At 36.5% G+C, this 72,089-nt stretch overlaps 4 protein-coding genes across 11 annotated transcripts in view; all 4 read left to right on the top strand.

Moving 5' to 3' along the window:
* The window catches only part of LOC122289863 (probable U3 small nucleolar RNA-associated protein 7), a 13,622-nt gene extending 6,806 nt beyond the window's left edge, over positions 1-6,816 (top strand). For both annotated transcript variants that reach the window (XM_043097216.1, XM_043097215.1), the window contains exons 7-8: positions 4,207-4,255; positions 5,646-6,816. In XM_043097216.1, the coding sequence (XP_042953150.1) occupies positions 4,207-4,255; positions 5,646-6,665 (1,069 nt within the window). In that variant the 3' untranslated portion in view covers positions 6,666-6,816. The remainder of the gene's footprint in view (positions 1-4,206; positions 4,256-5,645) is intronic.
* Positions 6,817-38,703: 31,887 nt separating this feature from the next.
* On the top strand, positions 38,704-51,775 carry LOC122290409. Of its 7 annotated transcripts, none has more exons than XM_043098073.1 (11): positions 38,704-38,988; positions 43,526-43,583; positions 43,717-43,938; positions 44,163-44,890; positions 44,987-46,795; positions 46,953-47,077; positions 47,449-49,332; positions 49,538-49,586; positions 49,677-49,924; positions 50,044-50,148; positions 51,174-51,775. In XM_043098073.1, exons 3-11 carry the CDS (start codon positions 43,746-43,748, stop codon positions 51,406-51,408), a joined length of 5,376 nt encoding a protein of 1,791 aa, XP_042954007.1. In that variant the 5' UTR covers positions 38,704-38,988; positions 43,526-43,583; positions 43,717-43,745; the 3' UTR covers positions 51,409-51,775. The 7 variants fall into 7 exon arrangements, with proteins under 7 accessions (XP_042954007.1, XP_042954006.1, XP_042954005.1 ...); XM_043098072.1 differs by adding an exon at positions 41,697-41,869 and having other exon boundaries at positions 44,163-46,795; XM_043098071.1 differs by adding an exon at positions 41,697-41,869 and having other exon boundaries at positions 43,690-43,938; positions 44,163-46,795.
* Positions 51,776-55,514: 3,739 nt separating this feature from the next.
* Positions 55,515-58,417, top strand: LOC122288823 (protein Asterix). Its single transcript, XM_043095611.1, has 3 exons — positions 55,515-55,764; positions 55,958-56,058; positions 58,134-58,417. The coding sequence occupies exons 1-3, from the start codon at positions 55,609-55,611 to the stop codon at positions 58,195-58,197; spliced, it is 321 nt and encodes a 106-aa protein (XP_042951545.1). The 5' UTR covers positions 55,515-55,608; the 3' UTR covers positions 58,198-58,417.
* A 10,376-nt stretch (positions 58,418-68,793) lies between these two features.
* Positions 68,794-71,159, top strand: LOC122289117 (zinc finger protein ZAT4-like). The gene is made up of 2 exons (XM_043096060.1): positions 68,794-69,041; positions 69,171-71,159. The coding sequence occupies exon 2, from the start codon at positions 69,450-69,452 to the stop codon at positions 70,995-70,997; it is 1,548 nt and encodes a 515-aa protein (XP_042951994.1). The 5' UTR covers positions 68,794-69,041; positions 69,171-69,449; the 3' UTR covers positions 70,998-71,159.
* The last annotated feature ends 930 nt before the right edge of the window (positions 71,160-72,089 follow it).

The raw sequence follows: 72,089 nt of genomic DNA, 5'->3' as shown, positions 1-72,089 counted from the left end.
GAGCATTACAATTTAACATGTTTTCATCTATTTTTTTATTCCTACTTTGCTTCACCTCTGTTTCTACATGAGAATAAGGCACGTTCCTTTCATCTAGTTTTGGACTTTGTGTTTGTTTCAGCTGAAAATATTTTTGGTAAAAGCATATTCATCTCTTGACCTGTTTGGAAAGGGCGGAAAAGAGCAGTTAACAGAAAATGGCCAATGGGTCAACAGGAAAATCATGTACATGAGGTGGAAAATCGTTTTCCGCCCCTTTACACATTTTCTTCACCCAGACAATAAATTGATTTCGTTTTTCTCTGAAATAAAAGAAAAAGAATATTTTGTCACAGGAATTTTATATTGCAAATTGTCTTACAGATTATTAGATTTTATGTTTTGTCCCCCTTGTGGTCTTACATACTTCCTCTCCATTCCTTCACTTTGTATTTATAGCGAATCTAAAAAACTTTATTATTGCGAATATGTAACTTAAAATTAATAGATTGATTTTCTATATTTCTAGAGTATATTAATATTATAAATCAAAATTGTCAATAGTCCCTGAAATCATCGATTAGTTTTGTTCCCAAGAAGTTCTAAAATGCCTTGAGGGATTTTGTTTTTATAATTTTGGTACTGAATTTTTTTTTTTTGACACCGGGTGTCTAGAATAGCATACCGACTAATCTTGGGGGTGCATAGGCCCTCGGCAAGAAGTTTCTCGTAAGTGCACCTCAAGTAATTCAAGGGGAAAATCCTCTAGTCCGATGGCCCAGATTGTTTGCGCCCAAGGGGATTTGAACTTTAGACCTAGGGAGAGCATACCCCTAAGCCAAAGGCATTTACCACTTGAACCAACCCCTGGGGGTTTAGTACTAAAATTATTAGAGCCCCTAGAGAGCCCTAAGTACTTGGTGGTGCATACAACCGACGGCTCCTTTGACTGTGTTGTCGACACAGAAAGAGTCGATAGCGTTCGATGACTTTGCTGGAGTACTCCGGTGTGGAGATTTGTCTATCCCATGAGCCTAAAGTGCGTGGTGTTGCAGCCCAAACAGCCAACGGCTCTGTTGGCCATGTCATCAACACAAGAAGAGTCAACGGCATCCGAAGACTCTTCTAGGAGCACTCCAGCGTTGGGATCTTTCTCCAGTGACAAGATCTATCCCTCATCAGGCTTTTCGTGGAGATCATAGATCTACGCCGACAAAGCTCACTGTCTTGCTAGGAGTTCAAACCCGCATCTATCCCTCTTGTCGTCGAAGCTCTCCACACTTGGATTGAGAACGTAGTGAAGATCTGTGCCAACAAAGTTTCTTGCATTGCTGGGAGTTCAGATCTACAGTGCTCTTTCTCTCTTCTCGTCGAAGCTCTCTTTTGCAGCTGCGAAGAGGAATGGAGCTTAGGAAGTCTCTGCATTTGAAATTGAAGGTCTGATTGAGATGGGTCAGTTTGTGCGCTTTTGGGTTGATTCAAAGGCTTTTGAGCTTTCAACAGAAATATTGAGGTCTCCAATAAAAATTGAGGAGAAGCGCAAAAGGGTTTGGAGGTTTGTAGTTATGGCTTGTAGTGGTATAGGGTGGCTGGTGGCTACGGTGGAAGCATTGTTACATGTGGAGAGAAACTTGGAATTCACAAAACACTTGCAAGAAGGTAACAGAGGCGTCGTGGCTTAAGAAGGCTCCAATGTAATGGTAGATATCTAACTGTTACCAAATATGGTGGAGGAGGCAGGCAGAGTGATCTAGTCATTCCAGAAGTGTATGAAGGGCTGGATTGGGATAAAGAAATATAGAGAATCAATCTAATAATTTTAAGTTATGCAGAGTTGCTGCTCTGTTTAGAAGTTGAAATAAACAGACCCAAGCAAAATTGTGGTGGTGAGGCGATCGTTCGGGCAGCTTTGAAGACGGGTCACACCTCGGTTACTCAATTTGATTCCAAGGGCTAGAAGGGGAACTGCAAAAGTGGCCTAGAGACTATGGAGACCATGCAAGGTCAGAACTAGTAGAAGGAGTCAGACTATGGCTGAAAGAGAGATGCACAGTACATTAAAGGAGATGAAAAACCAACTTGTCAAGTTGGAGGCAGTTGTTGCTTTTTTATCTACGAAAATAGACTTGCTTTCAGCTAGAGGTGATCGGGCTATAAGGCCCAATAAGAGGGAGTCCAAGATAGGCCCAAATTTGTTAAAATAAGATAAAGGAAAACAGAAAGTTGGATTCGGCCTAGTCCCTATACCTAGATCTAGAAGAATGTGGAGGTTCAAATGGAAAACAGGATCATTCGAAGTGGCTTTTACGTCAGAAATCGGCATAGAGACAGCCAAAATGGAATGCCCTCCTCCACGGGTGACATAGAAAAGGCTGATGCTCAGTGTTACAAACCCTGGTCAGCGTTCTCCCCGAAGAAACGATGGCACCCATACCAGAGCTGAAGGAAAATGGTGTAACGCCGAGGCTTGAGGGAGTTGTAAGGTATGCCGATGTGGCATAGAAAGGATCATTGGGGGGTGGCCCATCTCCAGTTCTCAAAGACAAAACAACGACACCCACGCCGGAGGTGAAGGAACTTCATGGGTTTGCTGCCAACCGAAAACCTCCAATGGTGACCATGGCCTCACCATTCATGACGAAGAGAACCAATTTGTCAATATCTCTTCAGGCATCTTGTGACAACAAGGTTGTTGTTGAGGAGGTATGGAATTTGAATGCAGAGGATGGCATGGAGGAAATTTCGGGCTTGTTGTTGGTGCCTTGCGAGGAGGAATGTTTAGGGCTTGGTGTATAGTTTGGGAGCTGAGTCTAGGGAAAAGATGTTGTCCCCTGTTATATCTTCCTCCGTTAGTTGGTTCATCATCGGATTGGGTTTTGCAAAAGGTTAATGAAATACAGCAGTGTGTGGAGATTACATGTGGAGGATTTGACTACCAATTCATAGCACTACTCACTGCTATTGAGGCGGGTCACTTGAAATGAAATCAAGATTTAAGAAGAGCAGTGAGTTAAAGCGTCTTACTTGGGCAATCAACTATGATGCTAAGGGAGGTAGTTCAAGTTGAGGGAGGACTAGAGGGAGGGCAAGACTGGTTGTATTATGAAGCCTTCCTCCATCCTTGTAGGAAGGGGTGGAGTATTAGTTTCGGGTGTGGTATGTAGAATGGTCCAATTTAGCTTCTAAGGGAGTTTCGGGTGGTTTAGATTTGTGGAAACAAGGGGTTTGGGTAGTTACAGCGATTTGCTTTGCTGTGGGGAGGTGCGTTGTCCCAATTGGGCTTGGTGTATATTGGTGTATACACCTAGTGTACTTGGTTATGCCTATTGATATTAATAAAATTTTACTTGTAAAAAAAATTATCAATAAATGAAGTCATATATATAAGCCATGGTTTTCAATGCAACCAAACACAAGTTCTTTTCCATATTATTTTCAAGGTGCCAACTAAACATCGGAAAATCATTAATTCTTCCAAAAAAATCTTCATTTGAATACATTTTCGTATCTTCCTCATTTACATCGAAACAAGCGCAACCTATGATTGGTGACCATTATCCTTTTTATGCTTTGCTATATGATATGCCAATACCGTATTGTTGTAACATGATCTGAAGAGCATATTTCCTTGCCTTTCTTATTTATTATGCATTTTGGGTTTTTGGGTGTAGTTGTTTTTCCTACAAAGAACTCTGGGATTTTTCGTTGTCATAATTTAAGATACGGTTATAAAGGACTGGTGTACTGCATTATGATGGTCATATTAGTTAACTGCTTTTAACCAAACTTTTGTGGTCATTAATTGAATTGTTTTTTTAGAACAATTTTCCTTGGGACCTTAGTTGAAACCTGGCTTAATGTATATTTTGGTCTCCTGTTTATCCTTTTGGTGCTTTGAGTTAAACCTGAACCTCAATTTTACACGTGGTAAATATTTTTTGACTTTTCAACCATGTCCAACTTTGGCACTTGGTTGTCATTTGATATTTACCAAGATGGTGTTGTAAGGCAGTGCTACCATCAGTAATAGCCTGCTATATTCCTTAAAGGTTTATCATCATTATTTCATATATTTTTTAGGGTTCTTATTTTAGTGCATAGCCATTATACTTGAGTTTAATTATATAAAATGTTGTTTCATATTTATTTTTTACATCGACAATATTCTCTTAGGGCATTATGAAGCTACATCTGAATGTTATATCTAACTACTCTAAATTATGGCAGGTACACATATATTTATAGTCCGGAGGGCATAGAAATTCACTGCCTAAAGGTCAGCATACTTCTTTGGAACGATTTGTGTGATTATTTTAGAGCTAAATGTTTGTTCTTTGAGTCTATCCTGGAGGTGTTTGAGGATGATGAATTAATGAGTTTACTTGACACATCGTTGGTGTAACTTGAACCTTTTTTTGTTTATCTATTATCTATATATCAATACATAATTCATGTTATACCTTGGTCATTAATATTGCAACCAACAATTGCTCCTCTGTAATTGTCAATGGTGTACTGGTTATATAAATATATAATATATGGACAGTACATAGACCTTAGGCACTGCATATGAGTTTGCAACCTATCTGATAACAGCTGTTTTTATTTTTATTTTATTTTTATTTTTATTTTTAGAATTGCTCTATATCCTGAGGTTTTGCTTGTCGTTTCTCTTAAATTGATTAATTAGGGGTGTGTCAATTATTTTTCCTTTGTTGATCCAGCATGTGCTCTTGTTTGGTTATGATATGTACACATTAGGCAAGTCACATATGGTGAGTTGGTGGGTGTCTTGTGTTCATCCTAACTTTTTGGTGATATATTTTTAGAGTAATGCTACTAGGCCCCTAACTTATGCCACTCACTTTGCCCACTTGATATGGCACCACAATGTGGTGTCACATGGTTTATTAAAAAAATTAAAAACACAAACATAAATGAGTAGAGGGAATCTAGGGTTTTAGTCTTCCACTTTTTATGTTTTCAGGCGCCATTTTGTTTTGAATAGGTACTTTTTTAATAAGCCATGTGGCACCAAAATGCGGTGTCACATCAAAGGGGCAAAGTGAGTAGTATAAATTACGGGGCTTAGTAGCATTACTCATTTTCAAATGATTCTTCCTGTTGGGAAATAGTGATATATTTTTTTTTTTAACTTTCCTTTCAATTGGCTTTATGTTATACTTCATAGAACCTTGATGGGTTTTCACAATATGATCCCTTTGTTCAAGTGGCTGGAGTGGAGCGGAGTATGAGTCCAATTATCGTTAATGTTCATCACCTTAAACTGATAGTCCTTCCATTTCAATATGGCAAATCAATTTTGTTTTTTTTGTTTTTTTTTATACTTGAGCAGTATTGTACTCCCATTTATTTATTGGTCAATCAATTGCAACGGCTGGCCAGGCATGTTATAAAACAGGAAAGGTCTATCAATGGGACAGAATCATGGGTCCATTATAGAGACTATGAGTATGAACTATGGTTTAGGCTTGTCAGTGTCTCAGCTTGAACGTTGAACTGAGAATGCACGTGGGTCCACATGCATTCACAGCTCACTCTTAATGGTTATTTCCAGATTTGAATGTCATAAAGGAGTTCCTGATATTTGATGTTAGATTATTGTTTGAGATGCAACATAACTAATACGAGCATCAATCTTTCAGGATCATGGTACGGTGTTGAGGCTTCAGTATTTGAAAACCCACTTCATCCTTGCATCCGTAAATAAATTCGGGCATCTCCATTATCAAGATGTATCAACGGGTGCTTCCAAAAGTTATCGGACTGGTTTAGGCCGCACTGATGTAATGCGGGTGAATACTGTCAACGGGGTTGTTGCTTTGGGTCACTCAGGTGGAACTGTTACCATGTGGAACCCTAACAGCTCTGCTCCCCTTGTCAAGATGCTTTGTCATCATGGTCCTGTTTCAGCCCTGGCATTCCACCCTAATGGCCATCTCATGGCTACGGCTGGGAAGGAAAAAAGAATTAAGCTTTGGGACTTGAGGAAATATGAAGCTCTCCAGACTTTACCGGGCCATGCAAATACCTTGGATTTCAGCCAGAAAGGTTTGCTTGCACGTGGTACTTGTTCCTTTGCAGAGATTCTCTCTGGAGCTGAGCATTACAGCAGATATATGAATCATTCAATGGTAAAAGGATACCAGATAAAAAACTTGTTGTTTCGGCCATACGAAGATGTTCTAGGCATTGGGCACTCTATGGGTTGGTCCAGTATTCTGGTTCCAGGATCTGGTGAACCCAACTTTGATTCTTGGGTGGCAAACCCGTTTGAAACACGCAAACAGCGGAGAGAGAAGGAAGTGCACCTCCTTCTCGACAAGCTTCCACCTGAGACAATTATGCTGGACCCTTCAAAGATCGGTACAGTGAAGCCAGCGAGGAATAAAGAGAAGCCAACAAAGAAGGAAAGAGAAGCCGAGATGGAAGCTGCCATAGAAGATGTTAAGGGCAGCATTACTCTGAAGAATAAAACGAAGGGGAGGAATAAGCCGAGCAAGAGGGCGAAAAAGAAACAGGAGATTATTACTAAAGTTAAAAGGCCTTTCTTGGAGCAAGAGATGCGGGAACCCCAACTGTCTAGAAAGAAGCAAAAAGTCTGTGTGGAAGATGAGCTTCCCAAATCTCTGCAGCGGTTTACTCGTAAGAAAGCAGCAACTTGATTTTTCTAGACTTAGCGACACTTAGTTTTCTCCCTCAAATGTGTTTAACCCTATTGCTAAAAATTTTGTTTTTTGTATAATCATTATTTATATCTTTAAGCTCTTTTTGCCTTCTTACAAGTCAAGTGAATTTAGGCCACTTCTGGTTAAATATTCTGAGAATCTTTGAGAATTTTGTGAACCTTTCTTGAGATTGAGATTTGGAAAAGGAAAGATTTAAAAAAAAAAAAAAAATTAAATAGAAGGCTGCTATGCTATTAGAGCGCAAAACCAGTTTGACAATTTGCCCGATATTTGCTCGGTTAAAGCCAGTTCGAGCTCGTCTCATAAGAACAAAAATTCAGGCATAAAGATAAAGCCTTGCTATATTAGTAATTGATATATACTTGATCAAGTTCAGCTCGATTCGATTACGACTCGTCACACTTCGCTCGCCTAAGTGCAATTCTATTTGTTAGTTTGGTTCGGTTTGAAGGCACGAAATATTAGCTTAATTGCTAAGGATCGAGATAAGTGGCTATGATTAAGTTTTTCAGCACATTAATTTATAGTAAACTATAGAAGTCTATTTTCCAAAGTAAATATATGTAGTGCATGATTTTCAAAAAGTATATATGTATGTATAAGCCTTTCTTTGGGAGCCATTTTTTTATGAACTCAATGCATGATGATGGTATGCTAGAGTTTCACATGATTGGCGTATGATTTAGTACTATGTTGTGTGAATGTTTATGGGGGGGAAAAAAAACTAAGGTTAATGTAAATAAAAGAGAACAAAGGAACCAAAGGCATGTGATCTGATTGGCATTACCCTTTAAAATGGAGGTTTGGAGTTCAAAATCCCTTTTCCCAAATGTATCAAAAAAAATAAAAAAAAGAAGAGAATGAAGGTGATTATTACACGTGACAAAAAATGTACACACCTTTTTTCCTCTCCAAGGCTCTCCTACATAGAGGCCTTAACCGTGTCTTGTACAGGAAACACATCTAGTTTTATCTACAGAATTATGTGCAGTGAATTGAGTGCAAGATGGAGGAAGATCTGGATATTCTCTACAAGATGCTATCCTTAACAGAACAAGAACAAGAGGTGCTACATGTGGAAACCGGGAAGTTGAATGATGCAGTAATCAAAGGAGGAAAGTGGTTGATAGTGAAGTTGTTGATGGATTGTCACTATAACAAGGAAGCGTTTAAGGTAACAATGCGAAGAGTCTGGAACTAAATTCTATTCTTATACTAGTAGAATTTGAAGATATCTGTGACAAGGAAAGAGTTATTCGTGAAGGGCTTTGGTCGTTTGACAAACACTTGGTGTTGATGAAAGAAGTGGACGTATGTCAACAGATCCATCAAATACAAATTACAAAGGCAACGTTTTGGATATGTTTCCATGACCTACCTCTCATTGCCAGGAATGAGTATGTGGGTAAATTGAATGGGAATGTTGTGGGCAAAGTGGAGGAAGTCGATATTGAAAAAGGTGAAAAGGAATGGGGAGAAGATTCATGTGGGTGCGTGTTAGGGTGGATATCACAAAACCATTACTAAGGGGAAAGAAGATAAATTTGGGGATGGGAGAATCCTTTTAGGTTCGATTTTCTTACAAACATTTGCCCAACTTATGATACTATTGTGGAAGACTTGGACATAGCCACAAGGAGCGTGACCTTTAGAAGCTGGCACCCAATGACTATTAGAATGTCTTTCCCTATGGCCAATGGTTGAGAGTAGTCAACTTTGGTCGTCGGGGATGGAACTGGTGTGAATAGAAAAGGGAGGTGGAGATCCCCGAGCCGGTGGAGAATAGGCATCCGTCATTATCGAAGGAGATTGGAGCGAAATCCGCTACATTTTCTCAAACAAGCAAAGTCATTGGGGGTAAGGAAAACAAATAGTTTGAAAAATGTTGGTAACTTACCTAATAGAGAGGAGGAAATCTTGGAAGAGATTTGCTAACAGAAAGAGGGTGATTGCAATGTAACAGAAGGTATGGGGTTTCAAAATCCACTTCTGGATATTGCAGATTTGAGGCCAGATAAGGGGAAGGGGAAGGTCTAGGTGGACACAGAGAAAGGGCTATTCAAATGAATCATTTAGCAGGTGGGCCGAAGATGTGAACGAAGATGGGCTGGAGACGCATGAGAATGTATTAGAGAAAGAGAAGAGTAAGGCTCCAAGTTTGCTAAAGCCTGATGGGCTGATGGGCCAAAAGTGGAGGAGAGTCTCTCAGATCAGTAATAGATTTACAATGAAGCAGTTGACAATTCAACAGAAACCAATCTCTAAGAAATTGAGGGAGCAGAGAGGATGGGATGAAGAACAAGGAGATCACCTAAGAGGATCTCGACCAGGCAAAAACAACATGTGGAGCAATGGTGTCTTTCAAAAATTTCATCGACGGTGGCTGACTCTTAGCCCCACCGTGGGTAATGAAACTCATCAGTTAGAATGCTCATGGGCTTGGGAACCCACAAGGCGTTCAGATTCTTTGCTACTTGGTCAAGAAGGAAGTGCCCAACATCTTGTTTCCACAAGAAACCAGATTAAAAACTCGAGAATTTGAAAGAGGTAAGTAAAAATTGGGTTTTAAGAATTGTCTTCTTGTTGATTGTGAGGGTAGGAGTGGAGGTATTGCTATGTTGTGGATTGATGAAATTAATTTGACAATTTTGAAATTTTCAAAATTCCATATTGATGCGTGCATTAAGGAAGTTGGGGTTGATAAAGTTAAATGGTTTGTTATGGGTATATATGGGTATCTTGAGACTGCCCAAAGGCATAAAACATGGGATGTTATAAAATCATGTTGTAGGAGATGAAGAGGCATGGGTAGTTTTTGGTGATTTCAATGAGATATTATCTCAGGATGAAAACTGGGTAGGGAAAGTGAGACCTAAGAAGTAGATGGACGATTTCAAAGGTGTGCTCTAAAGGATATGGGATACACTGGGCCAAAGTTTACATGGTGTAATAGAAGGGGGGTAGGGCATAGTATTAGTGAAAGACTAGACAGATTCTTAGTTAATTCTCAGTGGAAAAGTTTGTTTCCATATGCTCGGGTGACCCATGGTACAGTGGCTTACTCAAACCATTTGCCCATCTGGGTTGATATAGAGGAGAGGTATGTTGAAAAAAGGAGAGACAAATTGTTCAAGTTTGAGGCAATGTGGTTAAGGGAGAAGGTTTGTGATGATATCATTGAAGAAACTTGGAAAAAAGGCAATGTAGACTATAATCTGTTAGAAGTGATGACCCTGATCTCTGAGTGTAGTTAGAAACTGGAAATATGGAACTGTACCAAATTTGGCAATGTCCATCATCAACTTCAAAAGGCTAGATAGAAACTGAAGCAAGTGCAAGAGAGAGATCCTGTGTGTGAGGTTAGGAAAGATCACAATCATGCTAGAGCAGAGGTCCATAAATGTTTAGAGAATGAGGAGGTCATGTGGAGACTTTGGTCAAAGGCTCTGTGGCTAAAGGAATGGGATCAAAATTCAAGATTTTTTCATACCAACGCATCTTACAGAAGAAAAAAGAATAGAATTCTGAAACTACAAGATGAGCCTGGAAATTGGCATGAGGGTGAAGCCCATGATACAATTATACAAGATTATTTTCAGCAACTCTTCTCTGGCTCTAGGGAAGGTGGTCATGTGGATTTCTTGTGCAATCTAGAAGGAAGAGTGACTACAATAATGAATGAAGAGCTTGCAAGGGTTACTCTAAAAAGGAGGTGATTGAAGCCCTGAAACAAATGCACCCCTGGACTTGATGGCATGGCTCCATGATTTTTCCAAACATTCTGGCATATAGTGGGCAGATCAATCACATCAGCTATCCTGAAAGCTCTTAAAACAGGTGAATTCCCCACATCTCTTAATCATACTTTCATTACTCTGATCTTCACGAAGAAAGATACTATTAAAGTGGTTGATTTGCGACCCATAAGTCTTTGCAATGTTGTTTATAAGCTGATTTCAAAAGTCATTGCTAATAGATTGAAACTTATTCTACCTAACATTATATCAGACACACAAAGTGCTTTTGTTCCTGACCGATTGATTAGTGATAATATTCTTGTTACCTATGAGATTATTCATTATTTAAAATATAAGAATGCTGGAAAAAAGGTTATATGTCCATTAAATTGGATATGAGCAAGGCTTACGATCGTATTGAAGGGAATTTTCTGAAGCCTATTATGAGTTCTATAGGTTTTGAGCAAAAGTTGATAGTAATGATTATGTTATGTGTTTCTTCTGTTTCTTTTTCTGTGTTGGTCATTGGTGATCAAGTAGGGCCTATAATACCTAGTAGAGGGCTACGACAAGGGGATCCTCTATTCCCTTACTTGTTCCTTCTACATATTGAGGGGTTGATATCTTTGTTGAAAACTGCTGAGGTAGGTAAAACAATGTTGGGTATCCGGATATGCAAAGGGGCTCCTATTGTAAATCATCTTCTCTTTGCAGATGATAGTGTTATTTTTTGCAAGGAAAATCTTCAAACAAGTAGACATCTTCAAGTTTTGCTCAACAAGTATGAAAAGACCTCAAGACAGAAGATCAATATGGACAAAAGGTTTTCAGCAAGAATGTAAAACCTGAGGTGCAAGAGCATATACTTCAGATGTAGGGAGTAAGAAGGGTTGAACAACATGAGAAGTACCTAAGGTTGCTGCCAGTTGTAGGAAGATCAAAAGTACTGGCATTTTCAGACATTAAACATAAGGTTTGGCAAAAACTTCAAAGCTGAAAAGAGCAATTGCTTTCTCAAGGTGGAAAGGAAGTGCTAATCAAAGTTGTAGCACTTTCCGTTCCCACCTATGCAATGAGTTGTTTTCCACTGCCTAGTAGTTTATGTTCAAAGATGGAATCAATGATGGCTCGTTTTTGGTGGGGTCAGAAGAAGAATGAGAGGAAGATTCACTGGATCAGCTGGGCAAAAATGTATGAACCAAAGTTTAAAGGTGGTCTCGGTTTCAAGGATTTGAGAATTTTTAACCTTGTCTTGTTAGCTAAACAAGGCTGGAGAATGTTACAAGAGAAGAATACAATGTCGGATAGAATTTACAAGTCTAGATATTTCTCAAAGGGTCAATTTTTTGATGCAAGGTTGAGGTATAATCCATCATATGCTTGGAGAGGACTTTAGGAAGCAAAGAAGTGGCTGATTCAAGGGAGCAGCTGGAGGATAGGGGATGGTAAGAGGACTAAGATATGGACATAATTATCAAGGAAGAGTAAAAGGATGACACATTGGATAGTCTCATTGATGAGAACACAAAATAGTAGCAGGTGGACAAAATAAGAGCTCTATTCAATCCAAAGATAGCAGCTGACATAATGAAGATCATGATATGTCCTAGTGAGTAGCCTAATAAGTGGTCATGGTTGTATGAAACAGATGGAAAGTTCAATATGCTTAGTGTGTATAGAATGATCAGATCAGGCCACTTTTGGGGTCAAACTTAGCTTTGGAGGACTTTCCTAGGGGTATAGTGTATAACCTAGGAAGATTGCACGAAAGGCAGGGATCAATTGGAACGTGGCTCATGTGTTTCCATTTGACTAGGTCATGGCTCAGCCTTGACAGCCTCGTGACGCTGTCATTGACATGCCATGACAGCCCCTTGACACTACTGCTGACATGCCATGGTAGCCCTTTGAAACTACTGTTGGCATGCCCAGACAACCCCTTTACAATGCCATTGGCATGACCTAACAACCCCATGACACTGTCGCTGACATGCCTTGATAGCCTCACGGGCCATGCCTTGACATGTCCTAACAGTCCCATGGGCCATGTCTTAACACTGTCGCTGACATGCCCTGACAGCCCCATGGGCCATGCCCTGACACTGTCACTGACATGCCATGGCATGCCCAGTAGCAACCCAGTGCCCAATTGCAGCCCAGCGTCCATCAGCATGCCCAGAAGCCCATCAGCATGCCTAGCAAACCACCAATAGCCCATCAACACCAACAACATGCCATGGCCCCTATGATGGCAAGCCCATGATAGCCCCACAAACATGCCATGGCCCCCGCCATGGCATGCACTTGACAGCAGCGCTAGCATGTCATGGCCCCTTACCATGGTATGCTTATGTCAACTCCACAGACATGCCATGGCACACCCAGAATATCTCAACAGGCTTGCCATGGCATGCCCTTGGCGCCCAGTAGGCCAGCACGTAGCACAGCGCCCAGGCCACCTAATTGGGCCATGTGCACAGCATCAGCGCTCAAGCCACCTACCTGGGCCATCCGCATAGCAGCATTGCCCAGCACCTAGGCCACTTGCCTGGGCCACACACACAACACAGTAGCATGCCCAGTTTCACTCCCAAGCCACCAGCGAGGCTAATTACATGCCTTAGCATGCATCAGCAGCACACAGCTTGACCATGACAACGCCAGGGCAGTGCCATGACACGCCCCTGACACTCAGCAGCACACAACAGGCATGCCATAACTCTAGCCATGACATGCTCTTGACAGCCCAGAATGAGACTAGAGATATGCCTTAACACGCTCCAGCAGCACATGGCCTGGCCATCAACACACCAGGGTCATGTCAGGACATGCCCCAGCATGCACAGCAGCAGCCTAGCAAGTTAGCAGCCTACTAAGGCAAAAGCTTCTCCCAAATACTTCACTCTTCCGAACACAAATATCATTGGATCTTCAAAATCAAAACAACTTCCAAACACACGAAATACAATCCATCAACCTTTAATACCCTTCCTTGTATTACTAAAAAGTATACTATATCTACACTGGTATAAAAATAATACTCCTAATGAGAATTGTTACTCTTATCAATTGGGTAACAATTTGGCTTTCGAACTAAACTCTCGTGCAAAACCACAATCACCAACAACAATGACTCACTTAAATCCAACAGCGTACAAGTTACAAACCTCAATAACTTGTCATTACCCAAAATAATAGTAATGCACTAATACCATCAATTGCAATCCAATCAAACTTAACTAAGCTTAACAATATAAAGGTCCTAGTAAAATACTAGTGATGACGCCAACTCCTTCAGTTCCTAGGGAGTCAGCATTTGTGTCTCCCTGAGTGATAGCTTACAATCTAATGGGTAAGTGCACTTGCTGCTATTGCTTATGTTTAAGCATGTCAGTTAGTAGGCGTACAGCTTCAAATAATCCTTCATCCATCGGGAGATTCTGATTTTCCTAATTGATGTTTCTCTCAGGGTTCCAAGGTATCTTACCAAGAGTTAAGTGTCACTTCTCGAAACACACGAGTGCACTTTGATAAAGTGCTAAAACTGCATGATTAAGTTACTTAAGTGAATGAATTGGTTAACCAAAAAGTGAATTAAGCACTTAATTATGTAGTGATTTTTAGCACTGGACTCATTGACAAAATTCTGATATTTATGCACTTAAAGAGATTTATATTGCAGCTGATAAGCCACATTAGATTTAATATCTCAAATTTACCCTTCTTGATGCTAATACAAATATTTCACTAAGTTACGGGGTATTTTTGGAATAGATATCAACTACACCTGCAAGGACTCACGCACGCAACGCAGGAGGCACTACTCTCTGAAACCATGGCCTCAAGCATGCGAAGGACCCCTGGCCTCAAGCTTGCACAGATTCACGAAAGGCAAGCCAGCACGCTGAACACACAGTAGATCAAGATGCACGATCACTCGGGACGCAAGAAGCAGGGGCTGGCAGAGAAAAAAATCATGCACGAAAGGGGCAAATTCGATTTTTGCTATGGGGGTTCCAGACTTTTCTTAGTTTTACTGGGCACAGTTCTAGGACGGTGGGTTAATTTTTATTTTTTTTATACTAGCTTTCAGTTTTTTTTTTCTTCGTTTGGGCGGACGGTGCTCTCTCTATCTCGTCTAGATTTTATTTTTTTGGGTTTTCCTAGTTTGCTTTTCTTTCTCAGTAGTTTCCATTGTTGGCATTTTATTATTTTTGCCTGGGTTCCTTTCCCAGACCTAGAACGAGGCGGCGCATTTTTGTTCATTTTTTTCCTTGCTATTACGTTTCCACGTTCTACTTGGTTAGTTCTTAGTGGTTCCAGATTTTGCTTTTCGGCATTTTGATTTTTTTTTTGTGCAATCTTATATTTTGCGTCTGCTTGTTTTATTTCATTTGAGTTTGGAAGTTTCCGTTTCATGTTTTTTTTTTTGGACGTTCGGTTGGGCGGCGTCATTTTCGTTCCCTTTGGTTTCTCGCTGGACGGAGCTCTCTCTCTGCTAGTTTCATTTTTATCATTTCCCAGTTTTCTTTCTTCATTCTTAGTGGTTTTGCAGAATATTCATTAGGCGTTTTTTTTTTTACTTTTCGATTGGATTTACTTTGCTGGACTGCGGTTGTTTCTAATGAGTGAATGTTTGAGTTCTTTTCATCTTCAACTCCTGCATATTTCTAAAGACCATTTGTTCTGCATTTTTAAGATATATTTCATTTTGGATATTTTCTTAGATTTTACCATGACTCAACTTAGATTAACTGTTGTTGTTAGAGATACCATGTGTAGCTAATTTCTGAAACTTGGGTTGTGGACTGAGACTTGATTTGTTTTGAGATTCTAGTTTAATGTAATATTTCGTTGATAAATGTTGATTTCACTATGTTACTAGTTGGATTTGAATTGAAAATAGATTGCGGCTCTTGTTCTTGATTTGTTGTTGACGTAAGGCACAACAAAAATTTGAAAATTATCATGACTTCTCTCCGTTGATTGTTAATGTGTCTTTGGCTAGTAAAGTAGAGAATCTCTTAGAAAAATATTGCAAAAACTTGAGCATAAATTTGTATCTTCCGTTTATCAATACCTTGATTGGATTGTTAATCGAGAAAATTTTCTAGGACCCGAAACAAAGAGAGTCCTATACCCAACCCAAGTGTTTGTTAATTTGCCTTTTTGATTAGAAACTTTAATTTCAACTTTGATTAATTGTTTTTTTTTGCAGGAATTGAATTCACTCTTTTCTTTCTTACCTCATCTGCGATAATTTTCACAAACGCTTTGATAACCCTTTGTCCCTGTGGAATACGATCCTAGACTTATCCTTGATATAACTTGACACTTCTACACTTGGAAGCATATTCGAGACCGAGTCAAGTTTTTGGAGCCGTTGTCAGGACAATTGGTGTTTGTCAGAGCATTCTTTTTTTTTCTGAGAGGACGTTTGTGGAGTTATAAACCTCTTCACAGCCTGGGTGATATCTTTACCTCTCATTTTACTTGTTTACTTTTATCTTATTTTGTGCTGAACTTGCATGTCTGGTTGGGCTAGAGATAGCACATATAGACTTGCTAGTACTGAATCATCAACCTCATCATCGAGTGCATCATCTGTTTCTCTTAATTCAGCATTTGAATCATCATTTGACATTCATAGTAACATAGCTGAAGAAGAAGGATACAATGATAGGGAAATGGTAAATCCCAACAGGACACTTAGAGAATATTTGCATCCAGTTAGGACCACCACTCCATCATGCATCATTACACCTTTGAATGCTCATAATTTTAATTTTAAACCTGCAATGATACCATTATTGCCTCATTTTCATGGGATGGATTCTGAAAATCCCTACTTGCACCTCAAGGAGTTTGAGGAAGTATGCTCCACATTTTTGGATCAAAATTGTACTGAGGAGATTGTTAGATTGAAGTTGTTTCCTTTTTCTCTTAAGGACAAAGCAAAAACATGGTTGAATGCATTGAGGCCAAGATCCATTGGAACATGGCAAGAAATGCAAGCTGAATTTTTTAAAAAGTTTTTCCCAATGTATCGTACCAATGCTTTGAAGAGACAAATCATGAATTTTTCTCAAAAAGAAAATGAAACTTTTTATCAAAGTTGGGAAAGATTCAAAGATCTCTATGCTTGTCCACACCATGGTTACAAGAATTGGCGCATCATTAGTTTTTTTTATGAAGCTTTGGTACCTAAGATGTGACAATTTGTCAAAACCATGTGTAATGGAGAATTCTTTAATAAGGAACCGGAAGAAGCATTTGCATATTTTGATTACTTGGCTGAAAACACTCAATCATGGGACACTTCTTGTGTCTATGATAGAGCTGAACCATTGAGGACCGTAAGTGGGGGGGGGGGGGGAATATGTTTTAAATGAGGAGGATGATTTGAAAGCCAAATTTGCCTTATTGTCAAAAAAATTGGAGGCGATTGAGTTGAAGAAAGTGCATGAAATTTAGGACATTCCAAAACAAGGAAAATGCAACATCTGTGAGGATATTAGCCATGTAACATCTGAATATCCTACTATTCCAGCTTTTAAAGAAGTTTTGTGTGATGCTTCTCATCCTGTTAACATGATTTCTAAGCCTTTTCCTGCACCATATTCTAACACTTATAATACAGGTTGGAGAAATCATCCAAATTTTAACTAGAAGAATGAACAACCTGGGCCATCTACACAAGGACAAAGTTAGTATACCTCATATGGAGCAGCTGGCCAAGGCTCGGGACCCTCTTAGTTTACAAATCAACCCCTCCAATGCAGAAAAAGGGAGTTGAAGATTCCATTTAGCAGCTAACTGTTACCCTACAATAGTTTATGCAAAGCCAGACCACAATCAACAACTAGAATGCCCAAGCCATCGATGACATCAGAGGGACCCTTAAACCACTACTCTAAGTAACCAAGAGAAAGGCAAATTTCCCGCTCAAACCCAACCCAATCCACAAGTGCAAAGTCAATCATCTTAGAATAATGGTGAAGGGGCCAATGTAAAATCAGTGAAAGCTATTACAACTTTGAGGAATGGTAAGGTCGTGGATATTCCTGTCTATAGTGCAAGGAAGTAAGGTAAAGAAGCTAACCCTCCTCTAGTTAGTTGTGAGCCAAGCACTTCAAATTCAAATAATGATGCATGTCTCATTCCTGCACTTTTTCCACATCGTTTGCTTTCTTTGCATAAAGAAAAATAGAATGCTAAAATCATAGAAATTTTTAAGCAGGTTAGGATTAACATTCCATTTCTTCATGCTATTAAACAAATTTTTGCTTATGCTAAATTTCTGAAAGACTTATGCACTGTGAAACACAAACTAAATGTGCAAAAAAGGGCTTTTCTCACTGAGCAAGTTAGTGCCATTATTCAAAACCACACACCACCTAAGTACAATGATCCTAGTTCACCTATCATTTCATGTGTCATTGGAAATTCTAACATTGGTCAGGCCTTGCTAGACTTAGGTTCGGGGATTAATTTGCTACCTTATAGTGTGTATGAACAATTGGGATTAGGGGAATTAAAAGCCAGTTCAATCATTTTGCAGTTTGCCAATAGATCCATAAAAATTCCAAAGAGTATTATTGAGGACGTCTTGGTCTAAGTAGATAAATTTTATTACCCTGTGGATTTTGTGGCATTGGATATGAAGTTGTCATCCCACTCAAACTCTTTACCACCTATGATTTTAGGAAGACCATTCCTAGCAACTTCTAATGCTATAATTAATTGTAGGAGTGGTGTTTTAAAATTGAGTTTTGGAAATATAACTTTAGAACTAAATATCTTTAATTTGTGCAGGCAACCTCAAGAACTTGAAGACGTTGAAGAAGTCAATGCATTGGAATCCATACTTGCTGAAAATTCTTTGTTAAATTACAATTGTGATGAATTTTGGGAGGATTTAGAAGACTCTCTTGATTTAATTGATTCCACTAATCGATTTTCTTCTCTTTGTGTTGCAGGAAATTCAAATGAGATACAGTGGAAGCTCAAATTTGAGCCACTACTAGCACTACAAGCCTTGGCACATCCCTCCAATGAGAAGACCCCAGTGCTGGAATTAAAGCCGATGCCCTCGAAGCTGAAATACGCCTATCTCGGACCAGAAAAGTCATTTCCAGTGGTGATTTTTACACTTTTAACTCCGGACTAAGAGAGTAAGTTGTTGGAAATTTTGGCACAACACAAATCAGCCATTGGCTGGTCCATTGCTGACATCAAAGGTATAAGCTCTTTGATTTGCACACATAAGATATATTTGGAAGAGGACTCAAAACCCTCTAGAGAGATGTAAAGAAGACTAAACACCACAATGAAAAAAGTGGTAAAAAAGGAAGTTTTGAAATTGTTAGACATAGTCATCATTTATCCCATTGCTGATAGCAAATGGGTTAGCCCAATCCAAGTTGTTCCAAAAAAATCTGGTATAATTGTGGTGGAAAATGACAAGGGAGAATTGGTGCCTACTAGAGAGACCACAAGTTGGAGGATGTGTGTAGCCTATAGAAAATTAAATACCACCTCTAGAAAGGATCATTTTCCCTTACCTTTCCTTGACCAGATTTTAGAAAAAGTGGCAGGGTATGAATATTATTGTTTTTAAGATGGCTTCTCTGGCTATTATCAAATAGAAATAGCCCCTGAAGATAAAGAGAAGACTACCTTCACTTGTCCTTTTGGGACTTTTGCCTTCAAGAGAATGTCATTTGGGCTATGCAATGCCCCAACCACTTTTCAAAGATGCATGTTGAGCATTTTCAGTAACTTGATTGAGGACATTGTAGAGGTTTTCATGGATGATTTTTTAGTTTTTGGAAAAACATTTGATGCATGTTTGTCTAATTTACAAGTTGTCTTGAAAAGATGTAAAGAAAAACAATTGATATTAAATTGGAAAAAATGTCATTTCATGGTAAGACAAGGGATAGTTTTGGGGCATATTGTATTTCCTCGGGGCATAGAGGTAGATAAAGTTAAGATAGACTTGATTTCAAATTTGCCTGCGCCTAAAAATATGAAAGGTGTTAGATCTTTTTTAGGGCATGCCAGTTTTTATAGAAGGTTCATAAAGAATTTTAACTTTATCTCTAAACCTCTTTGTCAACGTTTAATGCATGATGTCAAGCTTGAATGGACTAAAGAGTGTCAAAATTGATCTGACAGTTGAAAACATTTCTCACCACGGCACCTATCCTTTGGCCCACTGATTGGTCACTTCCTTTTGAATTAATGTGTGATGCAAGTGACTTTGTTGTGGGGGCTGCACTTGGATAGCGAAGAGATAAGCTGCCATATGTCATATACTATGCTAGTAAGACTTTGAATGCTGCCCAAAAGAATTATTCCACCACAGAAAAAGAATTACTAGCTATAGTCTTTGCATTGGATAAGTTTAGATCATATTTCCTTGGTTCACTTGTCATAATATTCACTGATCATGCAATTTTGAAATTTTTATTGTCAAAAAAAGACACCAAACTGAGATTGGTAAGATGGATACTCCTATTGCAAGAATTTGATATCACAATAAAAGACAAGAAAGGAGTAGAAAATGTGGTGGCGGATCATCTTTCTCGCCTTACACCTGAAGTTTCTGAGGAGTTTCCTTTAATTTCTGATTCTTTTCCTGGTGAACAATTATTTTTAGTTGAGACTTTACCATGGTATGCTGACCTTGTAAATTTCTTGGTTACAGGAAAGACTCCACCTCATTGGAATGTTCAAGACATCAAAAGGTTAAAGGCTGAAGCTAAGTATTTCTTTTACGATGATCCCTACCTTTTCAAGTATTGCTTAGATCAAATCATTAGGAAGTGTGTGCCCAATAATGAAATTTTTGGTGTTTTAAATTTTTGCCATACGAAAGCTTGTGATGGGCATTTTTCAGCCCACAAAACAGTGGTCAAAATTCTTCAAAGTGGATTTTATTGGCCAACTATGTTCAAAGATACCTTTAGTTTTTGTAAAGCTTGTGAGTCATGTCAGAAATTAGGAGGAATCACTAGGAGAAATATGATGCCTATGCAACCCATACTAGTGATTGAAATTTTTGATTGTTGGGGAATAGATTTTATGGGACCATTTCCTTCTTCTTATGGCTATTTATACATTTTGCTTGCTGTTGACTATGTTTCTAAGTGGGTTGAGGCAGCCCCTTGCAAATCTAATGATCATCAAGTTGTTTTAAAATTTTTGAAAGAAAACATTTTTGCAAGGTTTGGCATGCCTAAAGCCATAATCAGTGATAATGGCACCTGTTTTTGTAACAAGCATTTCTCGGCCTTAATAAAGAAGTATGGTATCCATCACAAAATCTCTACACCCTATCATCCTCAAACAAATGGACAAACTGAACTAGCAAATAGAGAGATTAAAAACATCCTTGAAAAAGCAGTTAGCCCAAACAGGAAGGATTAGTCTTTGAGATTGTCTGATGCCTTATGGGCTTATAGAACAACCTTTAAAACTATTTTGGGCATGTCTCTATATAGACTAGTGTATGGTAAGACTTGCTATTTGCCTGTAGAGCTGGAACATAGAGCGTATTGGGCCATTAAGCAATGTAATTTTAACATTGATGAAGCTGGTTGTGTGAGAAAATTGCAGTTGTCTGAGTTGGATGAGTTAAGGATGGATGCCTACAACAACTCTAAGTTTTCCAAAGAAAGAATGAAGAACTTCCATGATAAACACATCCAACGTAAGACTTTTGAGCCTAATTAACAAGTGTTATTATACAACTCTCGGTTACACTTGTTCCCTAGTAAGTTAAGGTCTCGGTGGAGCGGGCCTTATGTGGTACAAACTATTTTTTCCCATGGTGCTATAGAGATAATGAATCCTCTCAATGGCAACATTTTTAAGGTTAATGGTCAAAGGCTCAAGCCTTTTATTTCTAACTTTGCACCTGAGGAATCTACTCTACATTTGCTTGATCCTAATTGATGGTTCTTAATCTACCAATTTCTTTTCATTGTTTTCTTTTGTTCTTTAGTTTTTATTTTCATTTCTTTCAAAGTTATCCAAGTACTTCCTTTTCCTCTTTCCTTCAATTTTTCTTTGAATATTTGGTTCTTCTTTTAGTTGTTTTGCCCCTTAACTTCTCTCTTTGTGTACATTCCTTCATTTCTCTTGCATCATTGAGGACAATGCTACAATCTAGTTGGGGGGTGGAAGAGAATTTATTTTTCTGTTTGCATGCCTTATACATATTTTGGTCCACCTTAGGGGAGTGCTGGTATTGAGTTCAAAGCAGATTAAATTCCCTATTCTTGAATTTTACATGCTGGAAAATGAATTGAAAAATGATTTGTTGAGGTCATGGAACATGTGGAATGTAGTGCAAATATGAGTATATGTCAAAAGAGAGACTTATCTATTTTATTTAGTTGTTAAACCAAGGGAAAGATGTTAAAAGTTTTGTTAAAACACACACAACATATACCCAGAATGCCTAGAAAGACTACATTGAGTCATTATTTGTTGATTTACACTTCAGTTGTTTGTGACTCTAATGAACCATATCCTAATGGTTTAGGAAGAAATCTGAAATGAATTAAATGAGAAATTTACACTTCAGTTGTTTGCTCTGATACCATCCTGTGAAGCCCCCAGATTCCGCTTGGGATCAAACGGACATCTGAAGCGTCGTGATATGCAACACAAGATTACCTGCCCTCGTTTATGACGTATAAGATACAATGTTCCTAACATGCATCTAGCATTATGTAATATTCGTAACGAATAATTTTTTTTTTCTTTAGCAATACTATGCACCAAACTAAAAAAAATATCCCAAATACTTGAAACATACTTCATACATAAAGGCATACTAAACAGCCATGAGCACAACACTAGTCCAAAATGGTTGTGATCAAAAGAGTACTGGAGATACAACTCCATAAGTACAAATAGTAACCTAAGTTAAATACTATGCCATCATCGACGTTGCACTGTAGCCTAGTTGACCGTGTTCAGTTGGTCGGATTCTGATTCTCCTTCGGATCTTGTAATGAGATCTACCATTCGGGGGGAAATGGTAGTTGGGACTACCACAATGAGATTTGATTACAAATCTCAATAAGTTAACAGGAAACTCCCACATAAGTTAATGATGCATGCATGGCAGTAAAAGAATGAATGCATAATTAAAGTCGTAAGTAAGAATAGCATAGGTTGACATATATCATGGCATAACTGACATAACCTGAACTGAAACATAAACTGAATTTTACTTGATATGACATGAACTCGAACTTAAAACATAACATGGACTAGCAACATAACATAAACGTGAACTTGAAACATAACATGGACTTGAAACATAGCATAAACATGGACATACATAACATAAACATGAACATGAACTTAACATAAACCTGAGCATAACATGACATAAACGTGAACTTGAGATATAATGTGAACGTGAACATAACATAACATGAACTTGAACTTGAACATAATATGTACGTGAACATAACATGACATGAACGTGAACTTGAACATAACATAAACGTGAATATAGCATGATATGAACATGAACTTGAAATTAAATGTGAACATGAACATAAGATAACATGATATGAGCATGAACTTGAAACTTAATGTGAACGTGAACATAACATGCACTTGATCTGAAACTTGACTTAACATAAACTTGGAATCTTGCTTCTTTACTTAACATGAACTTGGACTTGAATTCTGACAATCAAAATGATTCCGCCAGTCGTTTCGTCAGGAACATTGAACAATCAGAATGATTCCACCCAACATATTCTATCAGAGATACTCAGACAATCAGAATGATTCCATCATGAGTATTTTAAAACACGTACCCTAGCAATAAGAATGATTACACCAGGAGTACCTAGTAATATCTTGACAATCAGAATGATTTCATCACAAGTATTTTAAAATATAATACCCTAACAATCAAAATGATTACGCTAGGAGTATCTGCATAACTGAATTTAAACTGCATTCTGACAATTAAAATGATTTTGCCAAAAGTACCTCGTGTGAATTACAAATGGAGATGCTCGGACAATCATAATGATTACATCACGAGTATCTTAGACATAACTGACTTGAACTTAACTCGAAAGACATGACTTACTTGAGATAGAAACATTTCGTAACATGGTATAATATGTAATAAATAATATATTTAACATGACATACTTGCAACAGTGAATATTACATGACTTGACATACATGTAATAGATATCATACTTAACTTGACATACTTATAACATATAGCAATACATGACAGAATAAATTATATAACAGATAAATATTCATGATAGAATAAATCATGCATAACAGATAAACATGTAATGACGTGGCGTGGCATGGCGAGGCATATATGGTAACATATATATAAAACTATAGTTCCCTTACCCATTACACATACATAATAAATTAATAGTAAGTTAAGAGTTAACTTACCTCGATCTTCACGTTTTACGAGAATAAAGCACGAAACACAAGAAACTGTAAGAGGGTATTCTAAAAGTTAGAAATTTAATTACTAATAATTAGAAATGTGTAAAAGAGACAACTTAGCGTAAAACTACCATTTTAGCCTCTACATGTGAGAAAAGACCATTTTACCCCTTGCAAATCCTTCTAACTTCAAAACTCATTCTTAACCCAAAATTTTGCAACAAATATCTTGTTATCCTAAGTTTAAAACCATACTTAAAATCCATTTAGAAAAATCTAATAATCAACACCAAATTTTTGTAAAAAGATCCAAACACTTGAATCACAAACTTTGACCCTAAATCAAAACATTTCCAAGAATTTCAAAAATCAAATCTTACTTCTAACATATTTATAACATCATCCTAAGATCAACAATGCTTTATATCATCAAAATAAAGTCACCAAAATCACAAAATAACATTTGGAGTTTTTGGTTTTAAACTTAGTTCAAAAACAAAAACTTTTTCCTCAACTAGCTTTGATAAATCTCTTGATCAATGGCTTAAGAAGGTGAGATCTTCGAAATAAAGCATCACATGGTTTTAAAATGTGTCCTAAAGAATATCCAACTATCAAAATTAAAATCACATGGCTAAAACTCAATAAAACATGGATCTAACCACAAACATCAAATCTGAGGCATAACCAAAATCCTCTTGCATAGAAAAACTATATCTTTGAAACTAATACTAAATATCTTCAAAATAATATTCTAACATGAAAATGAGAGACTTAGGATCATGATATAAAAATATCAAAGCCTTTAGAGTAAGATCAAACCTCGAAATATTCAAACTTTCTCCAAATAAAAACTCTTTTCCACTTCCATTTTTCAAGTTTCTAGATCTTAGAAAATTTATCATCAAAAACTTTATTCATGCAACAAAACCTCAATGTAAACTCATAAAAAGATGCTAAAAACACTCCATAAAATTTAAGACCAAGATATGTCCATTAGCTTGGTCAAAAACTCCAAAACATAACATACTCTCCAGTTTCAAGCCCAGAATGATCGAAACATGGTTAAAAATACTTTTCACCAACCAACTAACCATGGAATGATACGAATAATATATATACGGAAACTATACTCAAAGAGGAACAACTTTTATGATGAGTCATTGTGTGAAAATACTTAAAATAGTGTGAAAATACTTAAAAAAGGTCGAAAATCTCCATGCAAAAAGACCCAGAAATCTGCCTAAGAGAGCTCTTTTGGATTTCTCTCTAAGAACGAGGTGAAGAAGTGATTGGGAAAGAAGTGTGTCTTGCATGACTCTAAACTTCTGGAGTGGGAAGATATGAGCTTGAATGATGCTTGATTAGAGGTGGCTATGTGACATAAAGAGGAGAATAGTGAGGGGAAAGGACTGCCTGCAGAAGCTGTGAGGTATGGAGGTTGATGAGGTGTGTTTCTCCATCTCATCAAGGCACTATTAGGTGCAACAAAGGGTAGTGGATGGTCTGCCATGTGGGGGAGGAAAATTCTTTGAGAAACTTTGCCAAGGTGGCCAAATTCGTGGGCTTTGGTGGGTCTCAACCAAGTGGGCTTCAATTTAGGGTTTAAATGGGGGTTTGGTTAGGGTTTGAGATGCTATCAAGCCCAAATTCAATTTTTCTTGGCCCAATCATTTTCAAGGTTTAAAAGGTTGGATAATGATATCATATCAAGAATTTTAGAAATTAATAGCATGTGAAAGTGAATTAATCAAGTAATTAAACACAATGCTAGAAATTGGATAAAAAATGGTTTGAATGCCAACTTTAGGGTTTGGGGAAACCGTTTAGGGTTTTTGTTTCAACCAAGATTTTGGGGTTTCAATTGAATTCCAACCATTTAGGGTTTCACTAGGGTTGAAACCCTCTTTGATCTGGCAAAATTTGGTTGATCAAATGAAAAAAAGTTTTGCTTAGGTGGAATGATTCTCACATCTTGATTTCCTTAACAAATCCATCTAATGGTTCTTCTTTGTACCAAGTGTCTAATACTATTCACTATGTGTGGCTAAGATCTTAACAAGTGTCTAAATAAAACTTCTCTAACCTAATTTGGACATTCTACATTATGATTTTGGAAACACTACACTTAGTACGCTTATCGAGATTACTATTCACTCCAAAAAAATGCGTAATAAACTTAGTACTGAAAAATTCTAAATATTCATATTAACCTACGGTGAAAATCGTTTACCAAAACTCAACCCCGAAGTGTCCCTAAAAATAAATTCACAGTTTCGAATAGGCATTTCGTCCAAAATTATGAAAATTGATTATTACGCCATAAAATCCTAAATAATAAACAGAGTCTAGTGGTGCAAACCATTACGTATTCTGAAACTTTTAAGTACCTCAAACAATTAAAATCATATTTCTGACATAGTGAGTGATAACATTGACTATGTTGACAGATTAAAACCTTTGCGATTAGTTGATTCATGAAACATTACGGTGTCTTCACCAAGTTCCTAAAGTCTATAGAAATTCCACCATTGAATTTCTAACAGGCTGTTACACTAAGTATTTTCTTTTCTCTAATCCCATCCCAGTATAGCGAGGACCTACACTTCCTTCCAAATAACACCTCATATGATGCTATCTTAATCGTGGCTTAAAAAATATTATTGTAGGCAGACTTTACCAGAGGTAAGTGCCCTTCTCAATCACCTTTTGTGTCCAACACACAAGCTCTAAGCATATCCTCCAACATCTGTACAATTCATTCTGTCTGTTCATTTGTCTATAGATGATAGACACATCTTAAGTTCAATCTGGTGCCCATTAGATTATGTAGACTCTGCCAAAATCATGATGTGAATCAGGTGTCCCTATATGATACAATCGACCTTGGTACTCCATGCAACCGAATTATCTCCTTCGTGTACAACTTGGACTACTTTTCCCATGAGTGAACTTGGATTACTTTTCCCATAATAAACCATATGGAATACTTTCCTACATAAGTCCTTGGCAATCCAATCATGAAATCCAATGAAATGTCCTCTCATTTCCATTCAGGAATCAGTAACGATTGCAATTTTCTTACCGGTCTTTGATGTTTTGCAATCTGCCACATCTCATTTTATTCTATCCCACCAGAAGTGTCATTTCAAGTCCTGTTACATCTTTGTACTCCCGGAATGTGCAATGTAGGGCGAGTTGTGTGCTTCTTTCAATATTCTTTCCTTCATTTCCACATTTTCCAGAATTACCTTCCAATCCTTATAACACAGCATTCCATCATCCCAGATTCTAAAATGCAGTGGTCCTTCAAATATCATGACCTTTTGCCATATGCTCATAAGTCCACTATCCTTCAACTGACGCTCTTTGATCTCCTTGTCATTCAAGGGCACAATCTCCTGGACTACAACTAAGGCCATTTTCTTTTGAGGGCCATCGATCAACAAACTTCTCATACTACTTAGTATGAGTTCCATCTCTATTTGAGCTTTACGACTTAAGGCATCTGTCACAACGTTAGCTTTTCCAAGATGGTACTTTATCTCACACTAGCAGTCACTGATTTTTTCTATCCATCTCCTATGTCTCATGTCCAAGTTCTTTAGGCTAAAAATATACTTGAGACTTTTTGTGATTAGTGCAAACCTTGCACTTTTCCCCATACAAATAATACCTCCAAATCTTTAGTGCAAATACCACCACGGCTAGCTCCAAGTCATGAGTGGGGTAATTTTGCTCATGATACTTCAACTAACAAAAAGGCATAAACAACTACTAGTCCTTCTTGCATCAACACACATCCAAGACCCATCTTGGACGCGTTACTAAAAACTACATAGGGTTTATAAGGTCTCGGCAAAGCAAAAATTGGAGTTGTAGTCAATCTCCGTTTCAACTCCTGAAAACTTCTTTCACATTCCTCACTTAATCTAAACTTCACATTCTTCTTGGTTAGCACAGTAAAAGGTTTGGAGAGTTTAGAGAAACCCTCTACAAATCTTCTATAGCATCCAGCCAAACCAAGAAAACTACAAGTCTCATATACGTTGGTTGGCTTATGCCAATTCATAACTGCTTCTATCTTACTGGGCTCAACTTCTACACCACTACTAGAAATTAGATGCCCTAGAAAGTTCACCTCCTGAAGCAAAAACTCACACTTACTAAGTTTTGCATATAACTAGTGCTTTCATAGCCTTTCTAGTACTTGACCCAAATGTTCCTCATCACTCTAAGAATAGACCAAGATATCGTCTATGGATACCACCATAAAAACTATCTAAGAAAGGCTCGATTAATCAAATCCATAAATGCTACTGGAGCATTGGTCAAACCGAACGGCATTACTTGGAACTCTTAATGTCCATATCATGTTCTAAAAGCAGCCTTAGGGATATCTTGTTCCCTAATCTTAAGTTGATAGTATCATGACCTTAAATCTATCTTTGAGAGCGCCAATGCTTCTTGCAACCAATCTCGTAGGTAATCTATCCATGTAACAGATACTTATTCTTGATTGTTACCTTCTTTAGCTCTTCGCAATCGATGCACATCCTCATCGATCCATCATTCTTCTTTACGAGCAATATTGGTGCACCCTAGGGGGAAGAAATAGGTTGAATGAATCCATTTGCCAATAATTCCTCATTCTGGGTCTTCAACTCCTTTAACTCCATAGGAGCCATTCTATAAGGTGCTCTATGTACTGTGGTGGTTTCTGGTTCTTATTCTATGACAAACTCTGTTTCCCTATTAGGGGTAATTGTAATCTAAGTAAATCATCAGCAAGCACCTCAGGAAACTCTTCTATCACGGGTATTTCCTGAACTCTGTTAGTTTTCTCCACCTTTTCTACAGAGAATAACAAATAGGTGGTTGCACCTTTTATGATATACACTTCCTAGCCTGACAGTCATAAATAACGATGGGAATACCTCAACAGGTTCTCCTACGTAGCAAACATTATCCACGGTAAGGTTTAAATACTACCTCTATTCTATGACAATCAATCTTGGCATAATGTCTAAATAACCAATCCATGCCTAGGATTACGTCAAATCCCATCAAACGGAATACGATCAGATCTACCCTTAACTTAAGCCCTTCACTTCTAACTGGCAATCCCTGACTATTCAGGTACAAGTAACTATGTTTTCGTTAGGAATTGTCACCAAAATCTTTCAGGGTAACAACTTTGTAGGAAAATCACACAGTCACAAGAAAGTATCAAACACAAAGGACCAAGATGCTTCATAATCAAATAATGCACATGACGTATATCATAGCAACTTAACCTTACCTAATCAGGATAATGCTATTAACTAGAATGTTCAAACAATTCTAACTATCTCAATAACTAGGGTAAGGTTAGAGTAATATTTGTGATCACTCCTACCTCAATTGCCTCAGCAGCTTCTAGATCCACTTCTCCTAGCATTACAAAATACATTCAAGCTTTAAAGGGAGTCTTAAGGTTGGGCCGAGCATTGGGGTCGTATGCAGCTCCATTCCTAGGTGTGTTACGAGGACAATCTCGAATCAAATGACCCATTTGTCTGCACTTAAAACATGCTCCAGTGACTATTCTACATTCTCCACTATGTCATCGTCCACATCTACGGCATATGGATAGTGATGAGTGTGCGAAAGTTCACTCTAAATACTCTATTATTGGATTAAAATGCTAAAATGTGAATAGAAATCATAGGAATTAATATGTATTCTTAAATTGAGTTTCTACTTATGTTGGGATACTCTTAAATAGTTTTTTATGTTTAATTTCAGAGTTTATAAAAGAGTAAGTCAAGCCCAGTTAAATTCAAAGGAGGACATTCATGGGGTTTGAGAGCAATTTGGAAGAAAATAAAAAGAAAAAAAAAATCACAAAATGAAACCACAAGAAGTCCAAGTTCGAAATTCGCTAGGAGACAGTCTAGACATACTTTAGTCTTTTGACTGTAATTTTTTACTCACATATCTAATTGATGCGATTCTGGATATATTAGAAATCTATCTTAAAGGGCTATAACTTTATCTCTAATAAGGATTTCCAAATTCAAACTCCTGATGGGCATATGTAACAGCCAAGATGAGTCCTAAAATTTAGACGATTTTTTATATGAAAATTAAGAGGACATTAGGGTTTCTTTCCTACCCTATATAAGCATATCATTAGCACGAAATAGGGAGGGAAGAGAGACAGAAGAGGCAGATTTGAAGAGAGGAAAAAATCACTTCCATGGCCGTCGTTTGCTTCATCTTTCTATGGAGATTCTTGTTGTCCATTATATTTATAGGTAACTAAATTCTCAAGTAGGGCTAGGGATGAACCTGCATATTAGATGGTATTTCTTATTTATTTTTAATTCATGTATTTGATTTTGAATTGCTAAAACTCTTTTGTTTTATCATTCTCAATTCATTGTTGATGATTTATTTTCTGAATAATCATAGAATTTATTCTATTTATAGATTCAGTCATACTTTTTCTATTGAATGTATTAGTTCTTTGATTATGTTTGGATCAATTATTTATCTATATTGATTTAATTTTTTGCTGCAATATTGCTCCCTGAGTATATTATCGTCGTTAGATTTTCTCAATAGAGATAGTAATTTACGTATTTTAAAAGTGGTAAATAATTTTTCAAATGGTTACATTTGATTTAATTTTGGTTTATAAATCTATACCTTCTGATTGGGAATTTCGAGAATTGAGTTTCTAATTGAGTTATCCAATGAATTAAGAATAATTAAAATACCGGATTTGTGCAAGGGATTCCTGACGCTCTACTGTTCGTCAAATTTGAGTACTTTTTCTGTTAATCACTTTGCTTCACTTTAATTTGCAATTAAAATTAATCTTTGTTCACCATTACTTATTTAATATTTTTCTTTAATTTCTTTGTTCATTCTACTATTCTTTTAAATTGTCTCCTTGTGAAATCGACACTCCAAAGCTGTGCTACAAATACCTCGTTATTCTTTGGGCATAATCAGATGGTGTCATAAGTGTTGGATTCCCGATCATAGCTCCATTTCCTTTGTCCACTATGGGCAGGACTCTTTTCTTTTCCATGCTTCCTCTTGGCGCATAATGAAGAGTCTGTTTATGCTCCACACTAATCTAAGTGATTAAGTTCCTTTGTTTTGTTTATGTTATAGAAGCTACATTAACTAACTCGTAGAAGTAGGGGTGAAAACTGACCCATTTGGCACGATTTTTGGCCAAAACTGACATCGGCCAATGGAAGAGAACAGCATGGAACAACTGACAGTACCGATCGATGGGGATGAGAAATACCTGCCGTATCGTTTCCAGCAGTTCTTGATCCTCCTAGAGGTGAGGTTTGTCTGAGAGAGTAGAGAGAGTGTGTGGCAGAGTAAAGAGAGAATGAGAGAAACTGAATCGAAGAAGAAAAGGGGAGGGGAAGAAGACGATCTCATATTGAAACGAAGCCCCTCACATTTTTTTTAATATGTTATGTATAAAACGAAGTCGTTTGGTTTAAGACTAAACAACATCATTTCACTTGTGTTTTGTATACTTTAGGTATAAAATGACGTTGTTTCACTTATACTCAAGTGGAATGGTGTCATTTTGACTACAATATATATAAAAATATATTTATTTAATCGGCTAGTTTAGCCAACATCAGTACTTCACCGGTTTTAGCTGAGCTGAACTAGCCACATCAGTTTTATCTATTTTGTGCCATTGGCTGATCGGTTCTCCACCTATTTTGTCTAGTTCTTGACTCCAGCGACTGGTCTCTGTCAGCATAGGTCAGTCCGGTCGGTTTTTGTTCACCCCTACCCAAAAGTTCTCAATTCTAAGATATGACAACCCTAAACCCTTGCTTGAGATGTAATAGAGACTTGGAGTATCGGGACATATAATACAAGGTGACATACCCTCATTCATGATAGTTAATATGCAATGCATCCTAAAATGTAACTAGTAGTGTGCAATAATTACAGTGGAATAAGGGTGACTAAATAAAACTTATGCCATAATGAACTAAAACATCCCAACATCATTAATAACCATCATAAGTTCAAACCTGAAGATAGCATATCCTCAATACAAACTATTTTCAATAATAAGTTTTCATGATTAGATCAATTCCTTCATACGCTCTAAAGCACGAAGGGATAGAGCTATGAACTCCAAAATTAGATCTAATCTTCGATTAAGGTCTGACTCCTCTTTAGTCAGTCTAATCCACTAGTCCAACTTCTCCGTCCTCATTGGGTTCCAATACAACTTCTATCATTATATGATAGTGGGTCCACAAGGGGTGAGATTTATTTGAAATTTCAATAAGTTAAACAACCAATGTGCACAAAGATCAATTATGCATGATAAATGATAAACATGAAATGTATGTTATGCAGACAATCAGTCTTTGTATCCCATCTAGATTCCTCAACATTTTAAAAAAAAAATCTTTGATGCACATTTTCTTACAGAGAACATTTTTCAATTCAATCTTTTAAAAACATAACATTTCATCATCAATAAGCATCATCGTTAACAAGTCACATTAATATTAACCATAACATTAACATCATAAAGTATGGTATTATCATAGTTCCCCATATGCACTATGAGTACTTGTTGATGACCGTAGTATAACTCATGTTGAAACTATATTATCTGTCGACTCATTGTCAATGCCTTGGTAACACAACATCATCATTCTCACTGCAAGCTAAGAAGGAGTTGGGTAATGGAGACTAAGCCTATTAGTGCACTTAGTACTTAAGGAGAAGGAGACTAAGGAGGTGTAAGGAATACTAGTGGTGGAAGTGTTCCCACAAGTATTCGAGGTATTGCCAACATTACCAGCTCCTAGGAAATTGAGTTTTTAATTAAACTAGAACCCTGAATAGTTCTAGTACATAATGCACCTTATAGGATGACCACAACAAAACTAAATGAATTGAAGGGTCAACTGCAAGAAAAATTTGCAAAGTCATTTATTAGGTCAAGTATATCACCTTGGGGAGCATCAATAGTATTTGGTAGAAAGAAAGATAAGACCCTTAGGATGTGTATTAATTATCAAGAGTTGAATAAGGTGACCATAAAGAATAGATATCCCCTACCAAGGATAGATGATTTGCTAGACCAATTGCAGGGAGCTGCAATATTTTCTAAAACTAATCTTAAGTTTGGTTATCGCCAATTAAGGATTAAGGAAGACGACATACTGAAACTAGTGTTTTGGATGACATATGGCCATTTTGAGTTTACGATAATGCCATTTGGGTTAGCTAATGCCCTATCAGCATTTATGGATATCATGCATAAGGTGTTCAGACCATTCTTGGATATGTTTGTAGTGGTGTTCATAGATTATATCCTAGTGTACTCCAAGAATGTCGAGTAGCCCAAGAGTCACCTAAAGTTGGTACTAGACAAGCTTAAGGAACTCAACCATTTGCCAAACTCAACAAGTGCGAGTTTTGATTAGAGGAAGTTAAGTTTCTTGGTCACGTGAGATCCAGGGAATGAGTCACCGTAGACTCGAGTCAGATCGAGGTGGTCATGGATTGGCAACGTCCTACTACAGTAAATGAAGTTAGAGTTTCTTAGGACTAGTTGGTTACTACTAGCTGGTTACTATAGAAGATTCGTAGAAGGATTTTCAAATTATCAAGTTCTCTCATAGCATTGACTAGGAAGAATGCCAAATTCATTCATATCGAAAGGCTTGAGCAGAGCTTTGAGGAATTAAAGAGAGGGTTAATCATAGCCTTAGTGTTAGCATTGTCAGAACCTCACAAACCATTTGTGATTTATAGTGACACATCGAAATATGGACTAGGATGTGTCCTAATTTAGGAAGAAAGGGTAGTGGCTTACACCTATAGGCAATTGAAGAACTACCCCACTCATGATATGGAGTTAGGAGCCATAGTGTTTGCCTTGAAGATTTGGTGACATTACTTCTATGGAGAAGCCTGTGAAATATATATAGATCATTAGAGTTTGAGGCATCTATTCACCCAAAAGAACCTCAATATGAGACAACGGAGATGGTTGGGGACTATAAGCAATTTTTGGTGCGAAATCAAGTATCCATCTTGAAAAGGCTAATTTAGTTGCTGATACATTGAGTCATAAGTCTAGGTCGAAGGATGTAGAAAGTTCTACGAATATGGATTCACTTATTGAAGGAATGAGGCATTTGTTGGCGAATGATTTACTTTAGGAGTAAATTAAGAGTGAGTGACTTTGACAAACTGAAGAGCCAACAAAGGAAGGGTCTGAAGCCACTGAAGATCTGGCAAAGAGTCCAAAGAGGGAAATGACCTTTGCATTTCAGTTTGGGCGAGAATGAAACCTTGTTATATAAAGGGCGGAGAGTAGTTCCAGCTAATTCAGAAATCTTGGAAAGAATACTGGCCAAATCCCGTTCCTCGCCATATTCGGTACATCCTAAAGGCACTGATAGGCACCATGGTGGACCGTGTCTTAAAGATCCATTGCAAGTTCTAGATAGGCTAATCATAAGGTCAAGAGCTAAGAATATCAAGAAAATAATGTAAGGATTGGTGCAATCAACTTTAGCCGAGTTTGCAAATTCATTGAGCAAGATCCCAACATTCAAGATTGGCTTAAAAGAAGAGGAACCAACTTTAATCCATGTGATACAAGCTACAGAGGGGGCGGTATAGCCTACTGGTTTAGTGTAGACCTTTTATTTCATTAAGTATAAGCGTATGGACTTACTTTATGTTTCTATATTTAATTTATTAAGTAGACTTTTTTTAATTATTTATAGGCATGTAGTTTAGGATGTTTTGGGTTTAAAGATGTTCAACCCATATCTTTTAATTGATGGAGGCCTTGGCCGGCCCTAGGGTTTCATGGGAGGGGTTTTAAAAAGACATGTAGCCGCATTTTACATTAACTTTTAACGTGAATGAAGTTTTCTTCATAAAGAAATTTTAGTTTTCTCTACTTATTTTTTATTGAATTAAGAACTTGTCAAAGGCAAACTCTTTGTAGCATTCTCATCGAATTTAAGTTCTTGAAACAAGATTTCAACAGGTCTATATCCTTCTGACTTGATTATTGGCTTTCTTGGGTAAGTTTTCAGTTTGATTATGGCTTCAAGGGATTTTGATCCCATGGGTTCTCATCATTTTATATTCAGAGCTCGATTCCAAATTAGGTCTAATTTATCCTTTTCAATTCTTGCATTTTTTTTTTATATATATCTTAGGTGTGTTCTAGGGTTTTCTTTTATGATCTGTAATTCCTTTTTCATTCTTGTTAATTTCGTGTGCTTGAATTCAGATTTGTGATTTTCAGAATTAATTACTCGTGTAATTGATTTAAGAGTTCAGATTTGCGAATTCTTTAATTGATTACATGAATCTTTGCTTTAATTTCCAAATCTATCATTTATAGATTTGAATTCCATTTTGTTATCAATTATCCTTTGTCTATTTCCGTTTCTTGTTGTTGAAATTAGATCAATCTTTTTCAGAAATTAGAATTATTGTTGCTACTTGTGATTGAATTTGTATTAAAAGAAAGGCAGTGTATTCAAAGGTTGCTGCATAGTTATATATATATATATATATATATATATATATATATATGTAAAAAGAAATATATAAAGAAAGAAATTTTGAAAATAGCTATTTGATATATCTTGCAATTCGAAAATTGAAATGATTTGGTGTTAATTGATCTTTATCTTCAAATGGGTTAAATATATCATCTTTAATATCTTGTTTCCTAATTACTCTTTTTGTTGTACAAATTTCTTGAAATCCGTGTCATTTCATTCATTTCTTGTTTTTTGAATCTGTTGCTGGTTGGAATAATACAAAGTTGTGTCTTAATATAGTTCAACTAGTTCTTAAAGAACTTGAAAGGGAAAGTAGGTGGGGTTAAATGTAAGAGTGGGTGAGAATAGTATTGGAAAAGTCAAAAAAGTGAAACAAGAGTCGAGTGACAATATTCAAGTGTAAACACTTAGGCGAGTGTGTGAGATTTTACCACTAATATTCTTGTTTTGCAATGCATTAAAATGTCTCATAAGAGTAACTCAACACTTAAGGAGGAGGCGGATAACTCATTCTCTGTGTTGCAAGCCATGCAACAATAGTTTGAAAGGTTGAATTTGGTGTTAGAGGATGTGAGGGATATGATGAATCAGTAAGATGTTGTGATTAAAAATTTGCAAGGTGGGCGAGATAGAAGGAGATGTGAGCCCAACGTTAAAAATGAGTATAAGAATGAAAAAGATGATGAGAATGAGGATGACATAGCATCTAAAGTTGAAATGGGTGGAATGGGTAGACCTAGAGGAGGTAGGCGTGGAAGAGGATCTAGGAGAAATCCAAGGGGTCGAGATGTGGTAGATAGGAACCTTGTGTGCATCAAAATGAAAATACTATCTTTCCAATGTAGGAATGACCCTGAAGTCTATTTAAAGTGGGAGAATAAAATAGAGTTGATTTTTTCTTATTACAATTATTCAGAGGAGAAGAAAGGTTGGTGGTGATTGAGTTTACTAATTATGCAATTATTTGGTGGGATCAATTAGTAACCAATAGGAGGAGGAATCATGAGAGACATGTAGAAATATGGGGTGAGTTGAAAGCTCTCATGAGGCGGATATTTGTACCTACCCCTAGTGGCTTGATGGGTTGGGCCCGGCCCAAATATTTTACCCCATTTTCAAGTTGTTTGGATAAATTAGTGTTTTACCGTACGAGCTGAGATGGTTTCAAACCATCTCATCTCTTAATTTAAACGAGCCGTAAAGAAAGCAATTCATACCCAAATGACGGCAACAAAAAAAATTTCTTCAGATTTATAATGATTCACAAACAAAATATCTAAGAAAGAAACAAACACAAAGAGAGAGAAGGATGAAAGAGATGGAGAGGTGGATGTTGTTCTTCGTGGACGAGGGCCAAATTTTTGTACATTGAATCACTCAGTCAGTGTGTGGTTGCAACCTGTTGTTAGTGGCAGTGGTTATTGGTGGATAATAGACGGAACACAGATGCAAGAGAACAAACTGCGCTTGACTAAAGAAGAGGCTACCAATTGTTCTTTGTTTGAGTGGCCACAACTTCATTCAGTGAAGGGGAGAGAGAGAGAGAGAGAGAGAGAGAGAGAGAGAGAGAGAGAGAGAGGTGGTACAAATGAGATGGGGAGAGGGAGAGAGTTTTGTGAGAAACTTGGTGTTGGCACTGGAGGAAAAAGAATGGGGGAGAGAGGGGGGGAAGAAGGAGAGAATAAATATTTAGGGCTTTTGGTAGAACAACGCACATGGGGTGCAAGTTGGTTTAGGCTTGTGCAAAATTTGGGGGGTGGTTGGTCTTTTAATGTTAAATTTTGAGATTCTCATGTGTTAAAAAAAAAGGAAAATATACTATTTTAAAAATCGACCCAGGTAAAAAATTATCATAAAAAATACCAAGTGTTCATAAAATTTTTATGAAAAATATTGAACTCTTAAAAAATGAAAATTAATTTTGGGCGGCATGTTGTTTTCTTCGTTTTTATATTTTGTGCTTATTGAATTTATTTATTTTGTAAAAAATAAATAAACAAAAAATGCATCAAATTATGACTATTAAAATTAACAATAATAATTTGTTCTTGTAAAAAAAATTATTTTATTTTATTTTTCATTTTTTTATGCTACAAAGACCCAAACGCTTTATGAAAAATGTAAATTCATACATCTATTTTAAAAAAATTGATATATTATCTTTTTATATCTTTTCATTATTACATGAAACATCCACCATATTTATAAAACATTTCAAGTAAAGTTTTAGAGAAAGAATGGATCATCTATGTAGGCATAAAAATAAATTAACTTGAACAACTACATCAAAACAAACTCAATATCCTCTCTATCATTCCTGTAACTGAAGTAACAACATAAGCATTCAAAATTTCTTGTTATCAAAGTTTCAATGTTGTAACTATATGCTTAACTAGAACACTAAGTTGTATATAAACCCGATATTTTTTCACTTTTTAATTATATTTGGTTTAAATTTTTTAAATTTATGACATCTTTTAAATCTGTTTGAGTTTTTTTATTTACTTTCTCATTTATTATTTAGTACGTTTTTTTTCAACTAGGCACATGTGCCTTTTTTTTTTTTATTCTTCTAAGCAAACGAGTAAACTTCATTAAATAAGTAGAAAAGATGATAGGAGGGGGTGAGATTTCTCAACAAACGTTCTAAAATAATAATAACAGTACAAAGAGGTGGATAAAAAAAATAAAAAAATTGAGTTTTAACCATCAATTTCTTGATTTTTACCCAAGTCCTATTAAGAGAATGCCGTTTTAAAAGACAGTAATAAAACGTTCGTAAAAAAGTTACAAATAGCTTCTTTAGAAGCAGTTAGAGTGGTGGGTGTACTATTGTTTATTGTCTTGAGGTACTTTTTGAAAAGATTTGCAGTCCTATCTTCGAAATCATCGGTTAGTGTGTGTGTATATATATATATATATGGAAATAGGAGCATCCTTAACACCGTCTGCTCCAAGTATGGATTGAAAACTAATCTATTATCCGCTAGTTTTTATCCCGGACCGTATGAATACTCGTTTCACATATTCTTCTCAACGAAGTTCATTTTATTTACCAAAAGAAAAAAGGTTGTGCAAAATTGCCTGGAAATCAACGGTTTGGAGCAACCCAATCGTACTAGGTAAAGCTCAAAGAGGGGGTCCACTGAAACGTGTCACAATTTGATTGCGGAACCACCTAATTCTCTTCTTACTCCCAACAACTCTTCACATGGCCGCTCCAACCCAAAAGCTTTCCTTTCACCAAGAAAGCAGAAACCAAACCGGCTAACCCCACCTTAGCCTCGGTCCCGAGCCACTCCGCTTCGTCCCCTGAGCCTCGGCCCCGGCCCGAGCCTCGGTTATGTTTCTCAGTTCGTTGAAAATTTCGCACTATTTCGATCACTTTTATCTCTCGCTCTCTCAAGACGCGCATTCCTCTCTCTTCGATTCATACCCTAAAGCTTAGCAATCAGACACTCCCAGAGGATCGGTTCTGAGCTTCATTGGAGGCCGCTTGACGTCACTGTGAGTTCTTAACCTCTCCTTCTCTGACTACAAACCCTAATTTTCTCTCTCTAGGGACCATTACTATTTTGAAAGCAAATCTATGCTAGGGTTTTGTGTTCTAGGGTTGGGCAGCTTTCTCGCACCTCATATTTATGTTTTACGTCGCTTTTTCGTTTTAATAATTGGTTGTGACTTCAAATTGTGGTGTTGTGTTCTCGATCTTATGAGGAAGTTTCTGTCTTCAGACTTGGTTTACTTGCTGTGAACATAGAGGTAAAGAAGATGAAACTGAATTTGAGTTTTGTGTGTTTTTTTCATTTTTGTTTCTTAAAACAAAATTTTTCGGCCCTGCCGAAGCCTTTTTGTTATACCGCGCTTCTCTCTCTCTTGCGGGAAATAGTTGTACCTGCTTAGTTACAGCTTTTTTCTTGTCATTTCTTTCCCGGTTTTGAGAATAAGGAAGCTTAGCATTCAATTGAATACCTTTCTTTCTTCTCCATTGCGTACTGCCAATCAGTAAACAAATCGGGAGGAAGGTTTATTATGTCAGAAATCCGCTGGTACATACATTTTCTATGCTCTTGTTTGTGGGTGTTTGGGTTTGCCTGGTGTTGGCATTTGGTAAATTGGATATGGAGGTGCTAACTACTCCTCGATAGTTCTATGGAATAGGTCCTAAATTCCTTTTCAATACCTGTTCTTGATAGCATGAGTGAGTTTTAAACTTGATATGAGTGAATGAACCTTCCTGATAATTAAATTTTGTAGATATAGTCGTTTCTTTATGATAATTCATAGCTTCAGATGCATAGATTTCAGTGAAACCTAATTTACGTGGATAACAAGAGAGTTTATCAAGTCCTGAATGGCTTATGGAATGGTTGGATCTGTGCTGAATTGTAATGTGATGAAAATACCAGATTAAATGTGACAGATTCATGGACATGATGCTTATTTGTTGTTGTCATCATGAAAATATCATTGAGTTTGGAAATGATGCTTGTTTTTCGTTGCAATTAGTGAAGATAGGGAACATGAAAACGAAAGCTTTAATAGGGGAAGGCATCCATTTCAACAGAAAGAAGGGACCTGTTCACACAAGGGACTGGGACGAAGTGTTGTCACAATAACTAGGCATTCATGACCTTGGAATTTGTTTTATAGGAATAGTGATCATTTATGTGAATTTTTCAGGAATAATTGAGATAATCGATTATTTGTCAAGAAGGAACTCATATATATATATATATGATGCCTATCCTCATTTTTGTTTGAATATGCTCCTACCTTACTTGGGTCAAAAAGTTCTAGTTGGTGTTGTGATCAAATTTCCAGTTAGCAAAAGAAACATGCTGTGTGGTCAGGCAGAGTGGACTATGGGCAAGAAATGGGATTAGAATGATGGATTCGATTAGTGTTTGTACTTGGACTGGAAAAATTAGTTAAATTTTCCTTTGTTTGCCTGTGGTCGGTTTTATGATAGGAAAAAAATTTAGTATTTTGAGGTTTTTGTCATGAAGGAAAGATTTAGCATTTGTGGATTGAATAATGGTTTGAAAAGTTTGTAGCTGAAACAGATGATTACAGGTTGTAGAAATCATGTGCTACAGCTAACTTAATTGCATGTGTGGTTTGATAAGTTATTAGGTGGTTAACTGGTAAGAAAGACAGATGGTGTTCTACGGGTTTGATAGGTATGGACAAAAACTAATTGGGGTTGCAAAGAAAGAAATACAGATAGAATTTTCTGGCAATTCAGTAGTTGCATGAACCATGATATGAAACAGTAACAGTGTGGTAAGGAAGATAATGAGAGACAGAGAGAAGCATACTCTAAGCAGTCCTTGCCTCCAAACTCAAATCATGCAATATTTCATTAATCAATTTTCTTCGAGTATAGAACTCCTAACTTGACCAGTAAACTGACAGCCTTAAAATTCTGAATAAAAATATTGTAATATGATTACAAATTCTTTCTTATTAATTATAAAAATAAAAAAAAATTAACAAATTCTAGAATAATTGAGACCAATCATTATTCATAAAATAACACAGAAAATAAAAGATTATTAAGGAATTCTAGATCTGCCTGCACACAAAAATTCCTGTAGCTCATAAACTAATGATTCAATTTAAAAACTGCTGCAACCTAAGATGGTTATATTATAAGTTTGGAATGCATATAGGTCTTGCTTCAATCAGATGTCAAATGATGACCCTATCTTGAAAAGTGATGAGATTGTCAAAATTGAAATGAATCTTAAAGCATCAGACATTTCTCCATGACCAGGCTAATTTTTCAGATGTTAAGTTTGTGCTTCATTTGGATTGGTTGGGATGCAGGTGTTCCTAAAAAGAATTTTTTTCCATTGTTCAAAGGGTGATAGAATAATTTTTTTGATAAGTAAGAAAAGTTTTAAAGGGTGATAGAATATTCCTGGCTTTTCCAAAATACATAGGGGCTTGGTGGGAGGAGGTTTGCAGCAGTAGTTGATAAATTAAACTTCTGCTGATAGCTAAGTGACTCTAGAATGCCAATGTGGTTTGCTTTGATGATGTTGTGGTTTTGTTATTACTCTTTTATTATCATCAAGGAATATGTCACTTTCTCTCCCATTAGCGATTAATGGCTTTTTGTCTACATTGGTGTTATCACACTTGATAGCTGTGTAATCGAAAGACAATCGTTAACATTTTTTGATGTAATGGTGATATTTTCTTGTCAGTGAGATGGGAATCTCGTGATGATGTGAATGTTATGTGCTGAAGTACATTGAATTGGAGAAGCAAGACCTGAGAAGAGTTCGTTGTAAGGGTGAAGAAAATGATACAGCCCTTAAAATTGGAGATTATGCAATGGATATGGTCCCTATCGATGGCTAGCTCATCAGTTTGCCGGGTTTGTGAAGGGAAAGTATTTCAGTCTGAATAGAGTGAGGATCAGATTGGATTCTATTTTTAGCAATGTGCTTAAAATGGAGGAGTACAGGATAAGATTTGATTTTGATGTATTAGGGTTTATGTGATAAAGTTGGACTGTGCGATGGATTAAACTTGGTTGATGAGTCTGCATGGCACTGTCAGAAAATACTATAAAAAGGAAAAAGAAAAAGAGCAGACAGACAAAAGGATGAGAAGATGGAGATAGAAAACTTAGAGTTTTGCTAAGACCAGTAGGCCACTTATGGAGAATCATTGGAGTCTCAACATTGAGATTAAATTAGAAATCCGCATTGATGTCTTTATTTGTACTCTTTTTTTCTTTACATATAAAAAAATTATTTGTACCCTTTGAAATTTTTTTTATTAGAAATCTGCATTGATATGTCATTATTTGTAATCTTTGAAATTGTTTTTGATAAGTAATTAGTATTTTACTAATAAGGCAAGGCATAGCTCAAGTACACAGGTCATATACAAGGGAAACACCTAATGAGTTAGATGCTGATACAAGGAAATCATGGACACTAAGACCATTAAAATCTTTCGCTTGAGCCCAAAGAAACACAGTATCAAAGAAAGAGTTTTTTATTCCATTTGTGATCTACTTGTGATCTTCAAAGCAAACTTTGTGGAATTGACAAAACTCGTATTTAAACAAGGAAAAGATTTTTATATGACTAATTAAGATGCTTTCTTAACCAAAACAAGAATAAGCCAAGTAGGTTAACATTTAATTATTAAACAATCTTGAGCATCTTCAAGTAGAAAAAGACACATGATAGACAATTTTAGGCCTCATTTGGATATTCAGATGAGATGAGATGAGAAATCTATGGATACTAGTAAAATGGTTTGTGAATGGTAGTGAAATTGCTTGAGTTAAGTTGTTTTATGGGATTTTGGGAAAGGAGAGAAAAAGTTTAATACAAATATTATAAAATTAAAATATTGTTAGAATATAATTTTTTTAATATTATTTTTGTTTTGAGATTTTTAAAAAGTTGAATTGCTTTTTGTGTTTTGTTTGGAAGTTTGGAAAAGTTGTAATGATTATAGGTAATGATTCGATGAAAAAGTTAACATTTGAAATTGAAAAATATTTGTGTTTGAGTGGTGTTTAGATGTTGAGATGAGATGAGACCAACTTAACGTCCAAATGGGGAGTTAATTTCTTATAAATCAAAGGAGACAGAAAGCAATTCTGTTGTACATGCTCCACTGGAATTATTGAAAGGATGCATGACCTAAGGTGGGACCCCATGATGGATTCGTCATAGGCTTTGGAAATCTTTAGATCTCCACCCGGGGAATTGAGGTGTTTTTTGCTGCATCCCTAAACATATAGAACTTGAATAAAAGGGTACATTTTTATTTTCACTCCTTTGTTGGGGTTGCATAATTAAGTTCAAAGGAAACTTATAAATAAAAAAACCTTGGAACTATTTTGGTAGAATGAGATGCTTTTTGAAGAGTCTTATGCACAATCTTTCTTCTTTTTCTTCATCATAATTGTATCTTCTTCTGGCCCTTCTGTTTCACACAAAATGTTGGTAATTTTATTCTGCCAAATTTCCGCAAAGCTATTTTCATATGCTGGATTGTTTGGGTGCAGAATAAATTTTGAGTGTTGGGAACGTGGCATTTGCAGAGAATAAATGCACAGGAAAGAGGTGTGTTTCTGAACTCAATTATTTTTGCAGAGATTTCATATTGGTTTTTGATCTGTAATGGAATTGTAGGAATGTGGTTATCTTGAATTACTCATATTTCTGTTAGGTAATTTTTCTCCTCACAAAATTTTAGCTACTGAATACTCGTGGGCTGGATCATCTATGCCTGGCAACGAAGTTGAAGACAGGGTCCACAATTTCTTTGGCCAAGAGAACTCGTCTCAGGGCCATCATCATTCACAAACAGGTCACGGAAACTGGCCTGTTTTAAATAGCAATCTGTTGGTTGGAAACCAGAGACAGATCGGTGCTTCTTTTATTTCCGATTCAAAGAATTACAATGTACAGCAGTCAGGTATCAACATGTTTACCTCTTCATCGTTCGTTTCTATTTGCTTGTGTGGTCTCCTAGGGTATCATGTAACAACTGAATGAACTTCTGTTCTCAACCCTCTCTGTGCCCATATAAAATCAAGGATCTCGTGATCATACGGTCAAGTGTCGTTTGCTGTTGTTATTGAACTTCTATGTTCTTTTTGTTCTGTTATTAATTGTACAACTATGTTCCTTTGGTTCTAGATGACTCTGAGAGGGGAGGAGGAAGTCAGTCTTTGCGTGTGCAACATGGTTTCAACTTGACACAATCAAATGTGAGGTCTGAGTTTGGGCGAAGTTTGCCTCAGAACCAGCATACAACTTTGAATGGCTATGTGCATGGTCGTCAATTTGTCCAGACGAGGCAGAATGAAGCAAACTTGTTGGGAATGGATACAGAAGCTGATCGGCATAATTTAACATTACAAGGCATATCTATTCTCGAGTCACAGCGAGGCAGTGGTCCTGAGCTTACTAAGAAAAATCCATCAAGGTTGGAAGATACTGAATCTCCGGTTAATTATGATTTTCTTGGAGGTCAACAGCAAATGAGTGGCCAGCAGCCTGGCATGCTGCAATCTTTGCCAAGGCAGCACTCAGGGATCAATGACATGCAGGTACTACAGCAACAATTCATGCTCACACAAATGCAAGAACTTCACAGGCAGCAGCTAGAGGAAAGGCAACAGAGTTCAATAAATCAGGTTTCTCCTGTCCCAAAACAGACAGCTCCCAACCATTCTGCTGCGCTGGTTAATGGCATTCCTATTAATGAGGCAGGTAATTATCCATGGCCACCTGAGCTTGTGTCAGGTAACTCAAATTGGCTGCAGCGTGGTGCATCTCAAGTTATACAAGGATCTTCTAGTGGACTTATGTTATCCCCTGAGCAAGGCCAGGCACTACGTCTGATGGGATTAGTTCCTCAACAGGTTGATCAATCTCTTTATGGGGTTCCTATTTCTAGTGTAAGAAGTACTCCAAGTCAAAATTCTCACGATCAACTGGATAAGCCTGCATTTCATCAGGTTTCGTCCAGTGGTAATTCCTTTTCAGGTCACCAGTATGCTACATTTCCTGGTCAGGCTAGCATGCACGATGAAACTTTTGCTTCCAGACAGAATTTTCAAGCTAAAAATATGTTTGGTCCTGCTGCTGGCCAAGGTCTAAACACTGTACCTAATTTGGAAAACTTGCAGCAAGTGAATCCTCAGCAAAGAAGTGCATCAATGCAAGAATTGAATGTGAGGCAAGAGTTAAATGGATCGTCAGAAACATCACATGAGAAAACACTAGTGCAGGTTGCCCCATCTCAGAGCGTGTCTTCCCTGGATCCAGCTGAACAGAAGATTTTGTTTGGTTCGGATGAAAATCTGTGGGATGCCTTTGGCAGGAGCACAAGGGCTGGAAATATGTTGGATGGTACTGATTTTTTCAATGGATTTCCTTCTGTGCAAAGTGGGAGTTGGAGTGCTCTTATGCAGTCTGCTGTTGCAGAAACTTCGAGTGCTGATTTAGGACTTCAGGAAGAGTGGAGTGGTCCGACATTTGGGGACACAGGACCTCCAACTGGGAATCAACAGCCCTTAACCATTAATGACAGTAGCAAACAGCCAGTCTGGACTGATAACAGCTTGCAGACTGCTTCGGCTTTGAGTTCTAGACCTTTCCCCCTTTCTGATGATGCAAATAGGCCCTCTACAAGTAATAATTATTTTAAGGTTCCAGGAGTTCAGCAGTCAGGACTCAAAAATCTGCATCAACAGGGTGACAGGTTTCAAAATAATTCTTCTAATAGAAGTATTCCACAGTTTCAGGAAGAAGGAAGCAAATGGTTAGATCGTAACCCGCTACAAAAGCCATTAACTGAAGGCAGTCATATTTATGGAAATTTTGCTCAGCCTTCAGGGGTAGAAACAAGTACCAAGAACATTTCCGGTTCTTTGGCCCATCCACAGATTATATCTTCTTATAATAGTGTTGGCCAGCCTTACAATAGATCAAATGGATGGAATTTTACTGAATCGTTGTCACCTGATAGTGGTTCTACTTTGAAACATCATGAGAATGAAAAATCATCTCAACTGACTCAGAGTAGTGATCATAAGGGAGCCGCACACCTGGGAACTGGTCATGGTGCTGGTCGATGGAAGGCTACCGCTGCTCCTAATTCATCTGCTGCATCAGAACATGTAAAATCTGGTATAGGTAGCTTGCAGGTCTTCAGGGAAGATTCAAGTTCTAATAGTATTGCTGCAATTCCTAATTCAAGCACTTTGAGGGCCAACCAGGAAAGAAGCCAGCAGCTTCAAAACATTAATAATCTTGATTTCTGGAAGGATGTTCAATCCTCAGGGAACTCCAAAGGAAATGAGGATCTGGGGAAATACCGGCATCATCTCGATGAGAACCCTCAATTTTTGGAGTCACCAGGGAATAATGGGCTGGACAAGGGAACAGTTGAAATGAATGAAAAGGAGAACTTGAATAAGAAAGAGAACTCAAGTGACAGTTCTCGCTCTAATATGTTGCATCATACTCCTACCAGTGGCTTGAGAGAGAGTGTGTGGCTAGATGCTAGTGACTCGCATAATTTGATTGAGAGCAAACAAAAGTTATCCAATCAACTTAATCGAAAATCTGGAACTCGTAGATTTCAGTACCATCCAATGGGGGATGTAGATATCGTGGAGCCTTCTTATGGCCCAAAACATATTGCAAATTCACAAGCAATGTCCCAGCAGGTTTCCCAAGGATTAAGAGGTCATGACCAGGTTTATGTTGGCCAATCAAGATTTTCGGATCAGGCTGATAGAAACTCTATGGAATTGGAGAAGGTGATCATTTGACTTTTACATACTTGAAAATTATGATGTAACTTCTTTTTTTTCATTTGATAAGTTTGGCTTTTTAAAAATCCTGAGAAATAAACTGCTTTATTTATTTATTTATTTTTAATAAAAACTTTCATAGGGCTGTTTGCCTGGATTTCAGGTGGACACCAAAGGCTTAGATGAGATACCTTTGAAAAGCATGCTTCCAGGTTATGTACCTAATTCATCTGGTCCCTATGACAACTCTGTGGGTAATTATGCCTCTAACAAGACGGCTACATCAAGGTAGTTGAATATTTGAGATTAGCTGTTCCTATGCTATATTTGATATTCTAATAGATTTGGTATTTTAATATTGTCCTCCGATTTTAATTTTTACTTATTAAAAAAAAAAATTGTATCCGATTTTGCTTCTTTAATTATCATTCATTAAACTTTACTTGAAAAAAAAAAAAATTATTGTTCATAAAAATGATTTTTAGCTTATGCCTTTTACATACTGTGATAATAACAGAATATTTGTATTTGTTTTCAATAGATGCCTGCTTATATACTAATGTTTTCATGTTTATAGTTCTCTTTCAGCTTTTTTAGTTTTATTAAAGTCACTGGTAGGAGAGTTGAAATATATCTTTGCTTGTTTTTTATTTACATAGTCAAAATATGCTGGAGCTTCTTCACAAGGTGGATCAATCAAATGAACGTGGCATCGGAAGACACATTAGCTCTTCTAATCACTGTCCATCTTCTGAGATGCCTGAAACAGAAACTTCTGATGGACCTGTTAGTCATTTTCAGCGAAATCAGTCCTCCGCCACTCAGGGTTTTGGTTTACAGTTGGCCCCTCCATCTCAACGGTTGCCAATTCCTGACCGTGTGTTGTCTTCTCAGAGCTCTTCACAAACAGTTCTTGGCTCATCTCATGTAGCTTCTGGGACTGGAGATAAGGCTAATATGTGGTTTGCCTTAACAGCCTCAGTTCAGTCTTTGGCATCTTCCCATGAATCATCTCAAGGTGAATTTAGGCATAATATTTCTGATAGTTCAGGCCAAATGCCCAATAAACAGTCACAGTACAATGTCCATGGAAAGTTCTCTACAGCTTTAATGTCTGGTTCTCCAAGTCATCATCAAGGCCAGCACACCACTGTTGCAAGTGGGCAACTAATGTTGGATCAAACTGGTCAATCTGTACTGGCGTCAGCACCAGATGCATCCACAAGGACTCAACATGACCTGGCTTGTTCTGCAGAGTTGTCCCAGCCAAATAGTTCAGACCAAACGCATTCAAGAGATCCCCAATCAATCCCGTCTTCGGAGCGCATGCAAGTCTCTCTGCCTTCTGTTACACCTGGCATTTCTCAACTGACTGCATTCTCAAAAATGGTTCCTAATTTATGGAACAGTGTTAAAAGCCAGCAACATTTGTTGGCAGCCCAACCATCCAAGGCTTCATCTAACTTGTTTAAGTTCCATCATCAATCAGATAACAATTCTGGACCTTTGAAGCTTGATAATCAAGATGCCCAGAAAGGAGGGGATGGTAAATCTGGATTTATTACAAGTTCTATAAATTCACAAGGCTTTGCCGGGAAAGAGCAGTTGTTGGGAAAAAACCCTGGGCAGCAAATGTCAGCTGAGAATAATGACCCTGTTGAAAACATGTTGAGCTTATCACAGGGGAGGGAATCTGTTGTAAATCCTCTGTCTGATTCACCTCATTCGAATGCTGCTTCTACTCAAAGAGACATTGAAGCTTTTGGCCGTTCTTTAAGACCAAATAATGCTATGCATCAGAATTACTCCTTACTGCATCAAGTACAAGCCATGAAAACTGGCGAGATTGATCCAAGTAATCATAGCGCAAAGAGATTTAAAGGTCCAGATTCTGATAGGGATGTACAGCACATAGCTCCAAAAGGAGGACAACCATCATATGGATACAATAATATGGTTAGAGATGCATCGTGTGATCACAGTTTAGGTCCATCTGGAGATTCTAAGATGCTAAGCTTTTCAGCTAAGCCAGGGGAAAGTCAGGATACAAATGCATCTGCTCAGGATATGTATGCATTTGTTCGGGACAATCATCATAATTTATCAAGTAGTAGTAGTGCAACTGCTGTTCGGTCTGAGAATTCTCAGATCAGTCCCCAGATGGCACCGTCCTGGTTTGAGCAGTATGGAAGCTTTAAAAATGGACAAACGTTGCCAACATATGATGTGCAGAAGACTGCCACTGCAAAGGCTTTGGAGCAGCCTTTCATTGTTGGGAAGCCAACTGACAGTTTGCTTGCTTGTAGTTCGACAGATCAAGTCAATGCTGCTCCCGATGCTAGTCATCTTGCTTATGTTCATCAAAGTTCTTACTCTACATCAGTCGCAAATGAACAGCCCTCATCGCATCATTTATTGCCTCCTGATGTCACCGATCATAGTATGATTACTGTAAGACCGAAGAAGCGTAAGAGTGCTACATCAGAACTCATACCATGGCATAAAGAATTGACGGAAGGCTCCCAAAGGCTTCAGAATATCAGGTGGTTGGCATGCATAACGCATTAATTCTATGAATTTCCTATATCAATATAAACTGACTTCTAGCTGTCTCTCTCTCTCTCATTTGAAAGTTTACTTTTGTTCAGTTAATTTTCTCATCCTTTGTTCACTTATTGATTTGTCTTATGCTTATTTTTTAAAAATAATTTTATCTTTTTAACACAATTAAAGTTCTGCTGTTTACAGTGTGGCAGAATTAGTTTGGGCCCAAGCAGTTAATCGACTGATTGAGAAGGTTTGATTAAGCACATTGTGTCTTTTATTTGCTTTTCCTTTGGTATCCAAAGTTATTGCGGAGTTCTAATTGCCTCAGATTTGATGACAGGTTGAAGATGAAGCTGAGGCGGTTGAAGATGGTCCACTCATCCTTATACCTAAAAGAAGGCTAATTTTGACAACACAACTTATGCAGCAGCTGCTACACCCTCCTCCTGCAGGAGTCATCTCTGCTGATTCTAGGTCACACTATGAGAGCATAGCTTACTTTATTGCCAGATCAGTACTAGGATATGCATGCGGTGCAATTTCTATCCCTGGAAATGATGCTTTTATGGCTACCGACAACAGAAGCCTGTAAGAATTGCTCTAGAAGACTTTTGAGTTTATGTTCCTCGGGCGGATGACATTATGATTGATTGTTTTAATATTATTCTGTACATACTAATGGCAAGTTTTTCAAAATATGCTTTTAGCCTGTCTGAGAAGCTCACAACATTTGGAAGTGCTCACCATCGATGCTTAAAGGTCATGGAAGACTTTATTGGCAAAGCGAGGAAGCTCGAAACTGATTTGTTGAGGTAACTTTCATGTCCTATTCTTTATAAATATTCTTTGTACTGTTAACTTGTTTCGGATCCTTTTATTTCACAATGTCCTTTACAAGGTTTCTCCACCATGTGATTAGGAATTAATTTGAGAGTGGTAAGGAATTAATTGTAAAACTCCAGTCTCGCACTGGGAATGTGAATAACCCACGTAGAATGAATAGGCTATAAAAGTAGTCATGGGTGCTAAATGCCACATTTGGTAGTTACTAGGTGAAACTAGACTTTCTATATGGTTCTTGGGAAGTTTCAAACTAAGTGGTCTTTCTGGAATTATAGTTGATGTGGCTAGTTTCCCCGTGTCGTTACTTATGATTATTATAACCACCTAATACCAACAATGTGAAACTGGAACACGGCATGGCATGGCATGGCCTTGGCAAGGACGTTAGGAATTTAAGAGGTCGTTACTTTAAATAGGGTTTGAGATCCTTGACAGTTTTTTACTTATCAAAAAAGGATCCTTGACAGTTTTTTGTCCGTGAAAAATAATATAGCCCTTGATGGAGCAACATGGTATAAAATATTGTAACTATATTACACAACAAGAATATTATAATATGCATACCATTCCTAAGCATGTTACCATACAAGAAAATAATGCATTTGTCATATTAGCTATTAGAAAGAGTACAACTACAATTCCTAAACATGTTAAATGCCAGTACCATTCATCGGTACCATCAAAAAGATTTAAGCTACTTTTTTTTTTTTTTTGTTTTCTGCTCCTGTTAAATGATTAAATATGATTTAAACAAAGAAGGCTGCACAATTATGGCACCCAAAGAAAAAACGAATATAATGGCACCCACCTAGAAAAGTCCTACAGTCTGCTAGCTTACACAATGCTGCTGCTGAATATAATTTTCCCTTGTCTTTTTGGTTACCTGGTGTTGGTGTTCTTGATGCTATTGTTGTATTTCTTTGCTTCATATTTATGGCATGTAGATCTCTCTCTTTCTCTCTCTCTGCTAATGCTTACTTGTGATGATATGCAGACTGGACAATAGAACCTCAATATTAGACTTAAGAGTGGAATACCAGGATCTAGAGAGGTTTTCTGTCATCAATCGTTTTGCCAAATTTCATGGTCGGGGGCAAGTTGATGGACCTGAGACCTCTTCGTCTTCTGATACAACTGCAAATTCCCAAAAATCTTGCCCCCAGAGATATGTTACCGCACTTCCAATGCCTAGGAATCTCCCCGACAGGGTACAATGTCTGTCACTTTGATCATTAATTAATTGATTTTTCCCTCTTTCTTGGTCAATTGTCTCCACGCCCCTTGTGCTTCTCTGGTCCATTTTCTTTCAACTGATCTAATGGTGCTTGGTTCGACCCAATAGAATCACAGGAGTGTGGATGTAGGAAGATGGATAGTAGAATGTCCCCTCAAACTCGATGGAGGCTGTTAGATCTTTGCAATCTAGGCCATTGATGTCGTTCTTGATAAATATAAGTTGTCCTGTATACTTTGATAGTGTAGAAAGAAACTACATTACTGCAAGGCCCCGTCATTTTTCAGTAGCTGGGGGGAGGACAAGCAGAGTCTGGTTTTTCAGCAGCCATAATTTCAGGTAATAATGTGAATTGTTCATAATCTTTGAGCATGAATGAGCATAATGTACTTATCAAAAAAAAAAAAAAATGAATGAGCATAATGTGATTTCAGAGATTGGTTTCTCTCCTTAAAAGGGAAAAAGGAGAAAGAAAGAGGGGGAAGAGTGAGTGGGCAGGGATTTCCAATATGACTGCAAAAATTAGGCAGTTAGACTGCTATAGATATACTACTACATAGTGATTTAATCTGACCTGTTGTTCATACTTGGTTAAAAATAGTGTAATTTTTCTCATAAATTTAGCTGAATGATAAAAAAAGAAAGGGGAAAAAAAAAAGTGGTGGCCAAATTATCCTGGATGGTTCAATATGAATTCCAATGTTGAGTTTTTTTTTTTTTTTTCTCCTTTGATTTTCTGGATCTGACCCTCCGTGAGATGTATATTTATAAATTTGTTGTGCCTTCTTAAAGTTGAAGTTTACGTGGTGTATGCTGGCCGAGTGGTAGTGTTAGATACTACTTTACTAGACAACTCAATGTCAAGCTGTAAAACACCTTTGGGAAAAAGGAAAAAAAATAAAAGTAAAATCTGGGATGATATCTTCCAAAACATTGGATTGAGGAAGTGTGGTTGGTTATTCATAATTTGTCACACGGAGGAAACGGAATGAAACGTATCTGCTGATATCATATTCTGCCCTCTGAGAAGACACATCTCTCCCCAAACGGTCAGAGAAACTCCTTTTAAATTAAACCCAATGATTATTCTGCCACGAGTGTGGCTAATGTGGGGCTGATTGTTGTGCGACGGGAAGGGTTGCATGAGAAATTCAACATGGGAAGCACTACATATACTTGGGGAAGCTGGAATCATCTACTAAACTAAGGCTTCGTTTGTTTTTGCAACAACACTTTTTAGCGGAAGCTGGAATCATCTACTAAACTAAGGCTTCGTTTGTTTTTGCAACACTCATCTTATCTCACTTAATTATTTTAATTTTTTTAAATTTTTACACAAAATAAAATAAATAATTTAATATTTTTAAATATCAAAATAAAAATAATATGAAAAAAATTATATTTTAATAATATTTTATTTAATTTTTAATTTATCTTATTTCATCTGCAAAAACAAACCAGGCTTAAAAGCTTGGATATAGCACAACAACCTATCTTATCTAGCTCACTTTGATTTCTATAATTATTATTTCTTCTAATTTTTGCCTATATTTGACTCGTATTTGAATAAAAATTAAACGAACAAGGTTTGATCACTCACTATTTACTCGAACTTGACTCGTTTACACTCTACACTCTGTAATTACATACTCGAGTAAAAACCTTTACCTTTTTCAATCCTTTATGAGTTTGGGGATGCAAATAATGGCATTGGATTTTTTGCAATCCTCAAGTCTATAACATATACAATTTCAAAAGCAAGAGTTTTGCTCCTATGGTGCCACTTCATCAAATTTATTTTTTAAATTTAAACATTTAAGTCTTTTTCATAAAAAGAATCAAAACCTTACCATTTTATGAATACAAATTCAATAGAGAAAAAGGAAATTCTTCAATATATTGTGGTTATTGATTTCTCATTACTTGCTCATTAGCTTTCCCACCACGTAATTCTTCAATCACTTGGAACTTCCTTCTCAGTGCTCACCAAAGCAAGAAGAAAGGGTTCATCGATTTCATTTCTCCCTCAAAGCATGAAGCAACTAAGCACTCCCTCTCCCTTGATTAGGGCAAGACAACATGCGAGCTTTATATGAACTATATCCAATACATAGGCATTATGAATGTGAGCTTAACCAACAAGAAGCTAAAGCTTTCCTCATCCTAGCGAGCTAACCGTTAGCTCTCTTGACCTTGATTAATCTAATTTGTCATTTTTCACATCCCACAGTTGAGTTGACTTGTGATTTTTGTGCCCTTAACCCCAATTTTGTGTTTAATATCACTTACGTATTGAAGCTGGACATAATTATAATTATTCCAATAGTTAGTTAATCAACAAAAATTAAGGATCAAGATTGATAAAAAAAATGCAAAATAGAGAGAAAATCTTGAGAGTAAAGTTTATTGATAAAATTTGAAATCAAGTTCAAAGCTCACAAGCTTGGTTCAAATTGGTATGAAAATTTGAAATTATGAGAATTTTGTTCCAAATAGATACAATTCTAATTATTGCATAAAAATAAAATACATACTGAAATAAGAATATTGCAAAACAATCTAACCCAAATCGAAATCAAAATCATCTCTACATGTGAAAATGAGATATTTTCATAAAGGCAAAAAGATGTAAATATTCTATTTGGAGGAAACATGGCTGATTTTGGAGTTAAAATGTAGACCTCTAAGTGTAGCATTGTATCCAAGCTGTGTGCTTAAAATAACTTTTCGAATTGGGATCTCATGCATGATTATGATACATGTCAAAATTATGGGCAAAATATTGACACGTGCAATATTGTTTCAATCCTTGGAATCTTCATTATTTTTTGTCATATTTGCGCTGATTTACCTTCTTGGAGTAGTCCAATAATATCAACGTATAATTTGTTAAATCTGCATCATCACAGCCAAATCTCCTTGCATCTCCTTGCATGGAGTATCTGGGTCAATTCTAATGGTGATTTGTTTTATATTGTTAAGTTGTTCTTTGATAGCTGTATAGAGATTGGTGAGGTTATGATTGGAGGGTTTCTCTTTCTTAGTTTGTGCTTATGTATTTCTCAAATTTATTTAGGAGAATTCATTTCACGTTTTTTGTGGTTTCAAATTCTTTGGAATAGTTTTTGTGATTTTATTTATTTATATGTAATGGACATTTTGGAAGAATTAAGGTGGGAGGAGAAGAACAAAAAGATTTTCATAAAGATTTTATGCACATTAATTTATGGTTTTTTTTTTTTTTTGTGTTATTTCTTGTTTTGGCCAATGATTTTTTTTTTTTTTTTAATGAAAACAGATTTAATTTCATTCAATGAACCGAAATTACAATTGTGACTTATCAATACAGAAAAATTCAGATTAAAAGCCAAACTACACATTTGCTCTGGAGCATTCCCACACATATAATGGCGGATATTGTCTTAACTTCTCAATAACTTTCTCTTGACAGAGAAAGTGCACACTGTATAAACAGAACTGAATAGGCCCCTCCATCTCCTCAGAGAGGCGGAGTACGAGATACTGCTGCAATGGACACTAAGTCCGATAGTCTATTTCTACATTATTAATAACGAAACAACAAAAACTACATTACAAAGCGCAAAAAAAAAAAAAAAAAAAAAAAAAAGAGCCACAAGCACTGACACGAACTCAGACGGCACGAGCACCCAACACGTGCACAGCCAATGAAAATATTGACAAGGCTTTAACACTATGTTTTTGTTGGTCTTATAACATAGCAGGTTTAAACTTCATTTCAGAGATCGATTTTTACTGTTTGTGAGGATGCTACTCATTATTCCACACTATATACTTTACATATTTTAATATTATTTTTTATTATTAATAATTTTTATTATTTATTATTTTATTTTATTTTTATTAAATTAATTGAATTGTTCTACTTATCATCTATATACCATATATTTGTTATATAAAAAATGAAAAAAAAATTAAAGTAAGTGTGGTATGTGGTGTTTGAAGGTGATAAACAGAATTATTAGTTATTAAAATTTCAAAATCGGATATCCGCCCGGATGTCTCAAACCAGAATGCGGATCAGATGTTTCCGTATGCCCGGATCCGTATAGGGTGTACACCCTGCACCGTTCCCACTAGTAAGATGCAGGGTGTCGTTTGACCGTTTCTGCTTTCAGTTGCGCGGAGGGCGAGAGAGCGCGAGATCGAGAGAGAGATGTCGTCGCACGGGAACTCAATATCGGCGAACGATCCACGTCAACCATCGGCGGCGAAGCCCTACGTGGCACAGATGGTGTCCCCGCAAGATCTGCCGGTCGATTACTCCGGTTTCATCGCCGTCATATTCGGCATCGCCGGCGTCATGTTTAGGGTCCGTATCACACACCACCCCTCTGCCTCCCTCCCTCATTCACTCAAATCCATCCGTCTAAATTTCTGCAAATTTACTGATCTACTATATGCATATACTTACGTGCATACAGGCACATACATATTTTTGTGACATTCTGATGTTCCAAGTTGGAATATCTGATGTAGTTTTTTGGTAATTTCAATTTTCGCAGTACAAGCTAAGCTCGTGGCTTGCTATCATATTCTGTGCTCAATCCCTCGCCAACATGCGGAATGTCGAGAATGACCTCAAGCAGATTTCCATGGCCATGATGTATGCTTTCCTTTTTAATTAGCAGCCTAGTGTGTATGTATATGTGCTTGTATTTGTTTCACACGTGATTATTTTTTTTTTATTGCATTTTTGTGTGGAAAAAAGTTCGTTCGCATGGTCGTAGTCTCGAAAGCTTTGGATCTGAAGCAATGAAGTGCTGCGAGTTCCTCTTTGTTTCATACTGCTATGATTCTTGCACAATTATCGCTGAAATAAATGCTTAGAGATTGGTGATTATTTGCACTCGACTGGATATATTGGAGATACTGAGAAATCTGTGCCGTAGACCTTATTGTGAGTTGGATTTGGAACACATGGCTTCAAATAATTTTTTTCATCTGTATACCTTGGCCTGCTTCTTCACTGTTTAAGATCTTAACAAGCGGACTGTTTTTATAGATAGAGAAGTTGGGAATCCACAATAGACTCATTCTGGAGCTTCTTTCTCTGGGTAGTGGTTTTTATAGATAGAGAGGTGAGTCAAGGGCATGGCGTGACTGTTTTGTCAAAGAAAGTATGGTCCCCCTGGATGTGGGGAAGGACATGTTACTAACATTTTGATAAAAGCCATGAAATGAGTACCAAGTCTAGGAAGATTGGTGTTTAGCTTATTAAGAATTGCCAAAAAATTATTATTTTTTTATTTTTATTTTTATTTTTGGGCGAGAAGAGGAAACTGAAGATAGGCATGAATAGGCTAAATCTCGATTTGTAGATGTCCTAGACACCACTGACTAGCTAATAATCATTGAAGGAAAATGGTTAACCTACAACTTTGTTACAAATTTCTGACTAGTCTATATGAAATGAATGGTAGTTTTGTAAAAGTGAACTTTTTTAATGAAGTGGCATGTGTACATTGGTTGATGTGAAATGGGTTGTAAAAGAGTTGTAAGAGAGTTGTAGGTATATCATTACTCTTCTTTCCAGATAGACGGAATTTCAGATCCATTTTCTATGAAATTTATATGACATGATTGGGATATTTTATTGGCTTTTAATTCATGAGGTTTAGTAAAGCTTTTGCGTTGATCTTCTTTGCCAACTTTACAAAGAGGAAATGCACTGACAAAATTTGCAATTTCCTCATCTACTTGATTATAGATTGTGTCAAATGGTAGGTTCACTTTAGTCATCCCCTTGGTGATCTAAGTTGCTACATTCTCCTGGAAGTATAAAATCAAGATGCATAATTCTAGAAATATTTTCAGAAATGATCATATATAGGGGTGAAGCTGTTATAATTGATTTTAAAAGTTATTTGAAATTGAAATTGATTTATGATTTTCTTGTATTTCGTAACTCAGGTAAACAGTGTGAAATGAGACTGAATTTGTGGTAGATATATAGGAGTAAAGTTGTTCTCGCCAAATGAAACATTCTTATCATCTAAACAGAAAAGTTAAAAAAAAGTTTAATACCTTACAAGAAATCATTTGCAGCTGAAATAAGGGACTAAGTTATTGCTTTAAAGCAGCTGTTCTCTTTAGAGTAAGTTTGAAGGTCTCATCTCGGGCTTCTATGTAAAAGTGTAGCCGTTGTATGCCAGTTAAGTTTTACAGTTATGTTGGATAAAAGGACACTGCAAGAACAGACTAGTTTTGCTAAGTGCTATCTTTGCCTACGTGTACCTCCCTCTCAATTTTAGGGCTCTAATGTGTGCAAAATATTGACCTAAAGTACAGAGTATTCCAGTAGTGATCCACAAAGTGCATAGTTGAGTTACATTTCAAATTGCTTGTGTAACTTCTATTGGAAGATTTTGTTATCAATTTTTTTTTTTTTTTAAATTAAATTACTTGTCTGTGCACCTGGGCTATGTGTATTTACTTGTCTCAATAAAATTTGTCTTACCTATCAAAAACTATTTTTACTTCAGTGTCTTCTGGTGATCTGCAAGGAAATGAGTAGGATATTGGTTCCCTTTCCAGAAGACTTTCAAACTTAGTGTTTTTGCATTTTCTCTATGCTTCAACATGACTGTGTCAATGATTCACTCATATCCAATGTGTTGGAATTATGCAATATCTCATATATCTGTTGATATTAATTTGATTATAATTTTTGAACACCAGGTTTGCTATAATGGGATTAGTAACAAATTACTTTGGGCCCGCTCGACCAGGCACACAAAGTTAAGATTTTGTGGTTCATTCAGGGTAAAGTGTGACGTCAGTTTGAAGATTCCTTTTTTTCTCCTGATGGCCTTTTATTGTTCTTCTTTGGGATACTGTTAATGAAATTTGACATAACCATTATGGCGGACACTGAAACCTACCTATGATTTTGAAATTATTTTTAGTCACCTGCCTCCTCACGCTGTCTGTGCAATGAATTATGAAACCTGAATTTTTTCTTATGGCTCCTTTTGTAATTTGTTTCGCTACCTTCTAAAACGGTGTGCAGTTATAGCTCGAGCATTAGTGATGGTAGTGTGGCTTTCAATAGGGCTTCTCCTCCCAACAAACCCAATAACATTAACATAATAAGATTAGTAGGCAGGCTGGCATACTTCATGTTTTAGATATCAATCACAGAAAATAGAGTTATGAATAATGGGTGATGCTAAGTATTGTATACCATTTTTCTGGTCTTTCTATAAGCTTCTGGCTCTATCTACATACTGATACTGTTTTGATGCATGTTAACATTTATACACCTTGTAAATATAATTCCGGAAGAATATGAGCTTCTCATGGTTGCTTGCTGGAGTCCAGCAATTGGCCCAAGTGTCTGAGCTTGCAGAACCCTGTTTATGTGCTATATTCTGTCTTCCATCTGTTGTTATAGCAACTACTGTCTTGCCTTTTGTCTGGATTGTTTCTTAAGGAAAGCATTGTTTTCCTCAAGTTCAACATAGTCCAGAAATTGACGCAGGTTGACATATTAATGTTTGTCTAAGTTCAATCTAGGTGAATCTTGGGAAATATTGTGCCGTTGAATTATAAAGGATGAGGAAAGAAACTCGAGGGTTTCTGATTCAAATTGGGTCATGAAAGGTTGACTAAGGGTTTTGAGGCCTGGAATTGGAAGTAGGTTGGTTGCAAGGTTTCAGTGGAAGCAGCTGATTGCAGGTTTCAGGGAGATCTCTGTTTTGGTTTTTGTGGTGGTAAACATGTTTAAGGTTTGGGAATTTAGGGTTCTTTGTAGAGTACGGACGGAAGGAGAGAATGTTTCAGAGGTGAAACGTACAGGAAGATCTATATGAACTTGGCGCGTTGGTCTGTGACTTTTAAGTCATGGGATCATACAAATTGTCCCATTGCGCGTGCTTATATGTTGGTTTAGTAATTTTATGTTGCTTTTGAGGCGTGGCAATATACAGCCTGCACCAGTTTGATTGACTAGCTTTTGGTCTTGAACTCACTCGCTTAGGCTAGACATATCCTAACCGTTCTACTTCATGTTTCCTTGGCTGTTGTGTATGGAGCTAATCTTGGAGAGTGGGGTATTATACAAGGATGGGACTGCTATATCCATGTTTGCCCTACTTTGCATACCTTTTCCTTTAAAGTAGGGTTATAATGGAGTTGAGTTCGAGCTAGTTATGTTTTGCATGCCTTTTCCATGTAAGTAGGGTTATAATCTAGTCGAGTTTGAACTGGCTGCATCTAGTCAAGCTTGAGTTTGATTTTAGTACAATCAAGCTCAAGCTTGCCTCAAATCTCAGCTCGAGTTAAGATATTTCCATGTCTAAACTTTGTTCAAAACTGGCATAAAACTCTTTAAGTCTCATCATTTTAAGAAATTAAAAACTAAAATAAAGTTTATAAAAATAAAAGTAATTTACTAATTACATGTAAGTAAAAATGCAATTCTTATGATTACAGCTATAATTTATTTTTTAATATTTTATATGGATAATAAATACGCATATACTTGTAAGCATATATACTTTTTTAGAGGTAAAATAAAAATTAATTATGAGACGTAAATAGGCATAACTTAAGTATACATGAGGTATATAGAGAATGCCCAGTTACAACTAGGACTGTTCATATTTTATCCGGCCCGGATTCCGGTTTCGGGCAGGATTTAATCCAGGTCGAAATCCGGATTGCAAAACCCGGACTTATGTGGTCCGGGTACGGATTTAAAATCCGGATACTGGATTAAAAACCTGGTACCCGGTTTCCATTATCCCCCTTTTATCTCTCATTTCGCTCTCTCTCTCTCTCTCTCTCTCTCTCTCTCTCTCTCTCTCTCTTTCATCGATTCGGAAAAGTGAAAACCCTAGCAGCCTGCCGCCGCTCCAGACTTCTTTGCCTCATTCTTTCTCTCTCTCATCAGGTGAGTAAACGCTGCCCTTCTCTCTCTCTCTCTCTCTCTCTCTCTCTCTCTCTCTCTCTCTCTCTCTCTCGTTCATCTTAGATTCTGAAAACCCTAGTTGTCGCCACCCCAGACTTCATCTTTGCCTCATTCTCTCTCTCTCATCAGGTGTGTAAACGCTGCCCTTCTCCAGTCGAAACTGTCGTCCCTCTCCATCTTCTCGTTCTCTGTTTTTTTTTTTTTTTCTCTCTTTGTGATTTTGAGTGTTTTTTTTTAAGGGAATGTTTGAATGTTTGAAAAGCATTCGGTTGTGATGGGTTTTAGAGCTTGAGCTTGTCAAGCACTGGTCTTTAGCCTTAGATTTTTGGAGTTATAATGCAAATCTGACTAGCATTGTTTCTGGGTCGTTACATTTGTTCTGTTTCTCTGTTTCTTTTGTGGGGTTTCTTGAAAAATGTTCACTGTGAAAGACATTCCGTAAAAAAAAAAAAAATGCTAACTGTGAAAATACTTCTTGTCTTTTAATTTTGTGATTATATTTGGTTATTCTCATGATATATAGGTATTAGTTTAATACTACATGAAATTAGTAGTTGATTTGAGCCTTATATTGATATCAATATCTGGTTTGTGAATGGTTTCAGTCAATATGATGCAAAATGTGTTCAATGTTTAGGTAGACAGAGGGTCAAGGTTTGGGAAGAGGGGCGCTCCCGGGGGGGGGGGGGTTGGGGGGTGAAGTTTGGAAAACTATTGTGCTTGCAAGAAAGATACCCTTCTCTATTTGATGTTTATTTTTTTGGGGGGTGGGGTTGGTTGTAGAAACATGGCCCTCCTATTTGGAATATTTTTTACAAAATTGAGGCTCAAAATGAGGTCAAGGCTAAAGAGAAGGATGTAAATGCGTAGCAGGTAATCATTTTAAGACTTCTGATATTCTGTTATTGAGTTGATGGTGTCAATTGGGACTAGACTTAGATGGAGATACCAAAATAAATATTTTGTTTTAATCCAATATTAAATATTGAGTAATTTCTATAGGTTGTCGATTCTATTGTTGCACTGCTGCATTACAAGCACTACTAATATTTTGGTCGTCTAGGTCACTATTTCAGGAATTGGGTTTTTGTCTCCTGTGTTGTTTTTCTGTTTCTTTATGGAATTTTGTTTGGTTTGAAATTGGGTATTGAGGGTCATAGATATTCTTGGTCTTTATGGAATTTGGTTTGGTTTGAAATTGGGTATTGAGGGTCATAGATATTCTTGGTCTTTATGGAATTTGGTTTGGTTTGAAATTGGGTATTGAGGGTCTAGCCTAATATTCATTGGTTGGGAATTAGGTTCTATTCTTTTTCTTCTTTTTTATTCAATAAATTTTTTAAAAATTGGGGTTAAAAAAAAAAAAAAACAATAGGATTAGTTTATTTTGAGTCCTTGGTTTACCTTCTAAAAAAAAAAACTTTATGGAGGGAGAGAACCTTGGAGGGGTCGGTAGTTGACCAATGACCACTTTGGGAGATGACTGATTTCAAACTGACCCAAGGACATTCCTTTCCATTTATTTAACAGAAAATAAATGATTTAACAGCAAATTATTTGATATTAAAATATTCTTTAAATTATATTAAGAAAGTATAAATAATTAAAATATTCTTTAAATTATATTAAGAAAGTATAAAAACCCTTTTTCAATTTAGATTTCGTACAGTTATTATAAACAAATAAACAAAATCTTCCTTCTGTTTACACTCGAGCCGACTATTCAAACCTACGAAAGTAGAAACAAAGAGGTAGATCATAATTTAATGCACAAACTCTGACTTGCTAAGACAGTTTGAAGTTTGAACTTTTGAACAGCAATAGCATAAAGGAAAAAATAGCAGTAAGATCCAAGAGAAACAGAGAAAGCATTAAAAAGAGAGAAAAAAGTTAGTGCAGCTTTGGATTCTTGTTTAGGAAGGGAAAATCAAGGGACCTTTTCTTGTAGGAATTGGAGAGATGCACGGTGGTGGTGCTGATCTCTAGGTTATGTGATGGAAGATGAGTCTCAACCACTGTTTCGTGCAAGTCAAGTGCAGGCCATCTTTTCATTGCTTTTGTTCTATGGTCGTGTTATAGTTTGAAATTTCTGCTGATTGCAGACACAGGGTTGAGAATAGTTTAAGCTAGTTGGTAGTGTTCCTTTTCATGATTTGTGTTTTTCTCTGTTGAAATACATTCTTATTCTTCAGTTTGGGTGGCTGTAGAGAATATACTAGCAATTCAATGTGGTGGTTATCTTCTGTTTGGGTGGCTACAGCGAATATACTTGAAGTTTTATTTGGTGTGATTAAATCACATGGAAGACTATATGTCATTGATATGTAACTCATGTAATTTTATATTTTGTAATATAATGTAATATGTAGTGGATTGCATACATTTTAGTTTTTCATTTTTATATATTTTATTATTCTGGACAATTTTATGTTTTTTAACATTACCTCCTAGAAAAATTTTCACAAAATATAAGCTTTTAAAAAAAAAACAAGTATGATTTTTAACATTTTTTTAAAAATTTCTATAATAAATATAGGCTTTTACATAAAGAGAATTATGCTTTTCAACATTAATTTTTCTTAAAAAATCTTTAATATAATATAGGTTTTTATTAAAAAAAAATTATGCTTTTAAAGCGAAAAAAAAAAGGGGTTCAATCCAGAACCCGGAATCCGGGTTTTACAAAACTGGGTTTATCCGGATTCCGGCCCGGATCTGACCCGGATCAACCCGGCCCGGGTTCTAGCCCGGATTTCAAATCCGGGTTCCGGTTTGGGTGTACCTGGGTTTCCGGATCAGAACCCGAATGAACAGACTTAGTTACAACAAGTTAGTGACTAAATATAAATACAAGATAGTATATTTATAAGCATATATACTCATGAAGAATTTGGTATATTTATAACATATTTTACTTAGACAAGATAGTTATAATTGTAAGTAGTCTTGCTCATTGCTAGCCCCATTCACCTGAAATGAACAGTACGAAAATTTAAAATTTTATTTCCGACCTAACTTGAATTTTATTTTAGGGGAGGTGTGGAATCAATATTTCCGGGGAAAGAAATGTTAAAGTTGACTAGGTCAAACTCATTGAAAATCAATCACTAATAATAAGGGAAAAAATAAAGCTAATAGATAAGATGAGGAAGACATAATTGAAGGAAATTGACTTAGACTCCTAAGAGGAAAGGATATCATAAGGCAAGTAGGATTCAATCACTTTGAGTAAGGAAATAAACCTCTATAAAAGGAGGAGATCAATACAATGAAGGGGGCTCTCATCAAATTCTCTACACAGAGACTATCACGCACAATGACTTTGAAGGATCTTCCTCAAGGGAGGCACCGTCTTCAACCTCTCAAAATCCTAAAGTTCTTCGTTATATTGAGAGATATGTGAGATTATAAGAGATATGTAAAATCATCTATCATACTGGATTTCGCCTCCAAATAATCTGCAAACGTATGCTTTTACTATGAACTACGTAAATTTGTGTCTCTTTTTATTTATTTTTATTTAATTATTTATTATTTACTTCATGGATGAACTCAAAGAAAATTGTATCGATACTCGAATCATCATCACCGGTTAGGGATAATTCTCTCCTCCCTTTCAACCTGTTGTGTAATTTTTGATGTTATAGGTTATGATTAGAGCGAAAAAAAAAAAGAGAGCAAGTATCTCAATCTCATGTGATCCAAGGAGTTTATAAAGGCTTGACTACATGTTTAGATTTGTGCGATGTAACTCTAATTTTGTATTGTATTCATATTGAATTAATAGTCATGTCACATATTACCACTCATAATAAGAAGTGAAGAGACAATCCTTGTGCATTTGACGATGAACAACAATGATCCATAAAAATGACTTTTAAAATTCCCGAGTATCCTATTCAATTAAAGGTGCAACGGGAATTCGGAAGTATGGCTAAATGGGTTACAAAGGCCCATCCCATTGAGGGCCACGGCTTGACCATTGACCAAATAGCCCATGAGGGATGCTTAACATCATCTTGCCTCCTAGAAGGAAATTCAAGTCCAAGGAAGTGATGCCATGCATCGAGACTAGAGAAGCAAAGGTCTTTGTGGTGATGATAAGTAAAGTGAGACACATTAAATATGACGAGACATATTAAAAAATATAACAAGACGGAGTGGTATTAAACATTATGTAAAGAAAAATGATAAACCTATAATATTTTTTACAATCTTTTGTACGACTATGTTTAAAATGAGAGATATTTTTATAAAATAACTTATAAAAATAACATTATTTTATATAAATACCTTTATTTTAAAATATAATTAAATAAAAAATTATAAAAAAATTGTACATATATAATTATCTGTACGTAAATAGGACTATAAAGTAAAAATATCAAATGAGACAAGATTAGATATTGCACGTCCGGGTAGAAGCCATAGATACAGAAGCATAAACGCACCCCGAGGATGCCAGCAGACAATCCTCAACCAAATTCCCTACGGCTTGAAAAGCTTATCTTTAGCTTCCAAAATTGTGGCGACGTACGTAAATGGTAATTGTTTTTATCATTGGATTTATTAATCTAAAATGTCTGAAATGAGTAAATTGTATTGTTTGTTCGTCCCAAATTGATACTTCCAGCTTCAAATGAAATGAAAAGAATCTTTAACAAATTAGAGATACGACGTTGTTTTGGTCCTTGAAACTTCTTTCTCAAACCACTAATTTTTTTGGCGTTGCTTTTAATTCCTTGTTGCCGGGGTATAAACTGCAACCATGAATTACTTCCTTATTTATCATTGATATGTTACTATTGAAGATAATATCAAATTAGTAATTATCTTGATTTGATTTTTAGAATTATCAAATCACTTTAATTTGATATTATCTTGATTTGATTTTTATAATGTTTAAGATATTTACCTTATCTTATCTTAATGTAATTTTTCTGTAAATAGGATTTATGCCTTGTATTTAGTAACAATTCAAAAGTAAAAATGTAGCCTTCAAAATCTCTTTCCCTCTTTTTCTCTTTTCCATCTTCTTTTATATTATATTTTATTATCTATCATGATATCAGAGCTTTTGGTTAACACTAGACTCGATCCTATAGAATATTTATTCTTCCGCTAGATTTATCTCTCACAAAAATTTTATCACCGTTTAATTATGTATTATCTCAAATCAATGCATTTGGATTATCTCTATGAGCCGTGAAACCTTTTTTTTATTGGGTTTTGATCTATTGTGAGCATTTTTTGAAATCCTAGATCTAATTTTGACATTTTGATTTTTGTCCAATAGTTGACCAAGGCCAAGTATAACGCATTGTTGTAACAGTTGCTAACCAATTCATCAACAACACCATCATCTCATCGACGATCAATAAATGAATATGAAAACTACTTTTATATTTTAAATTCAAGATTCCTAAGTTCTCCACCTTGAGTTTGATAAACGATGTTAAAGATAATATCAAATCAATAATTTAATTTGACATTATCTTGATTTGATTTTCATAATTGTCAGATCACTTTGATTTAATATTATATTGATTTAATTTTTATAAAATTTAAGATATTTACCTTATCTTATATCAATGTAATTTTCATGTAAATAGGGATGTATGCCTTGTATTCAGTAATAATTAATAAAGCAATCATCAACAACACCATCATCTCATGATGATTAATAAATGAATATGAATACTATTTTCAAATTTCAAACTCAAGATTCCTAAGTTCTTCACCTTGATTTGATGGAGGATGTTTAAGATAATATCAAATTAATTGATTTGATTTTCATAATTGTCAAATCACTTTAATCTAATATTATCTTGATTTGATTTTCATAATATTTAAGTTATTTATCTTATCTTATCTCAATATAATTTTCATGTAAATAAGGATGTATGTTTTGTATTCAGTAATAATTAAGAAAGAAAAAATGTAGCCCTCAAAGTCTCTTCCTTCTTTATCTCTTCTCCATCTTCTTTTATATTATATTTTATTATCTAGCAGTTACAAAGAATAATGCTACTAAACATCCTCACACATCACACCTATTTGAATTTTATTTTTAATTTTTCCTATAACAAATATGTGATGTATGAATGATAAGTAAAACAACTCAATTAGTTTAACAAGAATAAAATAAAATGAAAATAATTTTAAAATATGTAAAATATGTGGTGTGAGATGTTGAGTAGTACTTCAAAACTAATTGAAAAGAATGAGGATGAAAGTACATTGGACATTTTTAACACTTCAAAACTTGAAACCATCAATAATTCATAGATGAAATTGAAGCATATATATAGAGGAAACACTCAAAAACCAAAAATAGGTTGGTTTGGTAACATAAAACCGAACTATCTCATCTTATATAACCATTATAATTTTTTCAAATTTTCACACAAAATATGATAAACAATTCAACCTTTTCAAATTTTAAAAAAAAAAAATTAATATTAAAAAATTATTTTATAATAATATTTTCTTAAACTTTCAACAAAACATCACATCTGAACTGTATAACCAAACGAGGCGGAGCTCATATTTTCCTAGCTAGCTTATACGACTATTAATGAATAGTTTGAGTTCCTAGAGAAGCTAATTTACACTATAGTGCAGTCGATTGAGACAATGAGCAGTGGTGGATTTGCTAGTAGATAGGCCAATCTTAGTCAAAAGGTGACATTTACTGCCTAGCTATTATAAGCAAAATAATGTTAGGAATATGTCGTGGATGGTGAGGAATAGGAAGAAGGAGTAAGCAATTGAGCAAGCATATAAGCGCAACATAAAGCATCTTTTCTTTTGAGTCCTGATGTATTATAACGAATGGAAGAAGCCCAAGGAATGGGCAATCTTTCCTTGCAAGAAGTGTGCTACTTGTCAATCTGAGCATCACTTTTGAAGGGACAGCACTCTTCACTCTGAAGTGAAGTTTCCACTGCCACGGGCCACGGCAGTTGCACCCATTAGTTTAGCACAAGACACCTCTGGGAGGAAAAGGAGACCACCACAAAAGGCACAGAGAACCCGGAAAAGGAAAAGGAAAAATTAACGAGGAGCCCTATTCCATAATAAGAAGGAATTTTCTTCCTACTTTTTTTGGAATTTGCTACCATTTTTCATGATATTGATAAAGATCAAGAGTCATATTGTTTTTCATCCCCCGTTATATCAGCAAAATCAAGAACGAAAAACAGCATTAATATTATAAGAATAGGCTAAATGATATTTGCAATGATAGAGTATAAGCGCCGCACATTCTTTTTGAAAAAATTGAATAAATATAAGATCTATATAAAAAAATTAATTTTTTAATAATAGATCCTATTATATTTTAAAAGAAATGCGCGACGCTTGCAAAACTCATGATTGTATCTAACAAGATACATCAATACTTTAATGTTTAACAGATTTATTCTTTGAAAAGATAAATATCATTAATTCCAAAAGATCAACAACTACTTCAACCAACCTAGAATCTGAACAAAAGAAAAAGTGAATATTAATCATGCCTATGGGGGTTGTTCATCAATAGTTAACCAGAGCATAATTGGCTCACAACATATAGTGCGCACCACAACCCAAAGGCAAACGCACATGTGGCAGCAGAAAATTAGAAAGAATATCAACAAACCTTTGCATTTTCTCTCTAATCACTTTGTATAGAAGGATACACTTCTCTCTCATCATCCACACATACATTAATCACAAAAAAAAAAAAGGGAAAGGAAAAAAGGGAATTAAGCTAACAATCCAATCACGCATGGATAACTTACAGCTAAACATTGTACTAAAATGCCGGCAGAAAGGGCACAATTAGATATGTTTTGCAATTGCTAATAAGACATTCACGTTGCGGTTAGTGCGATGGGCGCCGGCTTCAATCATGAACACAGGCCAGCCGGCAACTGTTACTCGCACATCGGCCATGCTGGTTGCATGCCCATGCGTACCTGTCTGTAAAAGCACCGTGGAAAATAAATTAGGACACTTTATGAATCATAAGAAAAAGTCTATTTTTTCATGGTGAACTTCAATTTTGTTTTGCGAAGCTTACAAACCTTAAAAGTACTGTATTTAACATTAGTAACTCTACTGAAGTTAAACATGTACTAAGAACGTGACTAGATGATTGTATGTATAGGTAACTGAGGGAACAGGTTTGAGGACAACTTGTGGGGACCCAACATGGAAAATCAATTTTTTCTTTGGAAAAATCAATTTATATGTAAAGGAGAAAGTCCAAAAGAATAACTGCCAGAGAGTGGAACCTTTCAAGTGAGAGCTGCGTGTGTGTATGTGAGAGAGAGACAGAGAGAGAAGACTATTCCTTCACAGCAAGACAAAGGAAAGAATAGTTAAGGGAGGGGAGCAGTTGAGTTAGTTTTTAGTGGGTTCCTCCCCCATAGGGATGCTCACCTGGATATATCTTAAGCCGTTAGATTTGTGGTGGTCTAGGATCCTCGGTTGAGTACACGTGCTGCTATCTTTACTTCTCTCTCTTTTATCTTTTGCTTCCATGCATGAATTTCTCCTCCAAATATAGTCAATTCCAGAGACAGAGAGAAAGTATCGACAGAAAAGAGAAACAAGCGCTCGCTCGCTCATTCGAGTCTTTTTTTAATCTCTCTTCATTGGCTTGTTCATCTCCTTTTTTAGCAACAAAGGTAACAGACCCCTCACCTTCTTCAAGTTTGATTTTTTTTTTTTTTTCTTCAAGAACGAGGTACCAGTGAGAGAATCTAGCTAGAACTCATTTACTTGACCTCTCCCATCCTCCTTTTCTTGTGCATCAGATCTTGATTTCTGCCTGCAATTCTGTTGAAGTCTTAGATGGGTTCTTCGCTGATTAGTACCGCAAGCAATTAGAAACCATGATCTAACAAAATTTTCTAGCGAGATTTGAGATTCCAGCCTAAGTTTCTGAGTTGGGCCCAGCTGTCCTCTTTTCCTCCTGGTCCTCCTCTGTTTATAGTCTTGGCCTTTCAGTATTGTAATTCTAAATCATATATAATCTAAGCTTCATTTGTCACTCTGATCTGTGTATTCCTTTGTCGAGTTCTAGTTCTATTTCAATGGAAGAAAGTCGAGCATTAGTACATGTATGTAAGTTCTGCAGCAAGAGGTTCCCTTGTGGTAGATCTTTGGGAGGTCACATGAGGTCTCATTTGACCATTAATTCAGTTGAAACAGAAGAAAAAATCAGCAGAATAAAGTTCTCATCTTTCAACAGTAGGAGAAACCAGACTAAGTACTCTGACATGTTTTTGGAACCTGGAACTCAAACTGGTTATGGCCTCAGAGAGAACCCAAAAAAGAATAGGAGACTCGCAGATTCAGGTGAAGAGACATCACTCCATGACAAGCTATTGGAGGATCAAGCATCATTGACCAATGCTAACCAGAAGGTGGTCGTTTACAGTGAATCTGACAATAATCGAAGAAGGAGATTGGATAGAAAGACAAGGTACATGGCCTCTTCAACCTCTTCTTTTTTCTCTTCTGCTAATCCTTCCTCTTCTGCTGCTGAGATTGAGGAAGAACAGGAGGAGGTTGCTATGTGCTTAATGATGCTTTCTAGGGATGTGGGTCATTGGGGATGTTTGAATTCTGCTGCTGAGTCTTCTGATAATAATTCTGTCTACTTAGAAGCCCAAGGATCTTTTCAAACTCGACGAATTTCTAAGACTAAGGCCATGATTTCTGTCTGTAATGGTAGTGAAACTGTGGAAGCGAAGAAAATTAGTGATAAGTTGGAGCCTGGGAATTTGGATTCTAAGGATCTTAAAGGGACACAGTCAGAATTTTGTGCTTATGGCATCTCAAAAAGTCGGTCTAGTAGAAGTAGAGGTGAAAATTCCAATGATGGATTTTTGAATGATGATATGAGAAAGAGTTCTCGGGTCGATGATCAACTTAGACTTGAGGATTCTGAAGTTGAATTGGGTAAGAATTTCTCCAAGGAGACTGCATCCAGTAAAGCTCAATTGGCTTCCATCAAGTATAACCCAAGCAAGAGAAAGTTTTTGACTATTAATTCTTTAGAGTCTGAAATCTGCAAGAATTCCCATAAGAGAAGCAAAGTTTTTGAGTGCACTACTTGCAACAAAGTCTTTCACTCATACCAAGCTCTTGGAGGGCATAGAGCTAGTCATAAAAAGATCAAAGGCTGCTTTGCTTCAAGAGTTGAGAGCTGTGAAAATAGCATCGAAACTGAACTGTCTCCTGACTCTACAACCGATAGTAAGGTCGTCAAATCATGCAACAACAATGCGAGTCCCATTGACCAAGAAAAAAAGGCTATTGGCTGTGATGAAAAGAGTGAGACAGGTAAATGGTCCTTGAAAAATAAGGGGCATGAGTGCCCAATTTGCCTCAAGGTTTTTCCATCTGGCCAAGCCTTGGGAGGTCACAAAAGATCCCACTTGGATGGTGGTTCTGCGGCTAGACACAATCCTACCATTCTAATACAGAAACCAGTTCCCGAAAGTCGGGACTTTCTTGATCTTAATCTTCCTGCTCCAGTTGAAGAAGAGAGCAACCGCCATGTCGCAGGATTCCAGCCATGGTGGATGGGAAGCAACCAAAAGCATGAGGCCTTGGTGGGTTTGATCTCTAACTAAATTTCTCCCTCCTGGCGATGGTTCCCAGTAAAGATATTGCCATGTATACACACAAGTTTCTGGATACTTTTTCATTAATTCTTTACAAGATTCAAGTATTTCATCAGATAAGATCTTCCCAACTGTAACTTGGCTTTTATATTACATCTGGTAATTATTTTTTCTTGGCATCAAAAAGGGAATGAGTGAGATGTTAAAAGACTGGTATGGAATGTGAGGTCATGATTTTCATAGACAAAAAAGAAGATAATTTTTGTAATTTACATAAAGATGGCATGTGATTTTAAGGTGGTTGTTTAGTCTATAGTCACCCACCATAAAACATTAGAACCTATCTCACTCTCCCCCATTTCATTCTCCAACTTCTCAGTCTACGTACACAAGATTACAAGTCTTGGTATTAAATCCCTCTGTACTGTGCTCGGAACCAAACACCATCAATAATATTTGTTTTCTTTTATAGCAAAAGTGAGAATGGACCACAGGTCCACAACATCCATTAAGTTGGGAAGGCCAACGCAACGCAAGAGATTTCTCACTCGAAAATATAACATCACAACAGATTGTACTTATAGTTGGAACATTTATCAACCTCAATGGTAGTTTCGGCCAGATTTTAATATGAGATGCATGAAAATTCAATGAAATACCTAATATCCATCTAATTTTATAGCGCAAGCGGACTCATTTTTTTGGATAAAAGACTCAGTAAATTACTTAAAAGCCCATCAATATTTATCATTCGAGTAAGACTAATTTCGAACTCAAAATCAGGCCCATTAAAATTTATTAAGAGAACTGACGATATATGGGAAGTCCTAGACTTTATTTCGCTCATTTAAAGTGGCCCAATCCACTTGATAAGCCCATGCAATACCCAAGAAAAACCTTAAAAATTTATTTGTCAACCCAACCCAAACACCCATTAAATTTACCCAAACCCAATTCTTATAAATTCAAGCTATGCACTGTGCATTCATCTCCTTCGGTTGTCGTACCATAGCCTCAACCCATGATACAAGCACCTCCACGTATAGCATCCATATAGCCTTCGTTGTACCGCGCAACACCACCATCATATAGCACTTCATC

Source organism: Carya illinoinensis, chromosome 12 (assembly GCF_018687715.1).
Source record: "Carya illinoinensis cultivar Pawnee chromosome 12, C.illinoinensisPawnee_v1, whole genome shotgun sequence".
Classification (NCBI taxonomy): Eukaryota; Viridiplantae; Streptophyta; class Magnoliopsida; order Fagales; family Juglandaceae; genus Carya; species Carya illinoinensis.
Note: the sequence above shows the minus strand (reverse complement) of the source record. Positions and strands in the feature narration are given on the sequence as shown.

Excerpts from the sequence above, each read along its gene's own strand:
- LOC122290409 (XM_043098066.1), top strand. The coding sequence starts at position 43,746 with ATGCCTGGCAACGAAGTTGAAGACAGGGTCCACAATTTCTTTGGCCAA. Across the intron at positions 47,078-47,448 it reads AACAAGACGGCTACATCAAG|TCAAAATATGCTGGAGCTTC; the intron begins GTAGTTGAATAT and ends TTATTTACATAG. Across the intron at positions 50,149-51,173 it reads CTCGAAACTGATTTGTTGAG|ACTGGACAATAGAACCTCAA; the intron begins GTAACTTTCATG and ends GATGATATGCAG.
- LOC122288823 (XM_043095611.1), top strand. The coding sequence starts at position 55,609 with ATGTCGTCGCACGGGAACTCAATATCGGCGAACGATCCACGTCAACCA. Across the intron at positions 55,765-55,957 it reads TCGCCGGCGTCATGTTTAGG|TACAAGCTAAGCTCGTGGCT; the intron begins GTCCGTATCACA and ends CAATTTTCGCAG. Across the intron at positions 56,059-58,133 it reads CAGATTTCCATGGCCATGAT|GTTTGCTATAATGGGATTAG; the intron begins GTATGCTTTCCT and ends TTTGAACACCAG.
- LOC122289117 (XM_043096060.1), top strand. The coding sequence starts at position 69,450 with ATGGAAGAAAGTCGAGCATTAGTACATGTATGTAAGTTCTGCAGCAAG.